Source organism: Phoca vitulina, unplaced genomic scaffold, assembly GCF_004348235.1.
Source record: "Phoca vitulina isolate PV1807 unplaced genomic scaffold, GSC_HSeal_1.0 scaffold27, whole genome shotgun sequence".
Taxonomy (NCBI): Eukaryota; Metazoa; Chordata; class Mammalia; order Carnivora; family Phocidae; genus Phoca; species Phoca vitulina.
Window position 1 is genome coordinate 27,031,545 of NW_022589730.1, and position 71,129 is coordinate 27,102,673.

Below are 71,129 nucleotides of genomic sequence, written 5' to 3' on the forward strand. Positions count from 1 at the left end.
GGCCATTCCTTTTGGTAGATTTTATGTTCCAAAGCTGGCCTCAAGGATATCTTCTATCCCACGTGCTTTTCTTAGAATGTAATACTGACAGTCCAACCACTGGGTGGGGAGTCTGTGTTTCTCCCTTGCCCTTGGTCTTTTGCAAATCTGCTTGGATAGATATAGTACGGTTAAGTGATGCTTTGTGATTTTTAAGGTTAGATCATAACAATGCAATACACTTCTGCCTTGCTCTGTTGAGATGTTCACTCTTAAAAGCCAGCTACCAGGTTGGGCAGGAGCCCAAACTAGCCATCATGGAGAGATCACTTAGAGAGGTCATGTGTAAATGTGTCGGCCAGAGCCCGACTGAGACCAGCAAACTCTCAGCCATGTTGATTGAAGACATCAATGATCCCACCCCGCAGCTAGCGAATCATCCCTAGCCTTTAAATCTTCCCAACTTGGACACCAGATAGTAAGGAGCAAGGGTAAGTCATGCCCACTGTGCCCTGTCCAGATTCCCCATCTACAGAATCCATGGTTGTTTTATGTCAGGGTGGGGGTAGTTTGTTACATAGCAATAATGACTAAAACACTAACTGTTACCACCATCACCACTTTGGTATTAATATGAGAGTACCTCCTAGAAAAAAAAGAGAAGAATCAAAGTTGATAAGGAGGAAGTTAATTTATCATTATTTTCTGTGAAATAATTACATAACTGGAAACCAAGAAAACCAACTGAAAAAGTATTAGAACAATAAGATAATTCAGTAAGGGGCTGGGTTCAAAACGAAATTTATTTCCATGTTTTACTTGCATTAATGACCAATGAAAGTTATAACTCCCATTGTCAAGATTTCTGTAACACTGGAATCAATTCTCTTTTAGAGAGACCATCAGGGGAGAATACACACTGGTGGCCAGTTTAGCAAATAAAAATACAAGATGCCCAGTTAAGTTAAAGTTTCAGATAAATAGCAAAGAAAGCCCCTGCCATACCTGGCTTCACACATTTTTTCTGAGAAATCCATTTTATTCCAAACAGATATTGTTGCTCAGAGAGCAAGCTTAGACACCTTCCCTCTGGAATTTCTTCCTTGGGCAATGACTTTATTAGATGCACCAAGTGCTTAGAGCTTTTCCCACATTTGCATCTACCTGGTGTTGAACCGAAGGAGTGTGTTGGTACTTCTGTCCCATGTGAATAAATAAAAGGAGAGAAGAAAGATGAATTACGATGTTTGCATTTTAAAAAAAAATTAGGGGCACCTGGGTGGCTCAGTCGTTAAGCGTCTGCCTTCAGCTCAGGTCATGATCCCAGAGTCCTGGGATCGAGCCCCGCATCAGGCTCCCTGCTCCGCGGGAAGCCTGCTTCTCCCTCTCCCGCTCCCCCTGCTTGTGTTCCCTCTCTCGCTATGTCTCTCTGTGTCAAATAAATAAAACATTTTATTTATTTATTTATTTATTTTTTTTTAAGTAAGCTGTACACCCAAGATGGGGCTTGAGCTCACAACCCCAAGATCAAGAGTTGCATTGCTCTACGATGCTCTAGGCCAGGCGCCCCTACAATGTTTGCACTTCGTATGTCCACAGTGTTGCAGAGGTCTGTAAGCCAGTTATAAACATAGGTCTGATGATACCTGGTTTGTGAGATATTTGCTTCCTATAAAAGGATGTGAACTGAAGTATAAATTTCAGACCAGATGGGGTGGTATAGAGAAATCTACATTAAAGTGTAAAAGTGGGCCTAAGTGGGTGGATTAATCCTTTTGCGGAGAACAACTGGAAAGCCGAGAAAAATGGAAAAGGAAAATTCTGTTTGAAGGCATCGGAGAGCTGCCCAGGCAACCAGCACTCAAGGAGCCAAGATTCCAGAGAGAAGGGAAATTCTAAGAACTGAGTGTTTTAGGGGCCAAGAGCAGGCCCCCCCACCAAGATGGGCCATTTTGGCATGAAAATTATTGAGTTAAAAAACAATCAAAATCCAGCAAATTCAGGAAAAGCTCTTTACCTCCCCCACAACTGCCTAAAAGAATTCATAGAGGACCTGCTCCAGGAAAAGAGCTGTCACCATAACTATGTTATGATATGAACTAGTTATGGTGGACAGGGAGGAACGTAGCAAGTCCTGTTTGATCAAACTCCTCTCCATGTGCCATTATTGTTTTCTAGTGGCCCAGCAAACATTTATTTACCAAACATGTACTTTTTTTCATCGTCCTGTAAATTGCATTCCTTCCCTTTGAAGTCCCAGACCCTTACCCCTTTTCCTTGGTTCAAACTGACATATATACCCCATTTTTCCTGTCTTTAGAATTTCCATGTCTGTGTGGGTTCCACGTATGCAGGAAAATTTTACTTTCTCCCGTTAATCTGTCTCATATCAATTTGATTCTTAGTCTGGCTGATTCTTCCTTTCCCAAAGGGGACAGGAAATTCTTGCTACCTGACCCTTTTGAGAAATGTGCTGAATCATTAATGGCATGGGACAGAAATGCCGAAAAGCTGGGCAGTAATACAACAGAAGTGTCTCACAAGGTTCTCTTTTTTGCCGAATCTACTGTGAGAGTGAGGACTGTTCTCTGCAGACTGTTGACATTCCAGAATATGTTGACATCACTCTGAAGGGATGCACTGTTATTGTGAAGGGCCCCAGAGGAACCCTGTGGAGGACTTCCAAACGCATCAATGTAGATCTCAGTCTCCTTGGAAGGAAAAAGAAGAGGCTCCGAGTTGACAAATGGCAGAGAAATAGAAAGGAACTGGCTACCATTCACACTATGTGTAGTCATGTACAGAACATGATCAAGGGTGTTACACTGGGCTTCTGTTATAAGATGTGGTCTGCGTATGCTCACTTCTCATCAATGTTGTTATTCAGGAGAATGGTTCTCTTATTGAAATCCAAAATTTCTTGGGTGAAAAATACACATGGGGTTCAGATAAGGCCTAGCATCGCTTGCTCAATATCTTGAGCCCAGAAAGGGGAGTTATTTCTGAAAGGAAATGACATTGAACTTGTACCAAATTCAGCTGCTTTGATTCAGTAAGCCACAACAGTTAAAAACAAGGATACCAGAAAATGTTTGGATGGGATCTATGTTTCTGAGAAAGGAACACAGTTCAGCAGGCTGATGAACAAGAGCTAAGTTGCCCAGCTACAGAAACAGCAAGATGCCAGATGATTCCTCTGACTTATTTGTGATGTTTTAAAGATACAATAAAAGCTGTGTCTTGATTTGGGGTGGGGGGGAGGGGGAGGAAATGCCTAACAGCAGCAGATTAACAAGAAGAAGATTAGTAATCTGGAAGATAGGTTGGTACAAATATCCAGACTCAAGAGAGAAAAAAGACAGAAAAAATTGAAAGAAAAAAAGGATGGAAAATACAGAAAAGAGTGTAAGAAGCATATGAGATACAGTGAGAAACGCTAATGTGTGGGTAATTGGGAATACCAGAAAGGAAAGAGAGAATAAAGCAGAAGCAGTATTTGAAGACATAGTGGCTGAATTTTCTCAAATAGATGAAAACTATCAAGCCACTAATACAAGAAGTTCTATGAAACTTAAGAGAAGTTTAAAGAAAAACACACCTAGAATATCATGGGGTTGCTGAAAACCAAAGAGAAAATCTTAAAAGCAGCCACTGAAAAAATACACATTACTTTCAAATGAACAATGTGAAGATGAACAGGTGACTTCTTGGCAGAAATGATGTGCGGATAGACTCTTGTGGTGGCCCCTATGATTCTTGCCGCCTGGTGTTCGTGACCTGTGTGATCCACTCTTGAGGATGGACAGGGCCTGTGGCTTCCTTATAATCAAGGGAATAAGGCAAAGGTGATGAGAAGTACATGATTACGTGAATACCTGAATGATGAGATTACACGATTATGCTATATAAGATCATGGTAGGGCGCCTGGGTAGCTCAGTCGGTTGAGCGTCCAGCTGTTGATTTCGGCTCAGGTCATGATCTTGTGTGGTGGGACTGAGCCCTGCGTTGGGCTCCTTGCTTGGTAGGGAGTCTGCTTGAGATTCTCTCTCCCTCTGCCCCTTCCTGTGTGCACACATGTGCACACGCTTTCCCTCTCTCTCTCATATTAACAAATAAATTGTATTTATTTACTTATTTTTAAAGACTTTTTAAAATTTATTTGACAGAGAGAGACACAGTGAGAGAGGGAACACAAGCAGAGGGAGAGGGAGAGGGAGAAGCAGGCTTCCTGCGGAGCAGGGAGCCCGATGCGGGGCTTGATCCCAAGGACCCTGGGATCATGACCTGAGCTGAAGGCAGATGCTTAACGACTGAACCACCCAGGTGCCCCTAGTTTCTTTTTTTTTTTTTAAAGATTTTATTTTATTTATTTGACAGAGAGACACAGCAAGAGAGGGAACACAAGCAGGGGGAGTGCGAGAGGGAGAAGCAGGCTTCCCGCAGAACAGGGAGCCCGATGCGGGGCTCGATCCCAGGAACCTGAGATCATGACCTGAGCCGAAGGCAGACGCTTAACGACTGAGCCACCCAGGCGCCCCCCTAGTTTCTTTTTTAAAAAACATTTATTTATTTTAGAGAGAGAGTGAGAGAGAAGGGGGGAGGGGCAGAGGGAGAGGGAGAGGGAATCCAAGCAAACTCCGTGCTGAGTATGGAGCCTGACACGGGGCTTGATCTCACGACCCTGAGATCATGACCTAAGTGGAAACCAAGTGTCGAATGCTTAACAGACTGTGCCACCCAGGCGCCCCCAAAATGGTATTAATTTCTGACTTCGTATTAGGTTTTAGTTACTGTATATTTTCTCAGTCACTGATACTAATTTTACGATGTCAATGTAAGGCTATGTAAGGAAAATTGAAGCTCACTGCAGTTTAGTTAAAAGCAGGTGATACAGAGCAAAGATCCTTGGGCTGGGAAATAAGCGATCTGGGTTCTAATCCCAACTTGGTCAGTGACTGGGTGTGACATCTGGGCAGTTATTTTATTTCTTTGGGCCTCAGTTTCCTGGTCTATAAGACTAAAATTTGGACTGGACAATTCGTTCCAGTCTGATATTCTGTGAATTTATAAACTGCCTCTCTGAGACTGAGGGGAAATTCTTATTATCTCTGAGGCCCCACAACCTAACACACAGTATTTAATAAAGCTTGTTGCTAAATAAGTGAATGAATGGAATAAGTGATAAGGGAGGGAGGGCAGCTATTATATCCTTCGGACACCTGAGAGTTTACACGACGTCCTCAAGGTCACATGGCTAGGACGCGCAAGAACGAGGTGTCGTGCTCAGTGTCTGAACATGCTGCAGAAAATCTGGATCCTGAAGAGGCAGAGAGAGCAATTCTTTTTCCCAACACGGCGGAGGCAGGCTGTCAGCCCAAGACCACTGCTGCAGAATTTAAAGAAAACTGTAAATGTGAGAGCTGGGCGCTGTGAGATAAACCTAAAAATATATTATCTGTACAACGTGAGAGGAAGCTAAGGTCAGAAGGACAGGCGTGCATCATGGTACTAAATATAGCTGGCAGAGTGGCCTCTTTGGGTGGTGTCTCATCAAAGCCAGGACATGTAGGCACAGGGTCCTAGCCAGGCTGTGGTGCGCCATCTGTCACGTGCTCCCGTGATCAATCACAAGAAAAAGATCCCCTGGCAACCAGACAGGCTCCAAGGACATCCACACACGCAATCCTCAGTCCACTCCTAAAATAGCTTCAGACACATTTTGATGAGGAACATCTTTTCATTCATGCTACACTTCTTACCCGTATCGAGCTTCACAAGCCTCCCAAGCAGCAGAAACTGTAATAGCTAATCCCACTCTGCTGGAAACTCGAGCCCCTACCTAGGTCACAACTTCTTAATTTAGTATAGGCAAAGGCAAATCTCTTGGGAATACTGCCCTTCCCACAGGGCAGAACATGGGGCAAAGCACAGTGACTCTTCAGGGCTTGGACCTCAATATGCATAGTCCCTAGGTTTGTGCCATCCTGGCTGGACTAGCTCATTTGGAGGGGAAAAGTTTCATAGACCTAGAAATGGGGGTGTAATGAAACAGTAAAAGCAAAATGGTCAAAACCAGGTATCAAAAGCTGGCTTCAGACAGAGACAACAACACACAATGTATGGCCCTGGATTGGAAAAACAATTGTTAGGAAGCCTGTTTTTTTTTTTTTAATAAACCTTTTATCTGGGCTCCTGGGTGGCTCAGTCGTTAAGCGTCTGCCTTCGGCTCAGGTCATGATCCCAGGTCCTGGGATCGTGCCCCACATCGGGCTCCCTGCTCAGCGGGAAGCCTGCTTCTCCCTCTCTCACTCCCCCTGCTTGTGTTCCCTCTCTCGCTGTGTCTCTCTCTGTCAAATAAATAAATAAAATCTTAAAAAAAAAAAATAAACCTTTTATCCACCTGAGCATCCTACATTTTTTTTAAAGATTTTATTTAGTAATTTATTTGACAGAGAGAGACACAGCGAGAGAGGGAACACAAGCAGGGGCAGTGGGAGAGGGAGAAGCAGGCTTCCCGCGGAGCAAGGAGCCTGATGCCGGGCTTGATCCCAGGACGCTGGGATCCCAGGACGCTGACCTGAGCTGAAGGCAGACACTTAATGACTGAGCCACCCAGGCGCCCGTAAAGATTTTATTTTTAAATAATCTCTATACCCAATGTGGGGCTTGAACTTAAACCCCGAGATCAAGAGTCACATACTCCATGAACTGAGCCAGCCGCATGCCCCTGAGCATCCCACATTTTTAAAAATTGAAGCATAGGGCGCCTGGGTGGCTCAGATGGTTGAGCGTCTGCCTTCGGCTCAGGTCATGATCCCAGGGTCCTGGGATCGAGTCCCGCATCAGGCTCCCTGCTGGGTGGGGAGCCTGCTTCTCCCTCTGCCTCTGCCTCTCTCTCTCTCTCTGACTCTCATGAATAAATAAATAAAACATTAAAAAAAAATAAAATTGAAGCATAATTAACATATAGTGTTCTATTAATTTCAGGTGTACAATCATTATGTAATGATTCAACAATTCTATACGTTACTCAGTACTCACCACGGTAAGTGCAGTCAGTCATCATTTGTCACCAAACAACATTTTTACAATCTTATTGACTATATTCCCTATGCTGCACTTTTCACCTCTGTGACTTATTTATTCTGTAACTGGAAGTTTGTATCTCTTACTCTCCTTTATCTATTTCACCCATCCCCCCACCCATGAAGCACATTATTCAGACAATTAGAGAAATTTGAGTAGGGACTATATATCAGATAGTAATATTTTATCAATGTTAAATTTCCTGAATTTGACCATTTTACTATGATTATTTAAGAATGTCTCTGTACTGGGTGGGAGGATGGGTTAGCCTGGTGATGGGTATTGAGGAGGGCACGTTCTGCATGGAGCACTGGGTGTTATGCACAAACAATGAATCATGGAACACTATATCTAAAACTAATGATGTAATGTATGGGGATTAACATAACAATAAAAAAAATTAAAAAAAAAAAAAGAATGTCTCTGTACTTATGAGATCAATGCAGAAGTATTTTGGGGTAAAGTAGTGGTTCTCTATAGATAGACATGCAGTCCAGGGGCCAGAATTAGAGACAAAAAAAACAGAGGCTCCTTCTCATACACTGCTCTCCAAACCCTTCCATATGGGCATATTTGATCTTTCCAGAAAATATGCAGGTTAGAGACCTAGAAATGGAATTAGAACAAAAGGTTTAATTCTGGGCTGCTTTGGATATTTGCTTGCCCACACCTCACATCCCCTTCCAGGGATGGATGCTCACGTCACTAACTTCATCTGCAAATAGAAACAGCTTTACTTTTTTAATCTGCATACCTTCCCTTCAACAGCTTTATTTACCATACAATTCACACATTGCAAGTATGTAATTTGGGGCGCCAGGATGGCTCAGTTGGTGTCCTACTCTTGAATATCAGCTCAGGTCTTGATCTCAGGGTCGTGAGTTCAAGCCCCGCACTGAACGCCCCCACACTAGGCGTGGAGCCCACTTAAAAAAAAAAAAGTATATAATTCAATGGTTTTCGATATATTCACAGACACATGCAACCATGACCTCAAGAGGAACTCTGTACCCTTTAGCTATCACCCCATATCTCTCATCCTCTCAGCCCTAAGGAGCATCAATTTGCTTTCTGTCTCTGTTTCTGGACATTTCATGTGAATCGAATCTCATAACATATGGTCTTTATGACTGGCTTCTTTCACTTAGCATAATGATTTCAGGGTTCATCCATGGTGTAGCATGTATCAGTAGTTCATTCCTTTTTATGGATGAATAATACTCCATTGCAGGGATACACCCTATTTTGTTTGTCCACTCATCAGATGGTGGGTATCTGGGTTCTTAGGAATAATCCTAATGTAAACATTCACATACAAGTTTTTGTGTGGACCTGTGTTTCCATTTCTCTTGGGTATATACCTAGGAGTTGAACTGCTGGGTCATATAGTAACTTTATATTTAATTATTTGAGACCTTGCCAAACTGTTTTTCAAAACAACTGTACCATTTTATTCCTACCATTAGTGTATGAGGGTTCCAATTTGTCCACATCCTCACCAACACTTGTTACTACGTCTTTTCTATTCTAGCCATCTTAGTATGAGGTAGCACCTCATGGTGCTTTTGATTTTCATTTCCCTGATGACTAATGATGTCAAGCATCTTTTCATGTTCTTATGTGGGCATTTGTACATCTTCGCTGGAGAAATGTCTATTCAAATCCCTTACTCATTTTTTAATTGGATTGTTTGCCTTTTATTAAGTTGTAAGAATTTTTACAGATTCTGGATATAAGTCCCTTATCAGATATGTGATTTGCAAGTATTTCCCCCCATTCTGCGGATTGTCTATTCATTTTTTTTTTTTTAAAGAAGATTTTATTTATTTGACAGAGAGAGACACAGCGAGAGAGGGAACACAAGCAGGGGGAGTGGGAGAAGGAGAAGCAGGCCTCCTGCCGAGCAGGGAGCCCGACGCAGGGCGGGGCTCAATCCCAGGACTCTGGGATCATGACACGAGCCAAAGGCAGACGCTCAATGACTGAGCCACCCAGGCGCCCCTATTCACTTTTTTTTTTTAAGACTTTATTTTTAAATAATCTCTACACCCAACATGGGGCTTGAACTTACAACCGGGAGATCAAGGGTGCACACTCCTCCCAATGAGCCAGCTGGACGCCCCCTATTCACTTTTTTAATGGTGTCTTTTGAAACACAAAAGTTTTTAATTTTCGGGGCGCCTGGGTGGCTCAGTCATTGGGCGTCTGCCTTCGGCTCTGGTCGTGATCCCGGGGTCCTGGGATCGAGCCCTGCATCGCATCGGGCTCCCTGCTCAGCGGGAAGCTTGCTTCTCCCTCTCCCACTCCCCCTGCTTGTGTTCCCTCTCTTGCTGTCTCTCTCTCTGTCAAATAAATAAATAAAATCTTTAAAAAAAAAACTATTTAAAAAAAAAAGTTTTTAATTTTCATGAAGTCCAGTTTATCTATCTCCATGCAGTAAGCTGGGGCAGTCAGAGGGCTCACCTTGTTTTTTTCTCTTCTCTTATGAATTAATGTCCTGTGCTGCTGCTGCTTTTTTTTTTTTTAAGATTTTATTTATTTATTTGACAGAGAGAGAGTGAGAGAGCACAACCAGGGGGAGCAGCACAGGGAGAGGGAGAAGCAGACTCCCTGCTAGGCAGGGAGCCCGATGTGGGGCTCCATCCCAGAACCCTGGGATCATGACCTGAGCTGAAGGCAGGCGCTTAACCAAGCCACCCAGGCACCCCTGTCCTGTGCTTCTTTGTTATTCAGTGTCTGAAGACTATAGTTTCCTATTTTTTTTTTAAGATTTTTTTTTTTTTAATTCATCTGAGAGAAAGAAAGAGACAGAGAGAGCACAGGCAGGGGGAGAGGCAGAGGGAAAGGGAGAAGCAGACTCCCTGCTGAGCAGGGAGCCCGATGTGGAACTCGATCGCAGGACCTGGAGATCATGACCTGAGCTGAAGGCAGGCTTAAGCTTAACCATCTGAGCCACCCAGGAGTCCCTATAGTTTCCTATTTTTTGCTTGTTTTTCTGTGTAAAGCAAGACAATCAATCTGATCACTCTTCTCCATCAGAGCAAAAAGCAGAAATCCAAGTTTTGATATATAGTTCTCATTATTGTTCAGTTCTAAATATTTTCTAATTCATATTATTATTTATCAGTTATTTAGAATATATTTCTTAAATTCCAAACATACAACTTTTTAGTTATTTATTTTTATCTAATTGCCTTGTGATGAGAGAATATGCTGTATATGATTTCAGAGCTGTCGCAGTGGTTGAGATTTCTTTTCCTGCCCACCATTTGGACAAACTTTTTTTCCCTAGGTAAGCTCCACGCCCAGTGTGGGGCTTGAACTCATGACCCTGAGATCAGGAGTCACATGCTCTACTGACTGAGTCAACCAGGCACCCCTGGACAATTTTTGTAAATGCTCTGGATGCACCTAAAAAGAACATGTATCTAGTGGCAGTTGGGTATAGGATTCTTTATATGTCCATTGGATCAAGTTTGTTGATTGTGTTGTTTCAATATTCCGTAGCCTTGGTAATTTTTTTCTGCCTATTCTATCAATTACTAAGAGAAGTATGTAATGTATCATACTTGTGGATCCATTTATCCTTACTTTTAAGATATTTCTCTCATGTATGGCATATACTTAGAGGTTTTCTTGAAAACCTATTTTTTTGATCTTGATCTTTTAACTAAAACATTTTCTCACTTACATTTAATATAATTACTGTTTTATAAAATTCTGCTGGTACCAAGTTTCTTCGGTTCTTACAGTGTATATCTTTTGCTCTCCTTTTACTTTGAACACTATGTCACAAGCTACTTTTATCAATTAGCTAACAACCAGTCCAAAACTTAAAATAAGCTTCAAACAATCATTTTTATTATTTCTCATGATATTATGTGTTGATTTTGTGGCCTGGGCCAGCTTGGTTGATCTCTGCAGCTGCTGGGGGCGTGGCCAGGGCTGGATAGTCTAAGAAGGCCTCCTTCACACCGTTGGCAGTTGGCAGCCTGTCTGGTCTTGGGTGGGGGCAAGGCTCAGCTGGAATTACTTGTTTCTGCTCCGTGTAGTTTCTCATCCTCAACAGTCCAAGTTTCTTTACATAGTGGTTTCAGAATTCCGGAGCCATAAGATAGGGCAAGCTCTGAGGCACAGTTGTTAATCCTCTGCTTTTGTTACATTTGCTCTTATCTCGTTGGCCAAAACAAATCATAAGGCCAAGTCAGAAAAAAGAGGTGGAGATTCGTCTCTTGACGGGACAAATGGCAAATTCACAATATAAAGGATGAGTGCACAGGGGCAAGAGGAATTACTGTGGTCATTTCCACAATCAATCTACCAAGCTGCCTTACCAAGAACACTGGAATTAAGTCAAAAGACAAATGACAAACCTGAAAAAATATTTACAATGCAAATCACAAAAGATTAATTTAGCTAATACACAAGGAGCTTCTATAAATTGTTAAGCTAAAGACCAAATTGCAATGCCTAAATGGCTAAATGATATGGACAATTTCCAAAAAAGGAAATACAAATGTCTCTCATATTTTGTATCTCCATATATTTGTGGGAAAGGAGAGGGAAATTTTTTTTTTTAAAGATTTTTTATTTTATTATTTATTTGACACAGAGAGAGAGACAGCGAGAGGGGGAACACAAGCAGGGGGAGTAGGAGAGGGAGAAGCAGGTTTCCCGCCAAGCAGGGAGCCCGATGTGGGGTTCGATCCCAGGACCATGGGATCATGACCTGAGCCGAAGGCAGACGCCTAACGACTGAGCCACCCAGGCGTCCCAGGAGAGGGAAATTTTTTTTTTTTTAAAGATTTTATTTATTTATTTGACAGAGAGAGACACAGCGAGAGAGGGAACACAAGCAGGGGGAGTGGGAGAGGGAGAAACAGGCTTCCCGCTGAGCAGGGAGCCCGATGCAGGGCTCGATCCCAGGACCCTGGGACAATGACCTGAGCTGAAGGCAGACGCTTAACAACTGAGCCACCCAGGCGCCCCAGGAGAGGGAAATTTTTAAGGTCATTTAGATAATCTTTAAAAAACTGATGGCAAACAAAACAAAACTGATTGCTTCTTTTTTTTTTTTAACTGATTGCTTCCTAATCACATGGTGCAAAATTCTTAAAAGTACAAAAAGGAACATAGTGAAAAATTTCTTTCTTTTTCCCTACACCACATTTGTGAAGTCCTTTGATTTTACTTATTAAAGATTTTACCACACAGGAATATTTAATATTTCCAAATTTTCAAATATTTCTATCATTTCATTTATGGCTCCTGGATTTGGGATGCGTGTTACTGACTGACTGTACGATTATTTAAGAGTCAAAACATTAAAGCTTCTTCATGGTTCCTCTCACTCTTTTTTTTTTTTTTTTAACATTTAAATCTTTGATCTTTGGGATTATCCTGACATAAGGTGTAAAGTAAGGATCTAGCACCATGTGTTGAATTATCCATCTCTCCACTACTGATTTAAAAGGTCATCTCTTTCATAAACTAAATTCCTGCATATATTAACATTTGGAAGTAGGCAGGTGAGCTGATCAGAAGGAACGACAGCAGAGCCCTGGAGGGAGGAGTAGGAGAAACATAACCAAGTTGCAGAACTCTTCTCTTCACTTAGCTGACCTCATAAGTGACTGCATGACAAATGTCATAATGTTCACCAAAGAGACCCAGTGAGGGACACTTAACTGCCAGCAACATAGAGAACCGACAATGCTTTTTAATATGAAAACTATGTATTTGGGCACAGAAATGCAATATATAACCAGAAACCACTGTTTATCAACAGTGACATTACTATCTCATCTAAGAACACAGGAGTTAAGTTATTAAGGAAGGCCAAGAGAAAACAATTCTTTCAAGTCCTACTCAATGTACTCTGTTAGGGAAGATGAAGCTTACTTGACTCTGGTCACAGTTCCATCATGTCCACTTTCTTTGTAAGTTCAGCTTCAATGGTATCCTAAAGGAAGAAAGAAATACCATAAATTCTATAAACAAGGACATAAAACAGGTGGTCTAACTTCTAGTGTTATTTAAAGTAAGGGAAGCAAAAAAGAAAAACATTAAAACAGAATTTCAGGGATGTTTGGGTGGTGCAGTCAGTTACGCGTCTGACTCGATTTTGGCTCAGGTCATGATCTCAGGCTTGTGGGATCGAGCCCCACAACGGGTTCCATGATCAGCGTGGAGACTGTTTAAGACTCTCTCTCCCTCTCCCTCGGCCCCTCTCCCAACTGGTGTGCTCTCTCTCTAAAATAAATAAGTAAATCTTAAAAAAAAGAAATTAAACAAATACCATTATAAATATTAAATATGCTTTTAGATATTTCTTGCTTTTATATCTCCCCCTTCTCCACACCCCAAAAGTTTTCAGACTCCTGATTCTAATAAACATCTCAAGGGGGAAAAAACCCTTTAAAGAGATGAGTCGCTGTATCAGGGTAAAGATACATGAACCCATTTTTCCGACATCTACTGTTTGAGCAAAGTACTTCTGCAACTTCTCTCACGTCACCTCTTTCCCACTCTTATTGCCACTTTCTCATTACTTCTCCCCTGGTCAAAATAGGCCAATCAGTTTCTGCAATTTTCTTTCTTCCTCCTCCAATCCACCCTATACACTGATTCCAGAATAATCTTTCTTTCTTTTTTCCAGAATAATCTTTCTAAAGAACTGTCCTAATCAAAAAGCATAGCTTTGGGGTGCCTGGCTGGCTCAGTCGTTAAGTGTCTGCCTTCGGCTCAGGTCATGATCCCAGGGTCCTGGGATTGAGCCCCGCATTGGGCTCCCTGCTCAGGGGGAAGCCTGCTTCTCCCTCTCCCACTCCCCCTGCTTGTGTTCCCTCTCTCACTGTCTCTCTCTCTGTCAAATAAATAAATAAAAAATCTTAAAAAAAAAAAAGCATAGCTTTGATCACATTTCTTTTTAGCTTAGAAAATAAAGAAACACACAGCAATGTTCAGTGGTCCCCTAGAGCCTCCAGGTTCAACCCTCTTTATATTTAAGATCCTTTATATCATAAACCAATTGATCTTCTTTAGCCCTATCATCCATTGTATACTCCTAAGCATCTGGACTACATCACTTGCCAAAGCTTAGACAAGTCCTCCATTTTTTTAGCTCTTATACCTTTGTTAATTCTTTTGCCTAGAATATTCTATGTCTCTTGACCCCCCTTTTCCAGCCAGGAAAATCTATGCAAAAATTTAAAAGAGATAAAAAATCACTATGTATTTGTTATGGAAAGAAATATATGGGGCGCCTGGGTGGCTCAGTTGTTAAGCATCTGCCTTCAGCTCAGGTCATGATCCCAGGGTCCTGGGATCGAGCCCCGCATCGGGCTCCCTGCTCCGCGGGAAGCCTGCTTCTCCCTCCCCCACTCCCCTTGCTGTGTTCCTGCTCTCGCTGTGTCTCTCTCTGTCAAATAAATAAAAAAACCTTAAAAAAATATATATATATACACAAAAAAGTATTTAAAAAATACATGGTGGAGTGCGTGGCTGGCTCAGCTGGGAGGGCATGTGACTCTTCTTGATCTCGGGGTCATGAGTTCAAGCCCCACATTGGGTGTAGAGCTGACTCAAAAAAACAAAAAAAATTTTTTAAAAAATGCATGGTAATGACACATAGCAACTTTGGGACTGTGGTTTGCCTCTGAGTAGGAAGGAAAGAAGAAGGATAAAGGAAGCTTTATCAGCAGTTTTTTTCTTTCTTTTTAAAAAATCAGAAGAAAAAAAAAATGGAACTACTTACTAATTCCCGCTTTGCTTCTTCAATTTTCACCTGAGCAAGGGACGGGTTCTTTTAAAGAAAAATAAAACAAGAAGAGGTTATATTGCATCACCCAGGACTCAAGGAGAAAAAGTGCAACAGTCTTTTTCAAAAGGCAAAAACCTTACAGAAGTGTATCCAGTGAACATACAATACTGAAATTTAGCAGACTTTAAATCCTTAAACATGGACCTAGTATTCTCATGATCATTTAGTACCCTTGGGGAAAGTTGGAGATGACTTTTTTTTAAATTCATAAAAATAATTACCGGCATTAAATCTAAATAGGACTCCAATTTTTTCTTCAAAGGTATAGTCTGTCGTTTTAGTTCTGCCAATTTCTGGGGGTGGAAAAAACACAGGAGTCACAGAGTGATAGAGATATTCATAATGCAACTAAACACTGTTCATTTCTGAAATAAAACATAATAAAGCATTAACATTAAGATATTTTAAATAATGTATCAAATTGTATCAATAGGTCAAATGAGGTTCAAAGATATATGAATAACAAACTTATTTCCAATGGAAATAATCCTTATAAGATGCTTACAAAAGGAAAGTTATACTCCCATTTATTAAGAATAGGATTTAAGTGGGGCATCTGGCTGGCTCGGTCCATGGAGCATGTGACTCTTAATCTCAGGGTTGTAAATTCAAGTCCTACATGGGATGTAGAGATTACTTGAAAAATAAAATCTTTTTAAAAAGAGAATAGGGGCGCCGGGTGGCTCAAATGGTTAAGCGTACGACTCTTAGTTTTGGCTCAGGTCATGATCTCAGGGTCCTGGGATCAAGCCCCGCACCAGACTCCACACTTAGTGCACTCTGCTTGTCCTTCTTCCTCTGCCTCCCTCTCTGTTCCTGTCCCCCGCTCATGCTCTCTCTCTTTCCTCTCTCTCCCTCAAATAAATAAATAAAATCTTTAAAAAAAGAAAGAGAAGAGGATCTTCTCTCTTAGAAGAATGCTGTCTAAGAGTACAGAATAATGTGATGAAGAGGAATCAGAATGTAAGGAAACAATTAGGGTCTCAAATATGTATTGATGAATTGTCAACTTTAGATTCCAAAAATCAAAGTGTAAAAAATTTTAAGAATAAAATAATAAATAATAATAAAATAAACAAAACCCCCTCTTTCTCCCTCTTCCCACCAAAATAAATGAGACACTTATACAACCTAAAAACCTAGAATTGCATCCTATAGGAGTTTTCAGACTGCATTTTTACTGTAAGTGGAAAGAGAAGAAGAGGACCTAGATGGTTAGCACATAATCCCTCAATAAATTTATTTTATAAACAAATCAATAACATATAACCAACTCTAGCAAAGAGTTTCTAGCATATAGTAATAAATAAAGGAAACCAAACAAACGTGAGGATAGTTAAAGCTAACCAAGTAATAAAGGTATAAATACTGGTGAACATAAAGTACAGAGGTAAAGAAAAACAGGTCAATAGTGAACAAAGCTCTATACAAAGAAACAAATGAAAAAGTAGATTGTGCACTAAGATTTTAAAGAAAGCTAAATTGGGTTAAACTGAGCTCACCTCTGAAAGTGCTACTAGGGACTGATGAGAAAGAGAAGCATCCATGCCTCTGGCTGAAAGTTGCTCCTATAATTCCAAAAAACAGAGTTCGGTTAAAAACAGTATTTTGAAAGTGACTACCATTTCATATTTTCATCATATAATACAGTAATGAGAAGCTATAAATCACAGATGAAAAACTATACATGCATCTAAGCAGTTTTTTTTTTTTAAGATTTTATTTATTTGACAGAGAGACACAGCGAGAGAGGGAACACAAGCAGGGGGAGTGGGAGAGGGAGAAGCAGGCTTCCCGTGGAGCAGGGAGCCCGATGCGGGGCTTGATCCCAGGGCCTGGGATCATGACCTGAGCCGAAGGCAGATGCTTAATGACTGAGCCACCCAGACGCCCCAGCATCTAAGCACTTTTATGCAGCACGTGGATCATTTCAAACAGTCACAGATCTGCCACAAGATGGGTGCACTACTAAGAGTCTGGGCTTCGGGGCCTGGCTGCCTGCGTTGGAATCTGGATCCACTGCTAAGCAGCTACATGACTTTGGGCAAGTTACCTATCTTCTCCATAGTTCCCTTATCTGTAAAAAGGTAGGAATAATACTGTCTAGTTGTAAGGATGAAGGTCAACAAGAAATCTGAAAAGAATTAAATAGGGGCACCTGGGTGGCTCAGTCGGTTAAGCATCTGCCTTCAGCTCAGGTCACGATCCTGGAGTCCCGGGATCGAGCCCCCCGCCCTCCGCCACCCCCCTCGGGCTCCCCGCTCAGCAGGGAGTCTGCTTCTCCCTCTGACCCTCCCCACCCCCATGTTCTCTCTCTCTCTCTCAAATGAATAAATAAAATATTTTTAAAAAATTAAAAAAAAAAAGAACTAAATACATTCAGTCCTTCGTACAAACCTCTGCAGTTCTGATTCCAAATCTGAACTCCTCCGACTTTGCTTTCAGGAAGTCCATGTTCTGAAGACGATTGTCAACTTTGGCCCTTTCTGTAGTCAGATGCAACTCGGCCTTCTTCAGATCCCTTTAAAAAAGTAAAATTGAAAACATTTTCTTCTCCTTGGTGGAATTATTATAAAGAAGAAACTCCACTACTTTTGGGATTCAACTCTGGATTAGCCAAAAGTTGGTAATATACTTGCTGGATTTTCTACCACATATTTTATATCCCAGACTAGCTACCATGTATTCTTCCAGGTCATCTTCCTCTCCATGTTGCCACCTGGAATTTTTCTCAAGGAATACTAAATAATTTTAAGATTAATCTATGCCAATTATTCTTGGAGAAAGTAAACCTGCTGCTTAAAGAACTGATTTAATACATCCAAGTCTAGCGGGGCACCTGGATGGCTCAGTCCTTAAGCGTCTGCCTTCAGCTCAGGTCATGATCCCAGGGTCCTGGGATCGAGCCCTGCATCGGGCTCCCTGCTCAGTGGGAAGCCTGCTTCTCCCTCTCCCACTCCTCCTGCTTGTGTTCCCTCTCTCGCTGTGTCTCTCTCTGTCAAATAAATAAATAAAATCTTTAAAAAATATACATATATATCCAAGCCTCCATGAATTATGGAGGTCCCAAAGTCCTCTTTCCTAAATGTGACATGATAGAGTGCCTTGCATATACATACTCAATATTTGTTAAGTAAATTTACATATCATCAAATTAGTTGTGCATATCCATGTTCTTGATCTACAGCATCTAATCTCTGGGGCAACTGGGACCTAAAGAAGGTCCAGAGAATCAAGAGGAATACCAGAGCTCTAGGGGGCCTGGGTGGCTCAGTCGATTAAGTGACTCTTGATTTCGGCTCGGGTCATGATCTCAGGGCCCTGAGATCTAGCCCTGCGTCAGGCTCTGTGCTCAGCAGGGAGTCTGCTTGAGATTCTCTCCCTATAACCCTCCCCGCCCTCCAGCCCCCGCTTTCATGCATACATACACACACGTTCTCTCTCTCTCTTTCTAAAATAAATAAATAAATCTTAAAAAAAAAAAAAGAGGGATACCAGAGCTCTAATAAGAACGGGCAACAAAATATGATATGACTTTAAGTTGCACCATAACTTTTAAGTAAAAAAACAATTCACATAAAATTTTCAAAATTATAAAACCTAGGCTATTTGTAAAAGAGGAAAAAAAGGTAAAAATTATATGAAGTAAAAGGTGAAAGTCTGTACCCAACCAACCCCTATCTACATCCACGTCATGTTTTACTTAGAAAACCATTTATGGACCCCAGTTCCTAATGTGTTGTTTTAAATCATACCTACTGCCAAAACTAAATCTGACGATGTTCTGTCTTTATAATAAACATTGTCACCACTTCCAACTCGGGTACTTACTCTCGTAGACATTTTTCTAACACTAAAGTTGCAGTTAGGTTTTTTTCAAGTTTTGCCAATTCAAGCTTGATTTCTTCATTTTTGGATTTGGTGCGGAAAAGATCAGAGGTCAAATCATTCACTGCAGGGATAAAACTAAAAAAAGAATCTGGTCATATAAATGGACATTAAGGACAATAATGACAATTATTCCTCATTGCTAACAATGACTACATCTCTATGTGGGTTTTTCTATCATCACGCTGTTTCATACCTCCATGCATTTTTTTCTCTATGCATTTTTTTATATGCTGTTCCCATTGCCTGAATAGCCCTTCTTCAGGCAAATTTCCTTTTGTCTTTCAAAACTCAAATAAGATTTACTCCCATTCTGGAACTCACTACTCCTTTCTCTGTGCTACCTGGCTAAAGCTGGTACATTCTTTTATTGCCACAGATGCCAAACTATGCTATAGTTTTATATACCCATCTCCCTTATATGACCATGAGCAGAGACTGCCCTTGCTGACAGCTATTATCCTATTCATCTGTGCTTCCCCAGTACCTGCGTGTGTGTGTGTATACACACCTATTTATATCTGTCCATCTATCTATATGCATATATATATGTATGTGTACGTATATGTATATAGCTATGGTTATAGGCCTAGCATATTAACTGGCATTTGGTGTCTGCTGAGTTGCTTCAGGTTTAGATTTCTGCTGCAATATAGCCTTATGTTCTTATACCTAAAACACTACTCTCTGAGCATACATATTAATTCCAAGTCCTTATATGGGCAATTAAGTAGAATAGTTATACGGTTCTCTAATTATAAGTTACAGTGGTAGTCCTAGCTAAGACATGGCCACCAGTGGTAATCATATGGACTTTGGTGTCAGACTGGGTTGGAATCCCAATTCTGCCATTTACCAGCTTGGAGAAGTTATTTAACACACCTCTCCTGAGCTTCAGTTTCCTCTTAGGGTTGTTGGAAAGAATAATATTATTATATAGGTGGGATGCCTGTCACCCTACTTACTTAACCTACTGTATCCAGAAAGGGGGGACATGACCAAAATTCACTATGCTCAATCAGATATAATTTAGCCTACCGCTTTTCTTTGTTTATAGGGAGCAATGTAAGTGATACCTAATCTCTTTCCAAATATACATGAGTACCAACCTTCACAAACCTAATCTTGGAAGAAGAAAATTTAAACAACACCAAGTTTATCTGAATTAATTACACATACTCACTGGCAATGATAAGGAGGAGTTAAGTAAATTTTGCATTTATTGTTAATTTCCTATATAGAATTACCCAGAGAAACAAAAAGTCCTTAGGTCAAGACATTAAAGTATATATGATTACAGAAATTAAAATTGTCATGAGAATTACCTAGCTAGTGAGGTATCCTTCGTTTCAAGGGCCATTGCACTGTCAACCAAAGCATTCAGGTACCTAGAACCAGTGCTTGACAGATTGGCAGGGGAAAAATTCACACTCTCCATGAGAAGGCTCTGAAGATGCTTGGCTGAAAAGATGTAAGAGTTCTATGGTGACTAAGATGTTTACTTTATTTTAATTTTTAATAGCTTTATTGAAATCTTATTACAATCCCCCCACCTAAAGTATACAATTTGATGGTTTTTAGTATATTCACAGAGTTGTGCACCCACCAATACGATCAATTTTAGAACACTTTCATCACCCCCCCAAAAAACCCCATATTTCTTAGTCATCATATTCTAATTCCCCAACCCATGAAGCCCTAGCAACCATTAACCTACATTCTGTCTTTACTCATTTCATATTTGGATATATACACAGGAGTAGAACTGCTAGTCATATAGTAACTATGTTTAACCGTTTGAGGAATTACCAGACTGTTTTCCAAAGCAACCGTATGATTTTAAAATCCCACCAGAAATGTACAAGGAGGGGCGCCTGGGTGGCTCAGTCGTTAAGTGTCTGCCTTCGGCTCAGGTCATGGTCCTAGGGTCCTGGGATCGAGCCCTGCGTCAGGCTCCCTGCTCAACGGGAAGCCTGATTCTCCCTCTCCCACTCCCCCTGCTTGTGTTCCCTCTCTCTCTGTGTCTTTATCTGTCAAATAAATAAATAAAATCTTAAAAAAAAAAAAAAGAAATGTACAAGGATTTCAATTTCTCCTTATCTTCACCAACAGTTATTATGATCATTATTATTTTTGCATAGTGGTCACTCACAGAACTTAGTAATGATCAATAAAATGATAATCCAAGATCCGAATATTTTTCTTTTTGATTGTAGCCCTCCTTGTAGGTGTGAAGTGGAATTGTGGTTTTCATTTGCATTTCCCTGATGTCTAATAATGCTGGCTTAATGGCCATTTTTATATCTGCTTGGGAGAAATGTATATTCACACTCCTTACCCATTTTATTTTATTTTATTTTAAAGATTTTATTTATTTGACAGAGAGAGACACAGCAAGAAAGGGAACACAAGCAGGGGGAGTGGGAGAGGAAGAAGCAGGCTTCCTGCAGAGCGGGGAGCCTGATGCGGGGCTTGATCCCAGGACCCTGGGATCATGACCTGAGCCGAAGGCGGACGCTTAACGACTGAGCCACCCAGGTGCCCCTCCTTACCCATTTTAAATTGGGTTATTTATCTTTTTATTATTGAGTTGTAAGAGTTCTTTATATGTTATCGATATAAGTCCCTTATCAGATATGATTTGCAAATGTTTGTCTTTGCATTTACTTAATGGTATTCCTTGAGAACAAAAGTTTTTAATTTTGATGATGTCCAATTTATTTAATTTTTCTTTTGCTGATTGTGTTTAGGGGAATCATAGCTAAGAAACCATTGCCAAATTCAAGATCTTGAAGACATACACTGATGTTGTCTTCTGAGTTTTAGGTTCAGCTCTTACGTTTAGGTTTTTAATTCATTTTGAATTAATTCTTGCATATGGTATGAAGCAGGGTCCAACTTCATTCTTGTACACGTGGATATCCAGTTATCCCAGCACTAGTCATTGAAAAGGCTATTTTTTCCTCCACTGAATTGTCTTGTTACCCTTGTCAAAAATCAGTAGACCAGGAGTTAAGACTTCTAGCCTAACAGTGCAAGGAAATCTGCATACCAGCCCCCTCAGTGAAACAGGCAAACATTGTAAAAAACAAAACAAGAAACCCAACCATGTAAAAACAACAACAACGAAAACCAGAACCAAAACACAATGATTTAAAGCCTCTGAAAATGGTCCTAAGGACAAACAGCAAATAAAGAAACATCTATTCTAGAAAATCTATGAAAATTCAGTGAAGAAGGTGAAAGTTTGTGGTATTTAAACCAAGACCACCCTCTCCTTCTCCCTCCCAGTTCAGTGAGGTGGAGACTCCAATCCAGACTGTTGTAGTTAAGAACACAGGGATCTCCATGCCCCCTGCTCCCAGCTGGAGGGCTTTCTGTCCAGGAGGAATTGGACTTCAATGTTTCTCATCCTGCCACCAGCTCTCTGTTGCTGAGACTAAGCCCTAGGTGGATGTGGCTGAGAGGTGTGGGCTCTCTTCCTCCACCCAGCCACTGTTTTTGGAATGGAAGCTCTACCTTGCACGAGCTTCTACCCTACCCCAAGGGCCCTTGTACCAGGCTCATGAGGTAGTGATTCCATACCAGGAAAGGCAAGCCGAGAGGACCTAAGGCTGCTGAACTCCCCTGTCCACCAAGCACTCAGCATCTACACTGGCAGTGCCACTCAGAGAAAAGTTTGCTATTGTCTCTACCTCCAACTCCAGACCCCTGGTTCAGAGATTTGGGGCAGAGGAAGAAGCAAGCCATAGAAAAGATAATTCCCAGTATCTTCCCAAGGGAGCTGAATTCATTTGCAACAGAGCCTGGAGAAGTCCAAGCCTAGAGAGACTCTCAAGAACTGTGGAAGTTATAGTAAAAAGCAATTGGGAGTAGAGTCAAGACACGGGTTAAACTGTAGGCTAGTTAGTTTGCATGGGAGGAGCAGAAAATAAGACATGTAAGAGGAGTCATCCTTAGGTCACAACAAATATCAAACATTGCCCTCCGAAACTATACCTTTAAGGGTGCCAGAATTTGATTGGATTAGCTTGCAGCTTATGTCCCACAGCATTGTTGGAAACAATAATCAGCCGTCAATTAGCAGAATTGCACAGTTGGATGTGGTCCATGAAAGAGAGTCCTACCAAGACCCCTGATATCCCACAGTGACTGTGGGGATACTTAAGTACGTGCCTCCCTGAGGAGCAACATCACAGACTTAACACCATCAGGGGTAAATAGGCTTCATTAAAAACAATCAGTCGGGGGGCGCCTGGGTGGTTCAGTTGGTTAAGCGGCTGCCTTGGGCTCGGGTCATGATCCCAGGGTCCTGGGATCAAGCCCAGCATCGTCGGATTCCCTGCTCAGCGGGGAGCCTGCTTCTTCCTCTCCCTCTGCCTGCCTCTCTGCCTACTTGTGCTCTCTCTCTCTGTCAAATAAACAAAATCTTTAAAAAAAAAAAGTCAGTCATTAAACAAATAAGAAAACAACGACAACAAGTTTTGGGGGGCTGGGGTGTCGGGAGACTTATACTCCGAGTTGCTACAATACATTATCTAAAATGTCCTGTTTCCACAAAAAATACATAGGAATGCAAAACAAGAAAGCATGACCCACGGTAAAAAGCAAGCAACAGAAACTGCCTGTCAGAATGACCAGATGTTGGATTTATCAGAAAAGACTTCAAAACAGCCATGCGAACAAGTTCACAGTACCAAAGGAAACCATGATGAAAGAAGTAACAAAAGGTATAGGACAATGTTACATCAAATAGAGAATATCAAAAGAAATAGAAATTGCTAAAAAAAAAAATTAAATGAAAATTCTAGAGTTGAAGAGTACAATAACTAAAATGAGAAGTTGACTAAAGAAAATGAACAGAGGCACCTGGGTGGCTCAGTTGTTAAGTGTCTGCCTACGGCTCAGGTCATGATCCCAGGGTCCTGGGATCGAGCCCCACATCGGGCTCCTTGCTCGGCGGGAAGCCTGCTTCTCCCTCTCCCACTCCCCCTGCTTGTGTTCCTGCTCTCCCTATCTCTCTCTTTGTCAAATAAATAAAATCTTTTTTAAAAAATGAACAATGGATTTGAAGTAGCAGAATAAATAATAGGTGAACTTGAAATTAAAGCAATAGAGATTATGGAAGCTGAAGAACAGAGAGGAAAAAAGTAAAAAAAAAAAAAAAAAAGAGAGAGCCTCAGAAAAATGAGAAACACCATTAGGCACACCAATGTATGCACAATGGGAGTCCAGAAGAAGCAGAAAAAAACAGTCAGAAATAATGAAATAATGCCTGAGAATTTACCATATTTATTGAAAAACAATAATTTACACATCTAAGGATTACCTCAACAAAAAACTCAATAACTCAACATACCCAAGCAGAATAAATGCAAAGAGATCCACGAACACACATATCAAAGTAAAAATGTTGAAGAAAAAGATAGGGAGACAATCTTGAGAACAGCAAAAGAAAAAGGATTTGTTATTTACAAGAAAACCCCAATAAGATTAATAGTTGACTTCTCAGCAGAAACAATGGAGGCCAGAAAGCAATGGGATAACATATTCAAAGTGTTCAAGAGAAAAACTATTAATGAAGAATTCTACATTTAGCAAAACTATCTTTCAAAAATGAATGCAAAATAAAGACTCCCAGATAGACAAAAACAGAGAATTTGTTAACAGTCCTGACTTAGAAGAAATTCTAAAGGAAGTTCTGTGGGCTAAAAGCAAGTGACCCCAAACAATAATTTGAATGCACACACACAAAAAAACAATGAATATCAGAAAAGGTAGCTATAGAATTATAAAGAGCATACGTGCATATTTTTTCTCCTGATTTAAAAAGCAATTGCATAAAATAATATAATATTATCTACATATCATAGAAATATAATATATATGCTGAAAGCAGTGAACCAAAACAAAAAGTCAATTTTGCTGTATGTTAATTTTTAAAAGAAAATTGGAAAAAGCCCATATATAGTAGAATTACAATATAAACTGTACTACATTCAAAACATTGCATGTAACATACGCCACACACATAATTAAATACAGGGCAATTGTAAGTCTCACTTTCTTCCTCTTTTGTATATTCCAACCCATAGAAAGTTTCTGTCAATTCTTTCGTGTGTAGTTTGTATTATAAAAACAACAGGTATCTTGAATGCACTTTTTCAAGACACATGTGCACAGCAGAAAATTCTAATGCGATCCCATGAATACATAGTGATAACGTGATTTGTTCAAGTCTTGCAGTTCATGGCTGCCACCTCAGATGTCCTGATGGCTCGTTAAACTAAAGCATGGAGACCGGAAACAGACCAGAAAGATATGTAAGTGAAAAACCAAAGGCTTTTATGTCAGGCTAAGTTTAGACACATGTTTTAGGGATTACTATATAGTATCAGAGTACCAATAAAATTTACATTATAATGAAATTTATGGCTTATTAAGTTGCTATAATAACGGAGTGGGAGGCAAATCTGGATGAAATAAGAAGCAAAACTAACAAGCAGTCTACACTAAATTAATTTTGTATTCTTTGGTGTTATAAAATGTAGTTACCTCAAGTTATTAGCTCATTCAAAATTCTGTAATTAATCTCACCTTCTGATTCATATTCACTTGCTTTCTGTTTCAAGTCCTCTATTACCAAGTAGACATCCCTGTCCCGAACCCTGTTGCGTTCTGAAAGGTGATGTAAAATCTCCGTGGTCCGAGCATTCACCTCATATTGCGGAATGGGGTGATCTCCAAATATTTTTTTCAACCACGCAGCAACCTAACCATTAAAAGAAAAGCAAGTATTATAAGCCTTGTTTATTGTAATAGCATGAAGCAAATATGAGAAAGAACTGATCAGAAGCAAACAAAATGTTCTCTAGAAATATTCTGGCAACCTACTTCCCATTATAATTTGTCTTTACGGAGATAGATACCCGATGTCAGGAAACAAGTGAGCAAGCCCAATGAGCAAAATCAGAAGACAATCCAACCTTCCCTAAAGCCACAAAGCGGTATAGGCTAATAATTTGCATCACTCGAATGTTTTTAAGCTCAGTATGAAGGTGCCAAAGCATATTTATACCTGCAAAGTCTGAAAAAAAGTTGCCCTCAACACACCAAAAGCCCCCCTGTACCCAGAGGCACCTAGAGTAGGGATGCAGGATGAGGAAGGTCAGGTGTGAAAATCCTACTAGGAAGCAGCAGTGAACGGTGAGGCTTGGCTGGAAAGTGGCTTTGGATTCGGAAGTCCCACTCCAGTCGGCTGAGAGTTATCTCGTACCAAGAGGCTCCTCAACCGCTCTCCAAGCCTGAGTCCAAGCAACGAGAGCCCCGGGAAGGAAGGGAAACGCCCTTTCCCGGGGGTCTAAGCAGAGTGTGGCTCGCAGGTCGTGAAGGCGGGACCAAAGATGGACCAGCAGAGTAGGAGTAGGAAAAAAGTAAACATGGTGTGCCCAGACGATCCGCGGACGGGGGGAGTGTGTCAAAGATGCCGTCTCCAGGAGGCCACAAATCCCCGATCCCGCCCCATCACCTGCGCCTCTTTCTCTTCCTGTGCTTCCATAGCCGCCGCTCCCGCCACTTCTCGAGAAGCTCCTCGCGGGAGAAGTTCACAGCTAGCTCTGAAGGCCCCGCCTACACACCGTTGGTTCCGCCCCCTTCTGGGCCCGGGATTCCTGGGAGTTGTAGTTTTTACTAGGATAGGGGGCCTCTGAGTCCTTGGGCAAGGCTGGTCCAAAACTCCAGCACCACGAGCTTGCCGCCTCGCGGCTCTCTCTGCTCTCGGTGGTATCATTTCCTAGAGGAGAAGAACAGCCGTCTAGAACCAGGCTGTTTTTTTCTTTCTTATATTTTTATTTCTGACTTGAATCACTTGTCTTAAAAAAATACTTGAAACTTGTTTTTTGGATAGCAGATATTTGTTTCTTCCACAAGGAGTGCATTGACTTAAAATTTTTATTTTTACCCTAGCAATATGAGCTGCAGCAGTCTTATCCTTTAGTTTCCACTATCAAAGAGCTACATGTGCTGGAGACTGTTTTAAAATAGTTGACAGTTGGGGCGCCTGGCTAGCTCAAACAGAAGAGTGGGACTTTTGATCTGGGTTGTGAGTTCAAGTCCCTCTTGGGGTGTAGAGATTACTTAAATAAATAAAACTTAAAGAAAAAAAAAAACAGGGGCGCCTGGGTGGCTCAGTCGTTAAGCGTCCCCCTTCGGCTCAGGTCATGATCCCAGGGTCCTGGGATCGAGCCCCGCATCAGGCTCCCCGCTCTGCAGGAAGCCTGCTTCTCCTTCTCCCACTCCCCCTGCTTGTGTTCCCTCTCTCGCTGTGTCTCTCTCTGTCAAATAAATAAGTAAAATCTTTAAAAAAGAAGAAAGAAAAAACAGTTGACAGCATCCAACTGCTGGCCCTGTCACTGCCACTCAGCCATTCTTCGTTCATTTCTTGCCTTCCCTAAAGTTCTCCCTCCATCACTGTATTTAACACTAGGAGAGGTTCTCTTTAGTTACACAGACAGCAATGTGTGGTTTTCTATGTTTTCCTATTTTAGTTTCATTCTAACAAGTACCCTGTAAAAATAGATGAACATATTATTCTACGTCTTTTCACGTTAAAAACCACACACTCACACACAGAGTAAGTGACTTGACCAAGATTAGGTAGTAGAGCTAGAGTCTGACCATAATGTTCTGGCTCTGATTGTTTTATATTTGAAAGCTAGTTGGACCACACTGCTGCCTGCAGCCTCCTGTGGTATACTGTGAAACATCAGGAAATGTAGACCATGTACTCAATAGTCTGATATATGTGGTTTAATATCAAACTGGGGATTACTTTTAGCACTAAATATCTTTCTTCTAAGTCATATGCATATTTAAAATGATGAAATTTTTTTTTCCAAAAGAATTTTACTAACTAGCCAATACCATATTGTATGGCTTGCTTATTATTTTTGTTTTAGTCAAATGTGTCTCTGCTCAGTAACTAAATTTCAAGTAAGTTGGTACAGCCCCTGAGTATGGGGGAAAAGTTATCTTTATGCCCTTTGTCCACTTTCATCACTACAAATTTCACAAAATACCCCTCCAACCTTTCCGTTTTTACAAACCAGTTTTTTTTTCCTGTTAGCCTGTACTTACCCATAAGGAGAAGGATGCTCACCTTGAAAATGGAATAGAATATTAGAGAAGGGATTGCTGACAATACATTTGCAAGCTATATTTTAGGACATGACCCTTTTAATCCAGATATTCATATGCTCCACCCAAATTAAAGTTTTGGGTATAAACCAGATAAGACACCCAATATCCCCCCCAACAATTCTGTGCATATCATAAAAATCTCAGTATCGCAAAAATTGTGTGTGTGTATGGGTGAGGGGGTTCTGCCCCAATGTTAATGTGTTGGTATAGGAAGGTGTTTTTTCTTTATCCTTTCCATTTTATTTTATTATTTTTTGAAGATTTTATTTATTGGCGGAGAGAGAGAGAGAGCGTGCGCAAGAGAGCACAAGCAGGGGGAGCAGCAGCGTGAAAGGCAAAAGCAGGCTCCATGACCTCAGCGGAAGGCAAATGCTTAACCAACCAGCTGAGCCACTTGGGCATCCCTATCATTTCCATTTTATTCCAAAATCATTTTTTTAAAGATTTATTTGAGAGAGACAGGGTGAGAGAGAGAGAGAGAGAGAGATCATAAGCAGACCAGCAGGGGAATAGGGTAGAGGGAGAAGCAGACTCCCCACTGATCAGGGAGCCGGATGGGGGACTCTATCCCAGGACACCGGGATCATGACCTGAGCCCAAGGCGGAGGCTCAACCGACTGAGACACTCAGGCGCCCCCATTTTATTCCAAATGTAAAAGCATAGTCCCTGCTGTCCTGAAACTAGTTGTTGGTAGAGGAAACCTTGAATCCTGGTTCAGTCTGGGGTGAGACTTCTGATTCTGCACCATTCTCAGTAGAATTGGCAACCACTCTTCTTGAACTTGTGTTTGTTACCATTTTTAAACAATTTGTTCTAATATACAGATTTCATTTAGATAGAATCTAAAAGAACTGCGATTTTCGAACTTGAGTGCGTAAGGGATCACGTAGAATGGTGTGGGCGCCTCTCAAAAATTCAGATTGCTCCGAATTTTCGGCTTTAAGAGGGTCTGGGGGTGGGGCCAGCGATCTACGGATTAACCAGTTCCGCAAGCCCCCGGTGATAACCGTTTACTTTGCTACAAGGCTTTAAAAGCTGTAGTCTCGGACCCCACAACATCGACCTCCCGTCACCTTCAAACAAGCTGCGTCCTAGTACAGGGTGACACCTACACGGTCCCCAGCCGGGACTGGACCTGAGCCTCTTTGTAGGGGGTTCCGCTACCCACATGGTCGCCAGGGGCAACCACAAGGTCAACTCAATAGGTCAAAATAAATCTGTAACGAAAGCCTGGGCCGAAGTTGACAAAGGTCTAATTGCTCATTTTTAATTTTAAATCTAAAAACGGTACTTTAAAAAGTAACTCCTCCCCAACCCTCCCGCAAAAGGCAGATTCGCATCCGGGAGTGAACGCGAGGGGCGGTACTTCCGGGTCAGGTGGGATGCTGCCTTGACCTTCCTCGCCGCTCAGCCATTTTGTCCCAGTCAGTCCAGAGGCTGCGGCTGCAGAGAAACCACCGAAGGAGAACCTGCAAAGATGCTGTCCGTGCGCGTTGCCGCGGCCCTGGCCCGCGCCCTCCCTCGGCGGGCCGGGCTGGTGAGTGCGGGGAACCGGCGGAAAGGAGGTGGCCCGGCGGGTGGCTGGTGATGTACTGACTCGAGAGCTCTTGCTGCATGGAGGGTGAGGGGCTGGCGGGCGCCGCCATCTTGCACCGCTGGCTACTCGGCCTTGGGCTGGGCGGCGGCGCAAGGGCCCTCTTGCTTGCCATCCGTGCGGGACGGTGTTGAGCGGTGCAGGGGAGGTGGTGACCTCGATGCTGTGCAGAGATGGGGTCTCAGGGGGTGTTCACGACTTCACTTGAGAGCTGTCCGACAGGGCGCCTTGGTTGAAGGTCAGGGCTGGGGCGCTAGGTCTCCGACCCCTGCTCTGGAACGGCGAGGCTTGTCCCCGCTGGTTCTCCGGGACTGCCCCGCTGAAGGTCAGAGCACTGTTGGTAGCTCTAGTTGAAGCGACCTAGGGAAGCCTGACATTGTATGAAGGTCAGGACGCCCCGGCATTTCACCTCTGCCCGGAGGTCGGTTCGGGGGAAAGCCATAAATGAAGGTGCTTTTCTGAATACTTCAGTAGGCGATCTCAGTGCTGAACACTGAAACGATTGTGAAAGGCCGTACAGTGCAAATGTGCATTTCATGTGGCCGATACTGTGACAGCAGTGAAGCCTGAATTGTCTCAGGCAGAAAGAAGACTTTGCTTTGTGTTGTGGTACTTTGACATGTTTTAAGATTTCGTCCTTGAGGAATCGCTAGACAGTGATTGAGAGCTCAAGATAGAACATTGGTTGGAAAATGCCTCTAAAGGTCAATTCCCTTCGTTACTTACCTCCCTTGAAGTTAAGGCTTACATTTATTTATTTTTTCCATCTTAAACATTGTATCAGTTTCCATCTTAAACGTTGTAAACACTGGCTGTTTTACTTTCTAATACAACTAGTCGCAAAAGAACATTTTTAACGGTTTTCGTCTGGTCCGATAGAAAGTAGTAGGTTCAGAGTTGACAGTGACCAATCACTGAGTTACAACTTGAAGGAGAAGGAGGGGGTCCAGATTGTTGAAGGCTTTGTCGACCAGGAAAAAAAGAGTCCACAGCCATACTTAATTTCTAATCAAACTTTAACATTCACTAATTTAATTTTTGGGTTTTTTTTTTTTTTTAAGTAAAATAGGATATGTCTTGATATTTCCCCCTTTTAGGAAGCAGTTTATCTTACTGAGAATATCCACAGTTCAACTGAAATATATCTAAAGATGAAATAATAGTACCTGATACCTTTAAAAGAAAAGATAATTTGGTAATTGTTGGTTTTTAAAATATGTGTTTTATAAAATACTTAACAGTGTTACCAGGAGCTGCTTAATAACATTTTTGCATATATCAAAAGCTACTTTGTCATGTGATTACTAGCCTTCCAGTTTTAAGCAGAATATTTTTGAATATAATTAATATTTTCACCGATAAATTGATCAAGGATCCAGGACCCTGGGATCATGACCTGAGCCAAAGGCAGCCACTTAACTGACTAAGCCACCCAGGTGCCCCTTTTAAATAAACTTTTTAAAACTGTTTATGCACTAGGTCTCCAAAAATGCTTTGGGATCCTCCTTCATTGCTGCAAGGAACCTCCATGCCTCTAACACTCGTCTTCAGAAGATTGGTAAGTCATTATTTCTAAGTCTACATACACCACACTTACTGCTTTGTCAATAAGGGAAAAAATAAGTTACGTAGGTTACATAACTGTTGTTTTTTTTTTCCTTTTTTTTAATCCACTATTTTTTAAATTAATTTATTTATTTATAGATTTTTAAAGATTTTATTTTTTGACAGAGAGAGAGACAGCGAGAGAGGGAACACAAGCAAGGGAGTGGGAAAGGGAGAAGCAGGCTTCCCACAGAGCAGGGAGCCCGATGCGGGGCTCGATCCCAGGACCCTGAGATCATGACCTGAGCCGAAGGCAGACGCTTAACGACTGAGCCACCCAGGCGCCCCTTATTTATTTATTTATTTTTAAAGATTTTATTTATTTATTTGACAGAGAGCACAAGCAGGGAGAATGGCAGGCAGAGGGAGAGGGAGAAGCAGGCTCCCCGCAGAGCAAGGGAAGCCCAATGTGGGACTCAGTCCCAGGACCCCAGGATCATGACCTGAGCCGAAGGCAGTCGCTTAAACAACTGAGCTACCCAGGCACCCCGTTTTTTATTTTCATTTGTTAATTTTTTTCTCTTAATTTTAGTTACTATAAATCTCAGATTCTTTGCCTGTAATGTGCCATTTAGCCCTTTTTTCTTGGTAGGTTGTCTTGTTCTAGTGAAATATTTCTTTTTTCATGATACTACAGCTTTTTTTTTTCTGATACAATATCCCTTGGGTAGAAACAGAAAGTACACATATCAGGTGGTGGGCATCCTTTCTGAACTATGAAAGATTTCTTTTTCCTCTCCTAAAAAATATTGGAAAACAACTTTACCTTTATGTTTTTTGAAGGTAATAGCTGCTAATCTATACGTGGCAACCTATAAATTTGCACATTGCAAATAGAGAAGTGGGGAGGTGAGCATGGGAAGATTCTGTAGGTTAAGGAATTCCTTTGAGGATGTGTGAGTGGGGCTTTGAACTAAAGATTAAACAAGTGAATACATAAATCTTGCATATGCTAAGATGAAGAATACTAAGTATTTGCATGTCTTTATAAAGGGAAAGATATTCATAGTTTGTTAACAGTTGCTTTTAAAGGGGCACCTCGGTGGCTCAGTTGGTTAAGCGACTGCCTTCAGCTCAGGTCATGATCCTGGAGTCCTGGGATCAAATCCCGCATCCCGCATCGGGCTCCCTGCTCAGTGGGGAGTCTGCTTCTCCCTCTGACCCTCCCCCCTCTCGTGCTCTCTCTCTCAAATAAATAAATAAAATCTTTAAAAAAAAAAAAAAACAGTTGCTTTTAAAGATAGATTGCATTTTTGGGGTGCCTGGATGGCTGAGTCGGTTAAGTGTCCCACTCTTGATTTCAGCTCTGGTCTCCATCTCAGAGTCATGAGTTTAAGCCCTGCATTGGGCTTAAAAAAATAGATTGCATTTTTAAGCTTCCTGCAGAGTTTAGCCAAAAAGTCAGGTTTCAACTTCCTTAGATACTAATTCCTTAGATATAAATTCCTTAGAAATTAAACCAAATGAGTAGATGATGAAAATTCTTATTATAATGGTGTTGCTTAATTTTATTAGCTTCTTACCTGACTTACATTTGTCTTGTGAAATTTTCTGTCCATCACTTGGATTTGTTTTTATAGTAGTGGTAGATATCAAGCTTGAATAGAACCATGCATTTTACATTTTAGAATAATTTGGTTATTGTGATTATAAAACTATAGTTTTTATGTTGTTGGGGAAGTGGGTTTTAAAAAGATCTTGAGACAAGGCTTATTTTTGCAATGGATTTTTTTCTCTCAATAGGCACTGCCGAAGTGTCTTCTATCCTTGAAGAGCGTATTCTTGGAGCTGATACCTCTGTTGACCTTGAAGAGACTGGGCGTGTCCTAAGCATTGGTGATGGTATTGCCCGTGTACATGGGCTGAGAAATGTTCAGGCGGAAGAAATGGTAGAGTTTTCTTCAGGTTTAAAGGTAAAATGAGATTTTGGTGTTTCAGGATTGGTTTCTGAGTTACTCATTTAGTAATTCAGAGATTGTGCTAGTGTTTTTTGTATTTTAACTTTAAATCTCAATTTCTTCAGTATTTAGTCATTATCATAGATTGTGAAAAGAATAAGCTTAAGGGTATTGGTTACCAAAGTTTTTACTCTAGGGACTGATGTATACATAAATTGTAGCCACTGGTGCCGAAATAAAAAAGTGACTAAACCTTCAGCCAAATTCTAAGAAGTCTCTTTTATAGCCATTAAGATCGTATAAAAGCATTAGATAACTTCCAACTAAATTCATTTCTGGTGGAAAGTTGAAAGTCATTGACTTTGTATTTCTTGTAAGAGTAGACCTATTATTGTTAAGCTAGTGGTATAGTTATCAGAAGCTCTCTGATGATAGAAGTCTCCTTCTTTCTATTAGATTGAGCCTAGTTGGCCAGTGGGATGAAAACAAATGGTAGGAGTCATGGGTTTTCTGAGGAAAGCAGAGCATGGTATCTGGGTAGAACAGGGGGAGTAGATTACCCACTTAGCACACATGGGAAAAGATAGTCTTGGTCCTCTGACTAGTGACCGGTATGGTAAAAGCCTTGATATGGAAGAATAATTACAGAGCCAAAAGTTTTCTCCATAGCTGTTAGACCTTGGCTAAAAATTTAGCCTCTCGTATCTTCAGTGTTACAAAGCTTTGAAAGGTGAGGCTGAAATAAATGAACTCAGTTTCTTTTTTAACTTTTAAGATCTAAGAGTCTAGTATTGTCTAATAGGACTTCCTGCAATGATGGAAATATTTTATGTCTGTGCTGTTTTAAGTATAATAACTATTTTACATTTGAGGCTATTGAGTGTGTACAGTGTGGAGTTTGTCACACAGAGAAAGAGTGGGTGGTATGTAGAGATGTGTTAGTTGGAGAGAAAAGTAAGTGTCTCTGACTTCCAGTAAGATGGTGTTAATTAATTCAAGTTTTAAGTAGCCACATGTGGTTAGTGACTGCTGTATTGAACGTTACCTGCAGTGATACTCCATGATACTCCTCTATTTGTTCTAAGTACTTCTACAGAGCTTTAATTACTGACCAGACTCAGTTCCTGGAATAACCTTTTTCCTTAGTAATGATTAGGGACCTAAAAATCTTATATTTTGAATTAAAGTTGTAATGATGAGAGATGACCCACCACTGTTACATTATGGCATTTTGTCCTTGTTTGGGTAGCTTTTAATTTCACTTTCTACTAACCTGATGAGTTCTCATTACAATTTTTTAAGCTGGCTGTGGTGCTACTCACAGATAAAAAGATGTAAATCAACTGTGTCTTAAAATTTCCAGTTGATCACTTTATTTCATGCTGATCACCCGGTTCAAAAGCCATTGACAAAAGAAATGCAGTGGAAAAAGCTTGACCTGTTCAGTTTCTTTGTTACTTTTAGTTCTTTGAGGATGCAATAAAGGAGCATGTTAGGCTTCTCATAATGCTATCCTAAGATTATTCAAGGGAACATGTTTTAAGTCTTGATCAAAGAAGGTTGTTTGTCATAAAAATACTTGAGTAAATCAGATCTAAAGTACAAGTCTACTTTTTTTTTTTTTTAACTAGCTGTTTTCATATCATGTAGTGTTGACATACGGGAAGAAGTACTACTCAGGCTTAATGGGGGTTCAATTGTGTGTTTTGTGTAGGGTATGTCTTTGAACTTGGAACCTGACAATGTTGGTGTTGTCGTGTTTGGAAATGATAAACTAATTAAGGAAGGAGATATTGTGAAGAGAACAGGAGCCATTGTGGATGTTCCAGTTGGCGAGGAGCTATTGGGCCGTGTTGTAGATGCCCTTGGTAACGCCATTGATGGAAAGGTACCTTTAACAGTTATTAGATGTGGTTGTAGCTTCTAAGAGACATCAAAACTGATTGTTCTGGGGGCTCCTTTTTATTGTATAACAGGGTCCAATTGGTTCCAAGATCCGTAGGCGAGTTGGCCTGAAAGCCCCTGGGATCATTCCTCGAATCTCTGTGCGTGAACCAATGCAGACTGGTATTAAGGCTGTGGATAGCTTGGTGCCAATTGGTCGTGGTCAGCGTGAGCTGATTATTGGTGACCGACAGACTGGGTAAAGCTTGTTAAACATTCTAAGTAAAAGTTGTTTGTGGAAAGATTACTTTTATGCTTGGAATGGTAAATGCTTTGGATATAACGGAGAGAGAGGAATGTGATGAGGATTAGTAGTAGTATACTGAAATCTTAAGTTGAGAAATCCTTTGAAGTACTTACCAAGATTTATGTTTACTTTCTCTTTTTAAAGCAAAACATCAATTGCTATTGACACAATCATTAACCAGAAACGTTTCAATGATGGAACTGATGAAAAGAAGAAGCTATACTGTATCTACGTTGCTATTGGTCAGAAGAGATCCACTGTTGCCCAGTTGGTGAAGAGACTTACAGATGCAGGTATTAAAGAACTTTAGTCAGGGATGCCTGGCTGGCTTAGTCAATAGAGCATGCGACTCTTGGTGTTGGGAGTCATGAGTTCGAGCTCCACCTTGAGGGTAGGGTTTACTTAAAAAAAAAAAAGGAAGAACTTTAGTCTCATTGTTCTCTGGGAGTCCTATTATTGCTAATCTTAGGATAGCATCTACTTAAGGCTGGTTTTCATTACTCCCTAATGAACTGAAATTTCTAATGTGATTCAATAAGTAAAACAACAAAAACAAGTAAAAGTATAAAACAACAATAAATGTTAAGGTTTTTGTCACCTTCTTTAAAATAGGTGCTGTCTGGCTCTGGTTAATCTGACTTTGGTAAATTATGTAGTAAAGCACTTAATTTTTATTATAATAGTCTCTAAAATCAAAATGTTGATAACCTTGTTTTCAAAATTTTTATTATAATAGTCTCTAAAATCAAAATGTTGATAATCTGTTTTCTTCCCAGATGCTATGAAGTACACCATTGTGGTTTCAGCTACTGCTTCTGATGCTGCTCCCCTTCAGTACCTGGCTCCCTACTCTGGCTGTTCTATGGGAGAATATTTTAGAGATAATGGCAAACATGCTTTGATCATCTACGATGACTTATCCAAACAGGTCAAAGGATACATATTTTTAGAATCTGTTTGTATGTTTGCACCACAATTGAAGGTGACAAATTTAGCTTCTAGTAACTGAACTTTATAACCCTTTCCTGTACTGTAGGCTGTTGCTTATCGTCAGATGTCTCTGCTGCTCCGCCGGCCCCCTGGTCGTGAGGCCTATCCTGGTGATGTGTTCTACCTACACTCCCGTCTGCTAGAGAGAGCAGCCAAAATGAACGATTCTTTTGGTGGTGGCTCCTTGACTGCTTTACCAGTCATAGAAACACAAGCTGGTGATGTGTCTGCTTACATTCCAACAAATGTCATTTCCATCACTGATGGACAGGTATTTTTTTATGATTAAAATAAATGTAAAAGCTTTGGATGATTCCAAGGCATTGGTTGAAACTAGTGTTGAACTGATTTGTTAAATACCTTTCACTTTAATGTTTAGAAAAGTAAGGAGAACAGTATAATGAACCTGCATATCTCTCACCCATTTCAATTTGTTACCAAAAAACTTCATTTTTGCTTCATTTATAGCCACTACTGTTCTCCACCCTAGATATCTCAGAGGCCAAATCACTTAATCTGCATATATTTTAATAGAAATTTATCACCTGTTTTTTCTCTCCACATCTCTTAAATCGTAGCAATAGAATATGTAAGTTGATATGTGCTGGGAAAGATTGGAGGGGCTCTTTATGATGAGAAGACACTTAACATTTTTCCTTGGAGATGTTGGGCTTCAGGTTTTTGGCTTAATTTTGAAAATAGTTCTTTTTTTTTTTAAAGCTTGTTAGCATGTGTATTTTCTGTATGTTGTAGATCTTCTTGGAAACAGAATTGTTCTACAAAGGTATCCGCCCTGCCATTAACGTTGGTTTGTCTGTGTCTCGTGTTGGATCTGCTGCCCAAACCAGGGCCATGAAGCAGGTAATTTGCAGCACTTTGTCAAGGAGAAGGGGTATCATTAGGCTAAAATCATAATGTATTTGTATAGTGCTCTTTGTCAGTGGGTTGAGTATTTTTGTGTTTCATGAGTTGACCATTTCTGTTTTTCAGGTGGCAGGGACCATGAAGCTGGAATTGGCTCAGTATCGCGAGGTTGCTGCTTTTGCCCAGTTCGGTTCTGACCTTGATGCTGCCACTCAGCAACTCTTGAGTCGTGGCGTGCGACTGACTGAGCTGCTGAAGCAAGGACAGTATGGTGAGTTCTTTCATGTCAGCCATGTGTGTACTGTGCGTAAGCGCCTGGGAGTATCCCGCAGCTCCTTACAAGCTATCATACGTCGTGTTCTTTCATTAAGGATACAGTGTTTTGAATGTGATTAATGCCTGTTGTACTTTCAATACAGTCTGTCGTCATTTGAATAACCAGGAAAACTTACTAAATATACTTAATACTTCTCTTTTGAGAAGTACACCTATTAGATCTCTTCCTCCCCCACCCCCCCTTTCCTCCTTGGCTGTGAGAGAATGGAATTGGGCAGATTTAAAAGTATGTTAGCATTTTTTAATCTTGCTGTGAAGTTTCAGCAGATTATTTATATCTCAAATAGTATAAATGGTGCCAGATGATAAACAGTGCTTGTGGAATATGCCCAAAGATTACACTTTAAGGCTTGCAAATACAAGGAAAAAACTGTTTCCTAGGGAGAGAAGTGGGAAAAAGTATTAACGTGGAGTTTGTCACAGAGAAAGTGAGAGTAGGTGATATGTAGAGACATGTTAATAATTAGAAGAAAAAGGTAAGTTTCTCTGACTTTGTTAATGTGGCATTTATTTATTTGAGCAACTTACTTGGCATTCTTTTGTTTTCAGCTCCCATGGCCATTGAAGAACAAGTGGCTGTTATTTATGCTGGTGTAAGAGGGTATCTTGATAAATTGGAGCCCAGCAAGATCACAAAGTTTGAGCATGCTTTCCTGGCTCATGTTATCAGCCAGCACCAGGCCTTGTTGGGCAATATAAGGTATGAACACAATTGATGGCCTCTTTTTTGTAGATTTTAAGATAGAAAGTCTTGTTAAAATTCTTTTGAATTTTGTAGCTAGTCACTGAATTTTTGTCTAGGTCAGAACTGATGAACTGCTTTTCATTTCCAAATAGGACTGATGGAAAGATCTCAGAACAGTCAGATGCTAAGCTGAAAGAGATTGTAACAAACTTCTTGGCTGGATTTGAAGCTTAAACTCCTGTGGATTCACATGAAATACCAGTTATGGTTTTGTCGTCGTTTATTCTAGTAAACATTTCCATTTGTAAAAGGATTACTCTCATACTCCAGATGTACAGAAATTACCTTAAAAATAAAGGTTCCATATTGGTTGGTGGTTTTCTGTAGTCTGAGTGATTCTTTTAAAAGAACTGAAATTAATTTGAGGAATTAGTAAGCATGCTGAGCTCTTTATAAGATTCTAGAGTGCTTTGTGATTGATTAAAGAAGAATTCATAAACTAGGTAACTGGATAGGTGGCAGAGTTTACATTTGGTAATGTTGAAGAGTCTCGCTCGCTTCTCTGCCAAGAAGACTGTAGGCAAGAAAAGGATAAGACAACTAAAATTCTCAAGGAAATGAAAAAAAAAATGCTAAGTGAAGTCTGAAAGATTGAGACAGGTTGAGAGTAGAATGATGAACATTTGTCAATATCTTCTTACTGTTTAGTATTCTTTAACATACCTTTTATAAGCAGCAGTTTATAATGTAATCAAGCTGTTAGTTTTTATGATTAGTATTTTCGGTCTTATTTGGGAAATCTTTACCCTACAATATACAAAGATAACTATTTTTTACTAAGAGTTTTAAAGGTTTGCTCTTTTTACCTAAGAGCTTAATCCAGGTATTAAGAGTTCTTGAGAGAAATACAACAGATAGGATGAGTACAGAGAGATTGTAGGGGCTGGCAAGGTTGAAAGGGCAGGTGGACAGGCTGGAGACCCAGGGAAGAGTTGTGTCTGGAGGCAGAATTCCTTCTTCTTGGTGGACCATGTTATGGAAAGTAATCTTTTATTCATAGTATTTTAAGTGTTAGTCACGTCTAAAACATACTTTCACAGCAATTAGACTGGTGTTTGGCCAAAAACTGGATACCGCAGTTTAGCCCATGTTGAAGCAGAAGATTGTCACTGGGCCGCCTGGCTGGCTCAGTCTGTAGAGACTTGATCTTGGGGTTGTGAGTTTGAGCCCCGCATTGGGTGTAGAGCTTACTTAAAACAACAAAAGATTGTCCCAATCCATCTGGAGGTATGTTTTGTGTAGAGGTCAGAAATCTTTTTTCCATATTCATATCCAACTTTTTAGCTCCATTTATTAAACGACTCCTCCATGTAACCTGCCATGACACCTGTGTCGTATTTAAGCTTCACGTGCCTGGGTCTTTTCTGGGCTCTTCCTTTTTAAATTGTTAAGTAGGCATATAATTTCAAGAAAGAAAAAGGCAAGACAGGACTGTATGAAAAATGGAAATCCCTTGCTTGCCCACCCCCAACCTCTTCTACTTCCCAAAGGCAACTCATTTCTATTCAGTTATTTTGTCAGCTCCATATTGCAATTGTGCCACTTCCTTTTACGATATATGTGTAACCTGTTGATTTCACCCAACGGATAAGAACTTTGCATGTGCACACCTATACTACACATTCTACAATTTTCTATCATTACAATATGAGGAGATTATGATTTGGGATAAATTCTGCTCATATGACTTCTTTATGATCTGATGAAAGCTGAAATGCTCATTTTTACCTATCTGAGCCTTGAGTAGGGTCTTTGTATAGAATATTTTAAAGTAGGTCTGGTTTAATTGGTCTAATAAGAGCAGGACAAGCAATGTCTTAAGAGCAAACACACCCTAGGAGAAGAATTTTTGTGAATGGTCCTCTAGATTTTAGTTTCTACTATCTACTAGCTGGAGTAATTTAAGTCCTTTAAGTCATTTACTCATCAAGATTAAGAATTGTAGAAGGGGCACCTGGCTGGGTGAGTCAGTGGAGCACGTAACTCTTGATCTTGGGGTCATGAGTTTGAGGCCCACGTTGGGTTTAGAGATTAAGAGGCAGTGGTTGGGGAAACAAAAGAAACGTGCTAAAAGATGACAAGAGTTTCCCTAAATCAGTAAAGTTCCCCACCCCCCCAAAAAATAGTTTTGCTGAGCTAGAGCCCAAAATAAGTGAACCAGGAGAAATAGAGATTCAAATCTTTTTTTTTTTTTTTTTTTTTTAAAGATTTTATCTATTTGACAGAGACACAGCGAGAGCGGGAACACAAGCAGGGGGAGTGGGAGAGGGAGAAGCAGGCTTCCCGCGGAGCAGGGAGCCCGATGCGGGGCTCGATCCCAGGATCCCGGGATCATTACCTGAGCCGAAGGCAGACGCCCAATGACTGAGCCACCCAGGCGCCCCTCAAATCTTATTTTTTATTAGTCACTCAGAGACCAGCAAGTTGGGAGACCTTGCAGGCACCCAGCTGTTCTCACCAGATGGGCCTAAATATTCTGCCCAATGGCCCTGCTGTGGGGCAGCCAAAAGGCTGTCATAAAATGTGTTTTTGCACAGCTTATTATCTGAGAAATGCACTTGACCTTTGAAATTTGAGGTTTTATAGCTTTCAGATACGTATTTTAAAATCTATTTGATGATTATGAAGTCTAGTTCTGGAGAAGGTCTCTAATGTCTCAGCTCTGTAATCTATGTAAGAATATTAAGATAGGCATATCTGACATAGTGCTTAGCTTAGCTATTTATTGCTCGACTATGAGATGAGCACTAAAGAGGATACAAAATGAGTAACAGAACGCTCTTAACTTCCCTAGGGGATAGGGAGGACAAACGATAATATATTGTAATAACTGTAAAATGCTGGGTAATTATAGAAGTACATATGAGATGCAGTAAGTGACCAGTACAAAGTGCCATTTGGATTAAAAAATGTATCCCTATTTACAGAACTGGAAACGTGTTCAGGAAGAATTGGCTTTGGCAAGAGGTAGACTTTAATTATGAAAATACTCAGGCCTAAGGAAAAGTTGGAAGAGGAGTACAAGCAACACTCATTTACTAGTCATCAATATATGCCACTTGTTAATATTTTGATGCATTTGCTTTATTTTTCTGGAGAACCATTTGAGAGTAAGTTGCAAGCATCCTGACACTTCTGATATTTCATCTAAAAAATTTCAGCATCTGGGGGCGCCTGGGTGGCTCAGTTTGGTTAAGTGTCCAACTCTTGATTTCGCTCAGGTCATGAGATCAGGGTCATGGGGTTGAGCCCTGCATCAGGTTCTGCGTTCAGCATGGAGTCTGCTTGGGATTTTCTCTCCCTGTGCACTTCCTCCCACTCCACCCACCCCAGTCTCTTTCTTAAAAAAAAAAAAAATTCAGCATCTGCCCTAAGAATAAAGACCTTCAACTCATCTGCATAATAGAACAGTCTTGTTTTTGCAAACATCTCCTTTCATCTTGCTAGTGAGTTTTCTCCCCTTTGTGTCCACAGGCCCCTACCCTTCCCCTTAGCTCATACGGAGCTTCCTGTTGCCTCATTGTCTTCAGAATGCCATTTCAGTGTGGATTCCCTGTGCATACACCTATTACATATGATTTTCTCCCGTTTTTTAAAAAAAAGGACCATCTATATAGCCATAGTAACATTATACCTAAGAAAACTGATTCAATAATATGCAGTCCAGGGGTACCTGGGTGGCTCAGTCTGTTGACCTTCGGCTCAGGTCATGATCCCAGGGTCCTGGGATGGAGTCCCGTGTCGGGCTCCCTGCACCACGGGAAGCCTGCTTCTCCTCCCACTCCCCCTGCTTGTGTTCCCTTTCTAGCTGTGTCTCTGTCAAATAAATAAAATCTTTAAAAAATAATAATAATATGCAGTCCATATTAAAATTTCCCTATTTATCTCCCCAGCATCTTTTATAATAGTATTTTTTTAAGTCTTTATTTAAATTCCAGTTAGTTAACATACGGTGTAATACTAGTTTCAAGTGTACAATTTAGAGATAGAACACATACAACACCTGGTGCTCATGACAACAGGTGCACTCCGTATATATTTTTTCAAACTATGTGAATATCTTGTTCCCCAAAACTTTTCACTGAATGGCTATGATTTATTACATTGAAAGGCTACAAAGCAAAATCAGCAATGGGAAAGTGCTCATGGAGTGATGTCTGGAGGAAACCAGGCCCAAACTTTCAAAGAGTCCCCACCCAGTGGAGTCAAGTGGGATGCTTAATTCCTCCAGCAATGAATTGTGACAATACATGTGATGAGTACCAGGGAAGCTCATTAGAAACTCAGTACCCAAGGTTTTTATTGGGATGGGTCATGTAGGCATGCTCTGCCTAACCACATACCCAAATCCCAGACTCCCAGGAGGAAGCAGGTGTTCAGCATAAAACACGTTGTATAGTTTAGGCACAGTGAGCCACTCTGAGCCTTTAGGGACAGTTTTTTTTTTTTAAGATTTTATTTATTTATTCATGAGAGACAGAGGCAGAGGGAGAAGCAGGCTCCCCGCAGAGCAGGGAGCCCGATGCAGGGCTCCCTCCCAGGACCCTGGGATCATGACCTGAGCCGAAGGCAGAAGCTTAACTGACTGAGCCACCCAGGTGCCCCTAGGGAACTGTTTACCAGGCAAGTTCCTGGACACCAGGCACGGGCTAACTCTGCAAGCTGACTTCTCTCAGGACAGCAGTCCGGGGCCTGTTCTGCACGGGTATGACTATGAGGCAGAGTAAGACCAGCCCGCAGTACCCACCTCAGTCATGTTCTCCAGAAGCCCTGGAGTTAGCCGGTGAATCCTATTAGCCATGGAGGTCTGTTTTATTTTTATTTTTATTTTATTTATTTTATTTAAATTCAACTAGCCAACATATAGTACATCATTAGTTTTTGATGTAGTGGTCAGTGATTCATCAGTTGCATATAACACCCAGTGCTCATCACATCACGTGCCCTCCTTAATGCCCATCACCCAGTTACCCCATACGCCCACCCACCTCCCCTCCAGCAACCCTCAATTTGTTTCCCAGAGTCAAGAGTCTCTCATGGTTTGTCTCCCTCTCTGATTTCTTCCCAGTTTTTCCTCCTTTCCCCTATGATCCTGTGCGCTATTCCTTATATTCTACATAGGGAGGAATATGATAATTGTCTTTGTCCGATTGACTTATTTCACTTAGTGTAATACCGCATGGAGGTCTGTTTTAGAACGCTGGCATCCTCAAGTTTCTGTATGAACCTTTTTGATTTGGCCAAAGGTACCAATTCAGGCCTGGTACAACTCTGGCTAGTAAACTGAAGCTGACCTCTTGCCTTCTTGCGCTGAGGCAGTATCATGATAGGACATTAGTATGGTGTATCTGTCATAACTAGTGAACCAAGATGGATAGACTATGGATTACCGTCCTTATTTTATTGAGATTTCTTATGTTTTGTTTTTACTTTCTATCTCCTCTACCCCACTGGATTTCCTTAACTTTTACCTATTGTCCTTTTTTTTTTTCCTTAGGTCTCATCCAGGATACCACATTATTCATCATGTCCCCTTAGGCTCCTCTGGGCTCTGACAATTTCTTAGACTTTCTTGGTTTGTGGTGACCTTGACAGTTTTGAGGGGTATTAATCAGGTATTTTATAAAATGTCTTTCAGTTTGAGTTTGGCATTTTCCTCATGTTTAGACTGCGGTTAAGGGTTTTGGGTGGAAGACCACAGACATAAAGCACCATTCTCATCACATGACATCAAAGGTAGGTCCTACCAACATGAATTATCATTGTTGTTGGTGCATCACATGTGATTCAATAATATGCAGTCCAGGGGTACCTGGGTGGCTCAGGGTACTGAGCCACCCAGGTACCTTTGTGAATGATCACTGTTGATGTTAACCTTGATCACTTGCCCGATGTACTGTTTGTCAGGCTTCATCACGGTAAGGTTACTCTCTCCCCAGTCCCTTCCACACTGCATTCTTTGGAAGAAAGTCACTATTCCCAGTTTCCACTAAAGGGTGAACAGTTATGCTCCATCCTTGTGAAGGCAGACTGTCTGTGTAGATTATTTGGAATTCTTCTGCCCAAGAAGAATTGTATTTCTCCATTTATTTATGTATCCAAGCACCCACTTCTATTAGTATCGACTTGTGGTTAGTTGTTTCCTACTTTGGGTTATAATCTCATAATCCAATATTTCTTTTGTTCAAATTGTTCCAGCTTTGGCCGTTGGAAGGTTTTTTTTCTTTTCTTTTAAATTGTATTTATTTGAGAGAGAGCGAAAGTGAGAGAGCACAAACTGGGGCGGGGGTGGGGCGCAGAACAGGCAGAGGGAGAGGGAGAACAGGGAGCCCGATGCGGGGCTTGACCCCAGGGCCCTGGGATCATGACCTGAGCTGAGGGCAGACGCTTAACTGACTGAGCCACCCAGGCACCCCTCTAGAAACAGTTCTTACGACTGTTCGGCTTTTTAAAATCAAGTTGTCTGGTTTTGTTTGTTTGCTTCTTTTGAGTTTTACAAGTTCCTTATATAAATATTGGATATGAATCCTTTCTGGACAAAGGTAGTATAAATTTGTTTTGTTCTGTGGCTTGCCTTAATGGTGACTTTTTGACCAAAAAACAAGCCCCTGTGTGCAGGAGGTTATCTTCTGTGACAGTAGATATCCAACTTTTCCCATCTTTACACTTTGACCAGGAATAGACCCTTTGAGTCCCTTACTTCACTCACATTAACTTATGAAAATTCAAATCTTTTTTTTTTTAAAGATTTTTTTTTTTTATTTATTTGACAGAGAGAGATAGCCAGAGAGGGAACACAAGCAGGGGGAGCGGCAGAGGGAGAGGTCAACGACTGAGCCACCCAGGTGCCCTGAAAATCCAAATCTTGATGGTATCGACCCTTAACCCTTGCTTCGATGCAGGCCAGACCTCCTCACCCACCATGCAGTGAGCCCCTGGGCCCTTCAGCCTCCTCCTGGACGTTTGTCCCTTGTATTCTATTCCTGTCCTGTCCTGACCCTCTGCTCCATTCCTCCATCTACTCAGCTTCCAAACTTAGTGACAAAATCCAGCCTCTTATTTTGACACTGACTTGGCAGACCTAATGACACGGCTGACTCCCGCCCTCTGGTGCTTTCTGACCCTGGCCTCTGCTTGGCCAGGTCTTGGTCCAGGGATCCCATCTGGCTTTAGCTACTTGGCCAGGACTCCTGCCAGGTTTGCCCCTACTTTCTGGAATGGAGGGAGCAGACCCTGGGGACTGAAAGAAATATTGGTAGTGCTGTTGATGATCAGAGAGAATTTTCTGAATTCCTTGGCTGGATCCATCCTTGTCCAATCCATGAGAGTACACAAGAGAATGTCAGTCTTACCTTGAGGTGTTCGAAGTCTTCTTGGGGAGGTAAGAGATCCAAGAGGAGCAGAAATTAGGGAACATTAGGATGTAAGTAATACATTATTAAGGGCTAGTTTGTGTGATAGGGATGACAAGTTCTAGAGATTCGAGAAGTGAGAAGACACCCAGGGCTGGAGAAGTTGGGGAAGTGGTGACGAGGTGGAACTTCAGCAGGAGGAAGAGTGACCCAGGTAGCCCGCTAAGCATGGGCAAAGACAGGGTGGCAGAACAGGGAAGAGCCTGACTGGCTCGGGGTGGGGAGAGGGGGGAGGGCAGGAAGCTGGGCAAGGAGATCGGAAAGGTCAGGGTAGAGCCAGACCCAGGAAGGTCTTGAAAGTAGGCAGAGGTGTTTGGGACTTCATTCCGAGGGGCAACAGGGAAACTTGGTAGCTTTGTGAGGAGAGGAGAGATGAGAAGAAAGCAGTGTTTTAAGGAAGAATGGTTAGAAAAGGTTGGTGGGAGGAAAAGGAGGAAGAGGGATATAGACATCAGATGGCATGAAAGTGTGAAAGGAAAATTGGTGATTACACTGGGTATTTGTTAGTTTGGCCACTGACCATCCATTTATCCCACCCATTTATCCCATCCAGCTTCTGGGGAAACCCTCCCCTTCCTCCACGGCTGAGAGTATAGATGATACAACTTCTCTGGAAAAGCATTTGGCACTATACTCCAATAACCTTAAAAATGTTTATATTCTTTGAACCGTAATTTGACTATGAGGAATTTTAACAAAGATTCATGTAAAATCTATTTATCACAGTAATGTTTCTAATGTTTCTAAATGCATTAGGGAAATGCTAAGGAAGCATTGGTATATCCACTTGATGGGAAATTATGCAAAAGTTAAAAATAATATTGAAGTTTGTGTGATAGGGATGACACAAATTTTTTTGGGAGGGGATCTGTAATAAACTCACATAGTACAAATTCAGAGGTCCAAAAGGGCATGAAATGAAAAGTAGTTCTCCTTCCTACGTTCGTTCCCTCAGCCCCATCCCCTCCTTAGAGGGAACCATTTTAAAATATGTGTGTGAGGGGGCACCTGGGTGGCTCAGATGGTTAGGCATCTGTCTTTGGCTCAGGTCATGATCTCCAGGTCCTGGAATCAAGCCCCACTCGGGCTCCCAGCTCAGTGGGCAGTCTGCTTCTCCCTCTCCCTCTGCCTCTCCCCCTGCCTGTGCTCTGTCTCTTTCTCTCTCAAATGAATAAATAAATTTAAAAAAATCTAAAAAAAAATATAGGAAACTATAGTCTTCAGACATTGAATAACAAAGAAGCACAGGACATTAATTCATAAGAGAAAAAAACAAGGTGAGCCCTCTGACTGCCCCAGCTTATTGCATGGAGATAGATAAACTGGACTTAATGAAAATTAAAAACATTTGTGTTTCAAAAGACACCATTAAAAAAGTGAATAGGGGACGCCCAGGTGGCTCAGTAGGTGGAGCGTGCAACCCTTGATCTCCCGGTTGTAAGTTCAAGCCCCACGTTGGGTGTAGAGATTACTTAAAAATAGAATCATTTTTTTTTTCTTTTTTAAAGATTTTATTTATTTATTTATTTGACAGAGAGAGACACTGCGAGAGACGGAACACAGCAGAGGGAGTGGGAGAGGGAGAAGCAGGCTTCCTGCCGAGCTGGGATCCTGAGATGCAGAGCTGGATCCCAGGACCCTGGGATCACAACCTGAGCTGAAGGCAGACGCTTAACGGTCTGAGCCACCCAGGCGCCCCCTTAAAAATAAAATCTTAAAAAAAAAGTGATGGGCGCCTGGGTGGCTCAGTTGGTTAAGCCGCTGCCTTCAGCTCAGGTCATGATCCTTGAGTCCCAGGATAGAGTCCCACGTCCGGCTCCCTGCTCAGCAGGGAGTCTGCTTCTCCCTCTGACCCTCCCCCATCTAGTGCTGTCTCTCTCTCAAATGAAAAAATAAAATCTTAGAAAAAGGGAAAAGAAGTGAATAGATAATCCGCAGAATGGGGGGAAATACTTGCAAATCACATATCTGATAAGGGACTTATATCCAGAATCTGTAAAAATTCTTACAACTTAATAAAAGGCAAACAACCCAATTAAAAAATGAGTAAGGGATTTGAGGGGCGCCTGGGTGGCTCAGTTAGTTAAGCAACTGCCTTCGGCTCAGGTCATGATCCTGGAGTCCCGGGATCGAGTCCCGCATCGGGCTCCCTGCTCGGTGGGGAGTCTGCTTCTCCCTCTGATCCTCCCCCTCTCATGCTCTCTGTCTCCCATTCTCTCTCTCAGATAAATAAATAAAATCTTTAAAAAAAAAAAAAAAAAAATGAGTAAGGGATTTGAATAGACATTTCTCCAGTGAAGATGTACAAATGCCCACATAAGAACATGAAAAGATGCTTGACATCATTAGTCATCAGGGAAATGAAAATCAAAAGCACCATGAGGTGCTACCTCATACTAAGACGGCTAGAATAGAAAAGACATAGTAACAAGTGTTGGTGAGGATGTGGACAAATTGGAACCCTCATACACTAACGGTAGGAATAAAATGGGACAGTTGTTTCGAAGAACAGTTTAGCAAGGTCTCAAATAATTAAATGTAAAGTTACTATATGACCCAGCAGTTCGACTCCTAGGTATATACCCAAGAGAAATGGAAACACAGGTCCACACAAAAACTTGTATGTGAATGTTTACATTAGGATTATTCCTAAGAACCCAGATGCCCACCATCTGATGAGTGGACAAACAAAATGTTGAAAAAGAAAACCAGGGCGCCTGGGTGGCTCAGTCATTAAGCGGCTGCCTTTGGCTCAGGTCATGATCCCAGGGTCCTGGGATGGAGCCCTGCACTGGGCTCCCTCCTTAGCGGGGAGCCTGCTTCTCCCTCTCCCTCTGCCTCCCCCCCTGCTTGTGCTCTCCCTGTCTCTCTCTCTCAAATGAATAAATAAAAAATCCTTAAAATAATAAAAAATGAAATTGTGTGTGTGTGCGCGCGCACATGCACGGTTTTCTCTGGCTTTACTCAAATGGCAGCTTGTTTTGTATCTTTTTTTTTCACTTAATATATCTGGTGATTGTCCTATATCAATACACAAAGAACTTCCTCATTTTTCATGCTTGACTATTATTTCATTATGAAGATATATCACAATTTATTGAGCTGATTCTCCATCAATAGACATTTAGCTGTTTCTTATCTTTTGCTAGAATAGCCATGCTGCTATGAATAACTATACATATTTCACTTTCCACATGTGAGAATATACTTGGAATTATGTCTTCAACATGGAATTGTTGGGTCAAAATATAAGTGCATTTTAAATTTTGGTGACACGATCAAATTTCTCTTCCCAGAGATTTTCAAGTTCTACATGCAACAGTGTCCATTTAGCCAGCACTGAGTGCTATCAAACTTTTTGTTAGGAAAAGTGCATTTAATGACTTTAGAAGATACTTATGAAATGTTGTTAAGCTAAAAAAGCAAGAATTAAGGGTGGCTCAGTCGGTTAAGCAGCTGCCTTCGGCCCGGGTCATGATCCCAGGTCCTGGGATCGAGTCCCACGTTGGGCTCCTTGCTCAGCAGGGAGCCTGCTTCTCCCTCTCTCTCCCTCTGCTTGTGCTCTCTGTCAAATAAATAAAATCTTTAAAAAAAAAAAAAGCAAGAATTAAAATTTTATGTACAACAAATGTGTTTTATTGGAAGAGATTATGCCAAAATATTAACAGTGGTTATCTTGAAGGTATTGATCATTTAATGTCATTATTTCAAAATTGCTATAGCAGTATTATTTAACTTTGTTAGTAAAATCTCTCCAATTGGTTGTAGACCCTTAGATATAGTACACATTTTACTTGTCTTTTTACTCACAACGCCTTGCCCAGACGATGATTTTAATAAGGTTGAGGAATGAATGCATAGTATTTTCCGTCAGTGTGGACAAGCATTTGTAATTTTCAATCCTGCCACCAGGTGGTGGAAGAGAGTTAAAAGTCAGGGATCTTTGGACCCAGAGCTGTGAAAATCAAGCATTATGCACCGTGAGCATTTGGAAGACTTCCTAAGACTTAAAAATATATATATATATTAAAAGTGAAAACTTAGACAATTAGAATTGTGTCTAAAATATCTGCCCCCAAATATTAAAAACTTCCAGGAAAAATCTTGGTGCTGTCTTCCTTAACTTCATCTTCTTTCATCTTCCCAGTTCATGCTATTTTTTAAAAAAGATTTTTATTTATTTGAGAGACAGAACAAGCAGATGGGAAAGGCAGAGTGAGAGGGAGAAAGCAGGCTCCCTGCTGAGCAGGGAGCCCGACACGGGACTCGATCGCAGCACCCTGAGATCATGACCTGAGCCAAAGGCAGACTCTTAACTGACTGAACTACCCAGGTGCCCGCTATTTTTTTTTTTTTAAAGGTTTTATTTATTTACTTTGAGAGAGGTGAGAGAGAGAGATCATGAGCAGGGGGAAGGAGTAGAGGGAGAAGCAGACTCCCCACTGAGCAGGGAGCGCACCAAGGCACACGATCCCAGGACCCTGGGATCACAACCTGAGCCGAAGGCAGGACCCTCAGTTCATGCTATTTCTTACCTTTCCTGCACTTTATCCTTTCTCCTGGTGCCCACCATGGCCTCTCCTGCCTCCAGATGGTGCTGCCAGGCTTCCCTTCCTCCCAACCTCACTGCTTTCCAAAGAGATGAACAACCAGATGGCTGGATGCATGCCTTTGGAGTGATCCAAGGCTGGAGTCACTTCATCTTCTTAGTTGTGGATAACTCTGCTGGTGGGATTTCATCACAGGGGGACTGGGCGTGGTATTTCCAGGCAGGACCTTTTAGCTATCCTTCAAATCACCCCAGCAATTGCCCTTTCACTGTGTCTGGACAGAGGTAGAACCTACTCAAGAGGCAAATGCTTACCTCTCCAGGCCTGTGGTTGCAGGTGGCCATGAGCACGCAGTCTTGGTACCCTTGATCTTCATCTTCCCTTCCTTGAGCACCTACTCTTTGCCCAGGGTGGATTTGCCCCAGGGGTGACATCTGTCTTTGGCCCTGGCCCTGTTTAGAAGGGCAGAACTCTAACCCAGCTCTTCACCCATTTAATACCCTGGAATCTTGGGCAAGTCATTCAGCCTCTCTGGGCCACAGTTTTGGCTCAGGGCATGTAGGTCGGGGCAGTACTTTGTCCCAGAGCACCACAGTGGTACAAAGCAGGGGTGGGTCTGCCTTGTCTTGGCGTTATGTATGTCCTGAGGGTGGAAGAGTGCATGGAGAGGAAAGGGTCTCTGGACTCCTACCGGAGTGGGATTGGTGGAAAATGATCTTGGGTCTTGAGAAAGGGGAGGAGGTCGGGGAGGAGCTGAGCTCTTGGAGGCCTTGAAAGGGCCCCACTAAGGGACCTAGAGTCAAGGGCTAATAGTTTCAATGACCTTTCCTTGACTTTTAGACGAAAACCTGCCCAGGGGCCGATCCGTAGCGAAGGCGGCTGGGGTAGTACACAGGACCTGCTGAAGCGTCCGCTGGCATTGTCCGTCTTCAGGCTTTGCGCAGCTGACACCCGGTCCACGCGACCACCCTCTGATCGCGCGGGGCTCCATCCACCACCCCGCCGAACCTGGATTTCTCCGCGAGGAATTGGTCGGCGGAGGAGGGAGCACGTAGGCGGGAAGGGAGTCAAATTCGGGAAGGCGGCAGGACCAGTTCCTTGCAATCCTTGAAGGCTTCCTGAACGAGGGGGCAATTCCAGGGTCACAGAGGTCGCGGGGCTGTCCACGGGCGTGGGCGTGGGCGTGGCCGCTGGACTCGGGAGTGGCGGCCGGGGAGGAGCCGTGCGCCCGGGGCGGGCGCTATCGGGCGTGGTTTAGGACCCGGCGCGGCCTCCCCGCGGCCGGGCGACTTTCCAGTCGGGCTGCTGGACCGCGGGCTGCCACAGTCCGCTCACCGGGCGCCAGCCAGCCGCTCCGCTCCGCTCGGCCCCCAGCGACGCGCGCCGGCCATGACGGGCGCACTGTTCAAGGCGAACTTCTGGGTAAGTGGGCGCCGCTCGGGGCCCTGTCCCGCGGCCGTGTGCCCTCTCTGGCCGGCCCCCTGCCCCCGGGCCCCAGCGGCGCGCGGCCCCCATCTCCCCGCCCAGCATCCCGAGACCCAGGCGAGGAGCGGCCGGTCCGGGGGGAGGCGCCGGTGTCCCCGAGGCTGCGCCAGGCGCGGATCTGGGGGGCCTGGGTGAGCCTCGCCGGCTGACAGCGGCAGGCAGCCCCCCCCCCCACCACCATCGGGGACCGTGTCCTCCAGGTCCGCGGGCACGGACGGTCTGTCCCAGCCCCGGCCCCATCGTGGGCTGCTGGGTGGAGAAGTCTGGCGCTGAGGCCTCACCGACCCGGTTTAGATCCTGCCTTGGGAGGCCCCGTTTCCTGAAGTTTTTGAGCTTCCCCTGGGGCTCTGCCCACCTGTAGGTCCATTGCAGGTATTGTCATGGTGGGCAAAATTAGGGCAGAGAGACCCGCCTTCCCCCTGCCTCATAGTGTGACACTCGGTTTTCAGATCTCAGCTCAAATGTCACCTCTTCAGGGAAGCCTTTCCTGATTGTGCCCAAGAGGCCCTATTGCTTAGCTCACGTGTCACCCATTCTGTTCCTTCGTAGCGTTTGCCAGTTTATGGTTTTGAACTGGAGGACTTTAAGCACACAGCACCTTGGGGCAGGCACCCTGGGGCCTTCAGGGCTACTGTCCCCCAACAAGCTGGTGGAGGATGTGTGCTCAGCTAAGAGTTGTTGACTGAGTAAGTGGGTCTGTAAAGCCGATGGGCCCGAGACAGGGTGAGAGCGGCAGCCTCCGTCCTCAGAGAGCTCCCAGCCACTGACCCCTGCTTGCAGGAGTGGGTAGAGGCATGGGCAGAGAGCAGTTCTGGGTTCCGAGTTAGAGGTGAAGGTCAGGGGAGAGAGAACTTTCTGTTTATACTCTTTTTCCCCTCTGGCCTTATACTTTCAGAAGGCATCTGAGATCCTGAGAGAGATTTTGCAAAGCTATCTTTCATCTCTAATTTCCTGTAACACTTTATGTCAAATAATAGAAACTATAATAGCTGACATTACTGTGCACAGTCTGTGACTAACACCGTCCTTTTTTTTTTTTATGATTTATTTTTTAGGGGCGCCTGGGTGGCTCAATCGGTTAAGCGTCTGCCTTCAGCTCAGGTCATGATCCTAGGGTCCTGGGATCGAGTCCCACATCGGGCTCCCTGCTCAGCAGGAGCCTGCTTCTCCCTCTGTCTGCCGCTCCCCCTGCTTGTGCTCTCTCTCTGACAAACAAATAAAATCTTAAAAAAAAAAAACGATTTGAGATAGAGAGAAAGAGAGAGAGTGCTCCCTTGGGGAGGGGAAGAGGGAAAGAATCTCATGCAGACTCCACGCTGAGCTGGGAGCCGACTGGGGGGGGGGGTTCAGTCTCAAGACCCTGAGATCATGACCCTGAGGTCATGACCTGAGCCGAAATCAAGAGTCAGATGCTTAATCAAGTGACTGAGCCACCCGGGTGCCCCAACTAACACTGTTCTAAATGCTTTACACGCACTACTCCTTTAAGCCTCACAACTACCGTATGAGGTAGCTTGCTTACTATCATTTTACAGATGAGGAAACTGTGTGGCAGAGAGGTTAAGCAACATTCCCACGCTGCTGGGGCTGTGAAATAGTGGAGCAGGACTCTGCATGGACCAAAGGCTCCGTGAATGTCTTGATGAGGCTGGTGCTCAGCGAGATTCTCCCAGCACCGCTCTCTGCATGGCTCCTTTGGTACCACCAGAGGTAGACGCTGGGTCCTCATTTGACCCATCATTTCTCCTGCAGCTCCAATCAGGAGCTCACGGAGGGTAGGCACTGGGTGTACCCAGCGCTGCCATGGTGCCCTGCATATGAATGCTCAGGAATCAGGCAGACGGGACAGTCATCCAGGCTTGGGGGCAAAGGGGCAGAAAGGAACCTGCTGGAGACCTCAGCAGTATGTCTGATGCCTCACCCACTCAGGGGGTAGGGGAGGCAAGGCTGTGGTTAGCACAGGGGAATAGCTTTCATGTTTCGTGTTTCAAGTTTCAAGGGCAAGAAGGTTGTGATTGGATATGGTAGAAAACTTTGGAAACACAAGTGGGTACCAGTCGACTGAATTTATTAAATAGTTATGAAATACCTTTTCTGTACAAGGATTTCTTTCTTTTTTTTTAAGATTTATTTATTCATTTGAGAGAGAAAGAGCATGAGCAGGGGGAGGGGTAGTGGGAGAGGGAGAAGCAGACTCCCCACCCAGCGGGGAGCCCAAATCAGGGCTCGATCCCAGGACCCTGGGATCATGACCTGAGCCGAAGTCAGACGCTTAACTGACTGAGCCACCCAGGCGCCCCTCTATATGAGGATTTCTAATTGAGGTGCCATTTGCAGGGTAAGGCACCACCTTGGTTAGAAGGTATATTCCCATGCGGAAGCAAGGTAGGGAGGGCAGGCTTTGGCCTCAAGTTTGTGGAGGAGGAAGGGGTGGGGGTAAGGGGAGTCCAGCAGAGGCCAAGGAAACTGGGCCAGGAGTAGGGGTCTGTTCCAGCATGGAGGCCATAGGGAGAGGAAAGGAGGAGATCAGGGAGGACTGGCAGAGGGCAGAGGAGGTCAAAGCCACAGGGCAAGGCAACCAGTTGAAGGTGAACACTAGAGAGGAAAGGAGGGCTCAGAGGAGGCTCCCTGTAATGTGAACTGGGGAATGAGGTAAGGGCCCCAGAAATAAGGAAGTCGGGAGGAGGAACTGGTTTGTGGGGAGAGACGGAGGGGGAGGAGGGAGAGGAAAGAGGCAATTTTAACAGTAGTTAACCACAGGGGTAGCAATGGTGAGGACCACGGCCAGCAGCATCCTGAAGCCCCCCCCCCCCCCCCTTGCCCCCCCCCCCCCCACACCATGCCAGGATTGGCGGGTATGGGAGGTTGTGGGAGGGGGTGCGTCCTGGGGAGGAGACAAGGCGCCAGGCAGCAGGATTTGAAAGTACTTTCATGGCTCAACAACCAGTGTAAACATGTCAGGGAATATTCTCTGGGGTCTAGTGGTCAACATTCTGATGAGAATGGGCATGTTCAGGGTGGTATGGTAGCAGACCAGTGCTCAGCATTCTGGCTTTGAGGGGCGGTCTGGAGGACAGGGCCCTGGCCCCTTGTGAAGGGCGTCCAGGCGAGGGAATATAGAGAACTGCATGAAGTACAGAAAGGCATCAGTTACCAGTGGAGGCTCTGAGGCGGACTGGCCGGGTTTGAATCCCGGTTGTGCCCCTTAGTAGCTATGTGACTTCGGATGGCACGGTACTTCAACCTCCCTCCTCCCACCCCACCACCAAGCCTCAGTTGTTCTTCCTCATTTCCATAAAAATGGGACGTTAGCAGTGTCCACTGCCTCAGAGTTTAGTTCGGTGCCGGGCACGGCCCATCGTGATCACCTGTGCTGTCAGCTCTCTTACCATCAGCACAGAGGTGACAATTAAAGGCAGTGGGTGACAGTCCCTCAAGGAGAGGGAAAGAAAAGATATGAGGTCCCCAAGGAAGCCCTCCTGAAGAATACCTTTGTGAATGCAGGAGGAGAGAGGGGACAGACAAATAAAGGCAGAGATGCAGGGATACAACCAGGAAAGGACCGGCACACGCCCAAGAGAGGAATGTTCCGTGGAAGTGGAAAGCCCATGGCCAAATTAAGTAGATACTCCAGAAAAGGTCTGAGTCAGCACAGTCTTTGTACATAATCTTATTCAAATGCCCCATGGAAATATTTATTTATATATATATATTTATTTTTTATTTTATTTATTAGAGAGAGAGAGAACGAGCGGGGGGGAGAGGGGCAGACGGAGAAGCAGGCTTCCTGCAGAGCAGGGAGCCCAGCGTGGGGCTCCACCCCAGGACCCTGGGATCATGACCTGAGCCGAAGGCAGACACTTAACGACTGAGCCACCCAGGCACCCCTAGTGGGATCTATTTTTAAAATAATTATCAAAATCCTTTTCTCTTGTTTTATTTTCTTACAAATTTAATGAGAGGCATGGGGCCTATCTTTAAGGAAAATAAAAAATCCCTGCTTTTCTCAACATCATTATGCAGAGACTCATACTCTTTCTGGTAGTTACCACCACTTTACAAAATAATAGGATTACACTGCCTTTTCTTGATAGAGCAGTTTTAAAATTATCTATTGACATACTGCTGTATTTGAGGATTTAGCTCTTTCATTTTTTAAACAATTTTTTAAAAAGATTTTATTTATTTAGGGGTGCCTGGGTGGCTCAGTTGGTTAAGCGTCTGCCTTCGGCTCAGGGCATGATCCCAGGGTCCTGGGATCGAATCCCACATCGGGCTCCCTGCTCGGCAGGGAGTCTGCTTCTCCCTCTGCCACTCCTCTGCTTGTGCTCACTCTCTCTCTCTCTCTCAAATAAATAAATAAAATCTTTTTTTTTTTTTATTTGAGAGAGAGAAAGAGAGAGAGAGCACAAGCCAAGGGGAAAGGCAGAGGGAGAAGCAGACTCCCTGCCGAGCAGAGAGCCCGATGCAGGGCTCGATCCCAATCATGACCTGAGCGAAGGAGATGCTTAACTGACTGAGCCACCCAGGCACCCCAATACTAGGTATTTTCAGTACCAGTGTTCATATAGCTGCCGTGAACCTTACAACCTCCCAACAAGGGCTTCATCACTTGCCTCAGAGTCACGGGCTTCCTGTTTCCCAAACAGTATGCGTGTGAGCAAAGTAGGAGAATCAGACTTCTCAAAGACACAGTAGACTGGTGGCTTGTTTGTTTAAGACTACTTTCTGGAATTAGCTCTACCTTATATTGCATTTTAGGCTGAAGGTTAGCCAAAGGTCAATAGGAGGTTTCAACATATCTGATACAGATTTTTTCTTCGTGAGAACAGGAAGGCTTTTCCCCAGTGGGCCCTAATACCCCTGTCTTAAACTCCTTGTACTATTTGTTTTTTTTTTTTAAAGATTTTATTTATTTATTTGAGAGAGAGAATGAGATACAGAGAGCATGAGGGGGGGAGGGTCAGAGGGAGAAGCAGACTCCCCGCCGAGCAGGGAGCCCAATGTGGGACTCGATCCCGGGACTCCAGGATCATGACCTGAGCCGAAGGCAGTCGCTTAACCAACTGAGCCATCCAGGCGCCCCACTCCTTGTACTATTTGTATGTGTAAGGAGGCTCAGGACAGCACAGGGCAATCTTAAGCCCCAGTGTACAAATCCATAATATTCATCATTTTCTATCTTTGGGAACTAATACCTAGCCTCAAAACTCACTGTTCAAGTATGGCTATTTCATTAGCATTGACCAGGTCACATGGGATTGCATTCATAGATTAGAAAGCAGTTGAGGACTTATTTTCTTTTTTTTAAAAATTAATTAATTATTTATTTTTAAAGATTTTATTTATTTATTTGACAGAGAGACACAGCGAGAGAGGGAAAACAAGCAGGGGGAGTGGGAGAGGGAGAAGCAGACTTCCCGCTGGGCAGGGAGCCCGATGCGGGGCTCGATCCCAGGACCCTGAGATCATGACCTGAGCCAAAGGCAGACGCTTAACGACTGAGCCACCCAGGTGCCCCGAAGACTTCTTTTTTTTAAACAGAAATGATCACAGCTAACTATTTTTGAAAGTAAAACAAAAGAGTATTCTTAGATATTTAAATGCTCTATTTACCCACTATTCTTAAAAAAAAAAAAAGGCTGTAATGATCTTAAATATTTTTTTTTTCACAGATGACTGTTCATTCTTTACACATATTCCTGTTTATGGGGGAGGATTACAGTTTCAAGTACTTTTATAAACCCTCAAGCATAATACCAAAGCTTCCACCTACCTCAATGACAGCACTGTTTTCACAACTGTATTTTAGCAGTGAGAGGAAAAAAAAGAACATAGGAAGTTGTAATGGTAGCAGAAGGCTGGCCCCTACCTCATACCCACAAAGTTCACAATATGAACCACAGCCACACAAAACTACTTGTTCCACCCCAAGGGGCTTGGGGGGGGAGGGAGATGTTCCCTTGGCCCCACCCCCAGGACTTTGCATTAACCTCTGTTCCTGCTTCTAGGTCTTGGCTAGGAGACTTCCTGGAAGTCTGTTGCATGTTTCTAGCAGTATACTTATCACCCTGTATTGAGTCACCTGTTTCTTTGCCTGTCTTCCTTACTAGGCTATGGTCACCTTCCATCTCATTCACCTCTGTGTCCCTAGAGCTTGACACAGTTCTGAGAACAGAGTATGTGCTCAATAAATGTTTAACATGTGAAGAAATGAACATGGATGTCTCACCTACTTGATGTAAAAAGAGGCACCCACTGCCCTTCACCCCTATACACGCTTTATATATACATAATATTCAGGGTCCATGCAACTGAATTCCACATGGTTAGCTTGTGTGTTACTTTTTTTTTTTTTTTACCTAATGCCATATTTTATGTACTGTGGCAAAATACATATCACTTAAAATTTGCCATCTAATCTTTTTCAAGTGTACAGTTCAGTGGTGTTAAATGCATTCGCCTTGTGCAATGATCCCCACCATCCATCTTCATACCTCTTTTCAGTCTATAAACTGAAAGTCTATGCCCATCAAACAGTGACTCCCCATTCTCCGTTACCCCAGCCCCTGGCCACTATCATATTTCTGTCTCTATGATTTTGACTGCTCTAAGTACCTCATATAAGGTTTAAGATTTTATTTCTTTATTTGAGAGAGAGAGAGAGAGATCATGAGCAGGGGGGAGGGGTAGAGGGAGAAGCAGACTCCCTGCTCCCATAAGTACCTCATACAACACTTTGTTGCTATCTGTTTTGTTTTTTTTTAATAGTAGCCATCCTAAGGGTACCAGATGGTATTGTAGCTTCATTTTGCATTTCCCTAGTGGTTAGTGAAGTGGAGCATCTTTTCGTGGGCTTGTTGGCCATTCGTATATCTTTGGAGAAATGTCTGTTCAAGTCCTCTGCCCACTTTTGAATCAGACTGTTTATTTTTTTGCTGTTAAGAGTTATCTGTATATATTCTGCATATGAACCCTTTATCAGATTTTATTTATTTATTTGACAGAGAGAGACAGCGAGAGAGGGAACACAAGCAGGGGGAGTGGGAGAGGGAACAGCAGGCTTCCCACCGAGCAGGGAGCCCGATGCGGGGCTCGATCCCAGGACCCTGGGATCATGACCTGAGCCGAAGGCAGACGCTTAACGACTGAGCCACCCAGGCGCCCCTATCAGAGACTCTTTTTAAAAAATGCTCCAGCATTCCAAGTATGTTTAAAAATCCTCTTCGCGCCCATCCTCCTGTGGAAACCCCCATTTTGGAGCCCTCTATCCTCTGTTTCCATCAGGCCTTCTGCACAACTGGCACCCTGGGCTTCCCTTCAGTGCTCTCTTGGGTTGGAGCCACTGTTTTCTAGAGCCTAGGTCACTTAGAGAGCTCTCAAAAACATAAATAAGTTCATATCTTTCCCCTGCTTGAATTCCTCCAGTGGCCTCTCGTGGCACTTGGAGTCTAAAAGTCTGACCATGGCTTACACGGCTCTGCCCAACCTAGCCCAGTCTGCCTCTCTGCCCTGATCACTTACCTTCTCTTGCTCACCTACTCTAGTGCGGCACTCGTAGGTCAGTTACCAAATGATGATCATGGTTTCCACCTAGCCAATTTGCTTGACCCTGCTTGCCTGTTCCTATGGCATCCTGCACCCATAAGACAATCCACAATACTGTACTTACCTCTTTAATGTCTAATTCCCATGACTGTGAGCCCCATGAGGTGCATCTGACTTGTTCAGCACCATGTCCCCCACACCTAGCATGGTGCCTGGCATGTGGCAGTCACTCAGCAAATATCAGAGTGAGCAAATGAACAAAGGAAAGAGCAATGAGAGATACATGTGGCAGTGAACAGAGGCTACTCATCCAAGTCAGTGCTCTGTCTTCACATTTGCTTTAGGCGAAAGTGTCCTTCTGGGCTTCTAAAGAGCCTGTTCTACTGTGACTGGCTGGTCATCTTGTGCTTGGGAGAATGATATCGTCAAGGATGGGCTCTGGCTCTGCTGGGACCCCCATGCCCAGGGAGGGGCACAGCACCCACATACAGAGCAGAGTCCACACTCTAAGTGCTGACCACCTGATGAGAGTCCGTGTGACCAATAGAGAAAACACAACACTGGTTAGAAAAAGGCGAAAGATTTATGCGATCTGAAGAGAAACCAGAGTATGCACAACACTGGTTAGAGAGAGGAGCGATCTTCCCTGGTCATCACGCCATCTCAGACAGTTCAGCTCAATAACTATCTGCAAAGTCCTGAGTAGCGGCCCTTTGGTAGCTGCCGTGGGTCACAGGGAAACATGAGACATCTCACTTTTTCGAGACTATTATCTACCCAATGAGATGAATCTCACATGCTATTTAAAACTAACAGTTTTTAATATTAACATAACAAAGTCAAGGAAATTAAAAATATATTGTTAGTAATTTGGTACCTTTCCCAATTCTTTCCTGCACACATAATTGTAATCATAGTGTATGTACTGTTTTGTATTCTACTATTTCCATATAATAAATAAAATATGAATACAATAATAAAGTATCATAAGTATATTTTACCTATTGTTGTCTACTTTTCCTAACAATCATTTAAGAAATACTATCTTCATTCATTTAGGGCATTGAAAAATTGGCTTCTTTATTTTTTTTTTTAAAGATTTTATTCATTTATTTGAGAGAGAAAGAATGAGAGACAGAGAGCATGAGAGGGAAGAGGATCAGAGGGAGAAGCAGACTCCCCGCTGAGCAGGGAGCCTGATGCGGGACTCGATCCTGGGGCTCCAGGATCATGACCTGAGCTGAAGGCAGTCGCCCAACCAACTGAGCCACCCAAGCGCCCCGAAAAATTGGCTTCTTTAAGTACCTGTTTATGGAGACTCACGAAGGAACTTGTCACTGTCCAGCTGTTTTACTATGTTTTTCTGATGAGATCACTTTCTCCTTCCACGGTGATGACATCATACCTTTTCCACGCTGCTCAGACCTCCACTTTCTTCCCATATGCTCACTCTGTTTTGATGATCGTTCTTCCTACTCCATTAAGAAGCCAGACACCAGGGACACCTGGGTGGCTCAGTCAGTTAAGCGTCTGCCTTCCGCTCAGGTCATGATCCCGGGGTCCTGGGATTGAGCCCTGCATCGGGCCCCCTGCTCGGTGGGGAGCCTGCTTCTTCCTCTGCCTGCCGCTCCCCCTGCTTGTGCTCTCTCTCTCTCACTTTCTGACAAATAAATAAAATAAAATCTTAAAAAAAGAAAAAAAGAAGCCAGGCACCAGCTGGTGAAAGCTCATTTACCTTCTGTCTAAATAAGATTAGGTTCGGTTATAAGTAACAGAATACCCCAAACAACAGTGGCCTAGACAAGGATAGTGTTTATTTCTATCTCACATACATGAAGTCCCCAGCCGGTCATTCCAGAGCTGACATGGCCACCCATATGTCAGGATCCACACTCCTGCCTGCTTAGTCCAGCTGTACCTGATTCAATGCCTGGTACATAACAGATTTGATGTAGGCAGGCCGGGTCCAAGGTCACCCAGGAGCAGCCGAGAGGGTCATTGGCTTTGTGCAGGATAGAAATCGAACACGAGGGGTGCCTGGCTGGCTCAGTCAGAAGAGCATGCAACTCTTGATCTCAGGGTTGTGGCTTCAAGCCCCATGTTGGGTGTAAAGATTACTAAAAAAAATAAACTTTAGAAAAACAAAATAAAACAAAAAGAAATCAAACATGAGCCAGGAGGAAGTGAAAGCAGAGCTTATTGAGTAGCGTAAGTGATGGCGTATCACAGATGGAGTGTCTGGGAGACTCGGGAAGGGAAGGAGAGTGAGTCTCTCTGTTGCTTGGGGTTAGGGGTTTATATTGGAAAGGGATCCAGGGTAGGGTCCACTTCAAGGCGATGTCTGGTGAATAGTAGGTGTTATTTCATAGGTCACTGAAGGTGGGGTATTGATGTCAGCATCGGCCGAGGTTTGTTTGAAGCCAGTGTCCTGGGACATATTTGGGATTCAGTTCTTCTTAGATGTTATCAGGTGTTTGGGGGCTTAGGACGAGACTCAGAATGATTCACTTTCCTGCCTCGCTCCTGGAGTGGGAACAGGGCTCCTTGGTTGATTCAGATGCAAGGTGAAATATAGAACGTGAGTAAACGGGACCTAGCTGGGAAACAGAGGAGATGGAGTCTTTCTAAAAATGAGCCCCCCAGTTTCCCCATCTCAGATTCACAGGACTGTCTGTTGAATGACTGAAAAGAGCATTCATTTACAGTAGTACATTTAAAAAATGTTGGCATATATATAAAGTGAGTTCCTAGAAGGCAGACGTATTCTCAGTGTTCCCAATAATATCCGAAGGGACCAGTTTCACTACATCCAACATGGCTGGTGTGGTTTCTTCCCGGCCCATTTAATAAGCAAAAACAGGTGCCTCATTAAACTTAACATTTGCGTTCTTGTCACCAGGGAGAGTGAACATTTGTTTATTTTCTGGTTCTGTTTCCTCTTTTACACATGGTTTTGTTTCTTTCCTTGTGCTACTTACGAATCCACATGAGTTTTAAAAAATTATAAGGATATTCTTTGCCATTTACTACAAATATTTGTTTTTTTGTTTTTTTTTTATTTTTTATTTTTTAAAAAGATTTTATTTATTTATTTGAGAGAGAGAATGAGAGACAGAGAGCATGAGAGGGAGGAGGGTCAGAGGGAGAAGCAGACTCCCTGCCGAGCAGGGAGCCCGATGCGGGACTCAATCCCGGGACTCTGGGATCATGACCTGAGCCGAAGGCAGTCGCTTAACCAACTGAGCCACCCAGGTGCCCACTACAAATATTTGAATGCACATTCTTGTATCTACATATGTGTGTACACATACATGTGTTGTGTATGTAATTCATGTGTTCTGGCATCCAGCAAATACAGCGTGCGATAGTGAAGGGCAGTCCTCAGGTACTCGGGCTTCTGTATTGGACGTTCCTGGGTTGCAATCCCAGCTCTGCTCCCTTTAAGCTGAAGTATGTGCCCTTGTTCAAATTACTCCGCTTTCCTAGGCTTGGTGTCCTCATCTGTAACATGATAATCGTACTTAAACTGTGTATGCATTTACAGTTCAGTGTGTTGGGCTAACCTTTTGTGATTCCATCTATTACACACCAAAGTTTAAAAACTTCTCCCCACGCTGGAAGCTTGATAAACATTCAATTACTTTTTTTGAGCTTTTCTATGGTTAAAGTTTTACTCAATATTGAATTGTCTTTCTGAATGAGTCCCAGGTGTTCTGACATTTGCAGAAGCCGGAGATCTGGGTGGACCCCTAAAGTCAGGAGAAGAATGACCCCTGCCCTCAGTGGGCCTGTGCTCTTGTTAGGGGGCAAACACACATGTATGACCCTGGTCGGAAATAGGCTGGCCTACTCTCCTCACGCTAAAAGGCGTAGCTTAGCAGAGTAGGATTATGGGGCAGTCCCAGCTGGGTGTGGGTGCAATGGAGCACCAGTCCCTAAAAAGTGCTAAGATAGCACTGGGCATGTGATAAGTTGGGGAAATCTGTGTTTCCAGAACACCTCAAGGGAGGGTAAACCTTGGCATGGGGCTGGAAAGAATACTTGAATAAGCTGCTCAGGATAGGGGACTTAGAGTCCACACCTACCGGCAGGTCCTGTCTTGAATGAAAAGAGTTAATAGTTTGATGCCCTCCTAGGGGCCAGAGCCTGGTTTTGGGCTTAGTTGTGCTGGGTAATGGATGCAAGCCGTAACACTGGGGAAACACTGGGGAAACACTGGTCTTTCCACTCTTGTCTTGCAGTGCTGATTTGATTCTACTCCAATTTGAACACGAGTTTTTCTGTTTGAAGAATAGCTGCTTGAAGTGACAGGTTATAAATGGCCACAAATGTCCAAAACCCTAGAAATACAGTTCCTTCACTGCTCCAGGCCTTGGTTGCCCAGCCTCTTGGATCCTCTCTGAGGATATAGTCCCTTTTATCAAACACAGACACTAAGCTTTCTCCACCCCGAGACAGTCAGGTCCTGAACAAGGGGTCCAAAAAGACCTTAGCTCTCTGGAATAAAAAGTATTTCCTTAGGCCTTTGTTGGCACTTCTGCTAACGGCCAGATCTGGAGATCTGGAAAGCTGACCAGTCCTGTGGGTTGTCCCCAGTTCAGCGTTCTTTGTCCACCTGTCCCATGTTAGCACCCTCCTGACCTGTTTCATCAGGATTCCCATGGAATTCCTGCCAGAAGAGTGGTCGGCTTTGATTCTGACCAGCCATTGCTCAGGGCCACCGTGGTCTTGGTCAGCAGGCTTCTCCCTGGCTGACCCCAGCTGGTATGGCCCTTTCCTGGGCAACGTAGGTGGAGAGTTTGTATACGAGAGACTGTGGTGTTCCTGGCAGGTATCCTTAGCTCTGAAACAAAGGGAGCAAACAAGACAAAGGTATGTCAGTCAAGGCACCTGCCATTGAGCATCGTGGCCCCTTCTGCAGAAACTAAACAGCAAGGCCACAGGGCCCAAGGGCTCGGCAAGCCAGAAGTCTGTCCGCTCTCCAGGGCAAAGAAATGAGTCCTGTGGACGGGGTTTCAGATAGGGAAGCTGGAAGCCTGGGAAGACCAGGGGGCCCAAGAGAGGCTGAGAGTACAAGACTGCAGCTATTCAGATGGAATTGTGGTTGGGTTGGGTGAGAACAGGAAGTGGGGAGGGAGAGGCCACCAGCTCAGGGCAGCCGCAGTCCTCCCACCCATGGCCACATATCATTTGGGGTCTATACCCCACTCTACCTCAGATGAAGTGGGGGACTTGCCCAAAGCCACCCAGCTAACCACTCGGGGCCCAAGCTTCCTGTTTTGCAATGAGGACGATACTATCTGCTCAGCCTAGAACTAGGACCGTTCTGTGTTTCAAATGATAAAATAGAGCATAGTCATGTTAAAGGGGTACAGCTGTCAGTATGCGTTCGCATGCCAATATGGGAGTGGTTCTTGTGCACTTAAGTTAATTTTTTAAAATTGAGAAAATGACTGAAAACGATGAGTGGAAATAACTTTAAAAAACATAAGGGATTGTTAGAACAAGTGAAATATAGTCCCCGATCCGGAAAGGTATTTATAATATATTAAGTTAAAAAAAAGTTACTACCAATTTGTAGAATAAGACCTCCTCATTTATATTTAAAAAAATATGAAGACATAGTCACATGTCTATAGGAAAATATCTGGGGCTTGTGCAGCAAAATGTTAACTATTGTTTTTTCTGGGATTTCATGTGATATGAAAAACGTAATTATTTCCTTTTTGCTTATCTGTACTTTTCCATTTTTCTACAATAAAATAAGTATAACTTTGAAAATAATTCAAAGGGCTTAAAAAAGTATTAAAAGAAGAACAAGTACAGCTAGCGCGGCTCAGTCGGTTAAGCATCCGACTCTTGATTTTGGCTCAGGTCTTGATCTCAGGGTCACGAGTTCAAGCCCCATGTTGGGCTCCATACTGGGCTGGAGCCTACTTAAAAAAAAAAAAGTTCCAAACTCAGAGGGACATGACCAGCCTGCAGGGAAGGAACCTGGACACCTGTTTGTGCCAAGGCGAGGTTTTCCCCCTTAGGGCATGAGGGCCCCCTCCTAGCTGGGTGGGAATTAGAGTGCAGGAGACCTCCTCCCACTCCCACATACACCAGTGAAAGGACCAGCCTCTTCACAGTGACCTCTCCAGCTAGACCTCTCCTTACCACCTGCCCTGTAAGCAGAGAGAATCACTTGTGGGTATGATGGGCCATTTATTTTTAATTTTTACTGGTACTTTTAAAAAAGTAGGAATGTAACACATGCTCATTGCAAGATAGGAAAACCACTACAGGTGCGTATCGGTTGACCCTTGAGCAACAAGGGTTTGAACTATGCAGGTCCACTTACACACGGAGTTTTTATAGTGCAGTACTGTAAATGTATTCTCTCTTCCTTATGATTTTCTTTTTTTTCTTATGACTTTCTTAATGACATTTTCTTTTCTCCAGCTTACTTTATTGTAAGAATACAGTCTATATAATACATATACAAAATATGTGTTAAGTGACTGTTTATGTTCTTGGTAAGACTTCAGGTCAACAGTAGGCTATTAGTCATTAAAATTGGGGGGAATCAAAAGTTATACTTGGATTTTCAACTGTGTGGGGTGGGGGGATGAGGCAGTTGGGGGGTGAGGGATCTCATCACCCCCAACCCCCTTGTTGTTTAAGGTCCACTGTGTAGTAAAAAAAACAACAAAAAACAGGACTATCAAAGTCCCTCCTTCAGCACCTCAGATCCCAACTTCCAGGGGTAAATTATTGAGTTACTTTCTAGAGGATTTTCCAGGTGTACCTGTTCCTATACACAGGTACTTATATAGCTTGTCCACATTCCTGTTGAAGAAGCACGTTAATGATTATGGTAGAGAACAGCGAGTCATAAAGCTGTCCCTCCCTCCAACTCAACATTAAAAGCACATAAATGGAAGTGATCTTTGTCTTTCAAGATTATCTGTGGTTTGGTTTTCTTTTTTGCTAATATGTTCGTTGTAGAATAATCAGATATTCTGTAAATCAAAAAGTTTAAGTGCCCCTTTCCAAGATAAGTAGTGGTTAAGTCATTTGCACCTTAATATGACCAATGGAGGTCCTTGATGGAGGGAGGGAGGAAGGCAGGGCCAGAACTCTAGTAAGACGCTTGGGCATAGAATTTAAAGGAGTGCACCCCAAAAGTCCAGAAAACCCTCAGTAATCAAGATAAATAATACTTCAAAGTAATGTGTGTGTGTGTGTATGTGTATATATATATATATATATATATATATATATATATATATATTTTTTTTTTTTTTTTTTTAAGATTTTATTTGTTGGGGTGCCTGGGTGGCTCAGTCAGTTAAGCATCCAACTTGTGATTTCGGTTGGCTTAGGTCATGATCTCATGGGTTGTGAGATTGAGCCCTGCATTGGGTTCTGTGCTCAGCGGGAAGTCTGCTTGGGATTCTCTGCCTCTCCATCTCCCTCTGCCCCTCCCCACCACACTCTCTCTCTCTTTCTCAAATAAATAAAATCTTTTTTTTTTTTAAGATTTTATTTATTTATTTGACAGAAAGAGAGACAGCGAGAGAAGGAACACAAGCAGGGGGAGTGGGAGAGGGAGAAGCAGGCTTCCTGCTGAGCAGGGAGCCCGATGCAGGGCTTGATCTCAGGACCCTGGGATCATGACCTGAGCCGAAGGCAGACGCTTAATGACTGAGCCACCCAGGCACCCCAATAAATAAAATCTTTAAAAATACATATATATATATGTAATGTAAAAATAAAGATTTAATTAATTTATTTTTTAGAGGGGAGGAGGGGCAGAGGGAGAGAGAGAATCCCAAGCAGTTCCATGCCCAGCTTGGAGCCCAACGTGGGGCCTGATCTCATGACCCTGAGATCATGACCTGAGCTGAAATCAAGACTTGGACGCCAACTGAGCCACCCAGGTTCCCCTTAAGATTTTATTTTTAAGTAATTTCCACACCCAACATGGGGCTCAAACCCACAACCCTGAGATCAAGAGTTGCATGCTTCACCAACTAAGCCAGCCAGGTGCTCCCTTTAAAGTAATATTTTAAAAAATCACCCTCAAGGAGGGTCATTATTCTGCCTACAACATAAGGTGATTAGATGGTCACTCCATGTGTTTGGGGGGTGGGCAGAGTGATCACTGGAGGCTTCTCTCAAAAGATGATATTTGAGCTGAGATGGGAAGGGTAAGGTCCAGCCAGCCTTCCAGAGGGTTGGGGGAAGGGGAGAGAAAACATGAGGCTGGAAGGGCCTGGCCTGTTTGAGGAACAGAAAGATAAGTGTGGCTTCAGCAGGATCCAGGCCAGATTGCTGAGGATCATTTTGACAAAAGCCAATTTGCTGAAATGATCAAGTCACTAAAGTCCTGTTTCTAGTAATTACCTAGAAAGCTAAAGCATGCTGTGTTACTGAGGGGTAGTTTCAAGAATTTTTAAAATTAATAGGTTTTATTATTTAGGGCAGTTTTAGGTTTACAGAAAAATTGAATAAAAGTACAGAGTTCCTAAATTACTCCCCCCGAGCCCCCAGTTTGCCCCATTATTAGTATCTTGCATTAGTGTGGTACATTTGTTACTCTTGCTGCCCCAATAGGGATACATTATTATTAGCTAAAGTCCATAGTTTATATTAAGGTTCACTGTGTTCTATGGGTTTTGACTAATGCATAATGTCATATATCTACCATTGTAGTATCATACAGAGTGGTTTCACTGACCTGAAAAATCCCCTATTCATTCTTGCTTCCCTCCTTCTGAACCACTGACCTCTTTATTGTCTTCAGTTTTGCTTTTTCCAGAATGTCATGTAGTTGGAATCATAGCCTTTTCAGATTGGCTTCTTTCACTTAGCAATATGTATTTAAGATGCTCCCATGTCTTTTCATGGCTGGATACCTCATTTCCTCCTATGGCTGAATAATATTGCCTAGTATGGATATACCACAATTTGTTTATCCATTCACCTACTGAAGGACATCTTGGTTGCTCCCAATTTGGGGCAGTTAAGAAGAAAGCTGGTCTAAACATTCATGTGTAGGTTTGTACGGATACAAGTTTTCAACTCACTTGAGTTAAAATGTAGCATCAGTGAATCAGATTTATTGGTCTAGTTCAGTCAAGTGTCATTTTAACACAGGTTTCACATCTAAGATGCCTGAATATCCTCTGTGCTCAAAATTCATGCAAAATGCTCCTTGGATCAGGCTGGCTAAGAAATCAGTACGTTAAGAAGAACCATGAGAGATGATGGACTCTGAAAAACAAACTGAGGGTTCTAGAGGGGAGGGGGATGGGAGGATGGGTTAGCCTGGTGATGGTTATTGAGGAGGGCACGTTCTGCATGGAGCACTGGGTGTTATGCACAAACAATGAATCATGGAACACTATATCTAAAACTAATGATGTAATGTATGGGGATTAACATAACAATAAAAAAATTAAAAAAAAAAGAAATCAGTACGTTAGAGGAGAAAAGTCAATGGACTTAGGAGAACATATACTGGAAGAAATACTTCCTGTCTCTTCTAGAATTGTGACATTTAAGACATGAGTAATTCTGAAATTTGAATATATAAGACATTCTCATTCCCAAAAGTCATGGACCTAAAGTACAGAAAATCCAAAATATAGTAAACTTGGTCTGGTCTCAGTGACATAGAAGCAGTGAAGTCAAAAATAAACTAACATTAAAAAAATAATAATAAAATAAACTAACATCAAAACTTAACTAAATCTAAATAAAAACTTTGAAAAAAACTCCTCAAAGACAACACAAAGTGTCGTCAGTTTTATGGAGTCACAAGAAACAAGTAGAAACAAGAGTCACATATTTCAGGGGTCAGGGAAGGCTGAATCACCGAGACATGAAGGATGATTAATTTCTGAATAAAAAAATGTATTACTTGGTCTTATTCCTCAGAACCAAAGTTAATCATCCCGAGGGGCACATTTGGAGAATATTGCATGTATTTGACTATTGTTGGTTGAGTAACACTTTTTGCATTATGTATTTCTGTTCATGTTGAGAATATAATGACTGGTCAAGTTGCAACCTAGGCCTGCATTCGTTCATTTATAAAAGGATGGAAACGAGATATATGGCTGAGCTGTAAGATGCTCTCTAATACAGTAGTGCTCCGAGGCTAGAATACTGTGGGAAAGTCAATAGACTCTTTGATTACCTCCAATGTTTAGGACATGGATATTCTGCTCAATTGCACTTAAAAAAAAAAAACAAAACATTTATTTATTTTAGTGAGAGAGAGAGAGCAAGCATGAGTTGGGGGAGGGGCGGAGGGAGAGAGAGTCCTTAAGCAGACTCCCTGCCGAGCACAGAGTCCAATTCTGGGCTCGATCCCAGGACCCTGAGATCACGACCTGAGCCCAAATCAAGAGTCAGATGCTTAACCATCTGAGCTACCCAGGCGCCCCCAATTCCATTTTCTAATCAATTGATAATTAACTCCGATTCATTTTTGGTCCAAAATGTGTTAGAAATTATAAACCCGCTTTTGCCTTGGCAAATCCAAACCCTGAGAACATAAGGGAAATTTTTTTTGAGGATTCTTCCGATTTAGGCCCTGGGGTTTCAGAAATAGAGATGAAGAGGATGGAAGATACTGAAGAGGAATGAATGCACTGAGGCCAGGTTCTACCTTAGAAAAAGTTATTCTCATGAACATTACATATTTTCTATTAATTTGCAGATTCTTGGCTTCAGCTAAATTGTCATGGAAAAAAACCCAATCGATGGAATATGGGGATTACTGGAGTATGGGATAAGGCATGCCATTGAGATTTCCCAGTTAGCAGCTGTGGACGTGCATCCTAGACATTACTTCTGCAGGGATGTGGCTGTTTATGAGTCTTCACGGTTACATATTGTCCCAAGACTTGGAGATTTCTTCTCCTTTGAGTATCTGGTTTGCCTACTGGGTACACCATAAGGATAATAGATAGATTAAAGGCATTCAAAATGGTATTTCGGTGGGGATGTGACACGAAGGGGGTCAGAGGCTGGTGGGAATTTTTTTGGATTGGGTTCAAACTTCCCACCCACGTGGAGCAGGAGGGAATACAAGTCAGCCAGGGCAGTGACTTTGGACATTTCCAAAGTAGGGCTTGACCTACTTTGGATTCCTGGCTTAGTTCTGTTATTTGCTTTGACAGTGGTGGTGGTCCGTGGGGTGTTTGATCTGGCTGGCTTTCTTGGTTCTGCTGGCCGACTGCTGGGGTTTGGAGAACCACTCTCTTGTTCCCTTGCTTCCCTATCTGAGGACTGACTTCCAGTTTTAGGTGTAACCACTTCCTGGCACTCATTCTCTCCAGGCCCGTGCGGTGTCTTGGGCACGCTGTGCACTAGGAGGAGGACTTTAGAGTCTGTATTTCTGGACACTGATTTGTACTCGCTTCCTCAGCACATACGCTAAAATGGAATGATGCACCACTGATTTTATCCTGTGATATAGGCAGTCATGCCCCTCTCAGGGGTAAACTCTAGAACTTCAACTTGCTTTTAGTAACTGGGAAAGTGTTAGCACTAACATTAGCAGTGCCCTTGGGGGTGGTCTACTGTTCCTCATGGATTAAAACACCCACCTTCAGTTCTTAGATTTTTCTCTCCCAGTGGATTTGTAAATCAAATTTCTCATGTCCCTGAGGGGTGTGTGTGTGTCTGTGTGAGAGAGAGAGAGAGAGAGACAGAGACAGAGACAGAGAGGCAGAGCAGGAGAAGGAGAGAGGGAGAGAGAGATTTGGATCATGTTGAAGGTTAGATAGGTAATAATTGAACATTAGCCAACTTTCTGAACATTAATGTCTCCTAAATCTTAATGCCTTCTATGTTAAATTTGGAGGGATAATTGTCTTTCACAAAGTCATGGTCTTACCGCACATAATAGAAATGAATCTGTAGTAAAATGTGAAGTT

At 42.7% G+C, this 71,129-nt stretch overlaps 3 protein-coding genes across 6 annotated transcripts in view; 2 read left to right on the forward strand and 1 right to left on the reverse strand.

Moving 5' to 3' along the window:
• Positions 1-1,538: 1,538 nt before the first annotated feature.
• HAUS1 (HAUS augmin like complex subunit 1) lies at positions 1,539-26,397 on the reverse strand. 4 transcript variants are annotated; one of them, XM_032422872.1, is made up of 10 exons: positions 26,305-26,397; positions 25,374-25,548; positions 20,102-20,237; positions 18,720-18,854; positions 17,286-17,409; positions 16,391-16,456; positions 15,110-15,181; positions 14,823-14,870; positions 12,968-13,028; positions 1,539-2,690 (listed from the first exon to the last, which is right to left on the reverse strand). In XM_032422872.1, exons 1-9 carry the CDS (start codon positions 26,332-26,334, stop codon positions 12,978-12,980), a joined length of 837 nt encoding a protein of 278 aa, XP_032278763.1. In that variant the 5' UTR covers positions 26,335-26,397; the 3' UTR covers positions 1,539-2,690; positions 12,968-12,977. The 4 variants fall into 4 exon arrangements, with proteins under 4 accessions (XP_032278763.1, XP_032278761.1, XP_032278762.1 ...); XM_032422870.1 differs by lacking the exon at positions 1,539-2,690 and adding an exon at positions 4,897-5,366; XM_032422871.1 differs by lacking the exon at positions 1,539-2,690 and adding an exon at positions 12,008-12,626.
• A 2,958-nt stretch (positions 26,398-29,355) lies between these two features.
• On the forward strand, positions 29,356-38,517 carry ATP5F1A (ATP synthase F1 subunit alpha). Its single transcript, XM_032422806.1, has 12 exons — positions 29,356-29,512; positions 31,049-31,127; positions 32,918-33,087; positions 34,787-34,960; positions 35,049-35,215; positions 35,408-35,556; positions 36,040-36,191; positions 36,300-36,524; positions 37,007-37,114; positions 37,244-37,388; positions 38,003-38,153; positions 38,291-38,517. Exons 1-12 carry the CDS (start codon positions 29,453-29,455, stop codon positions 38,370-38,372), a joined length of 1,662 nt encoding a protein of 553 aa, XP_032278697.1. The 5' UTR covers positions 29,356-29,452; the 3' UTR covers positions 38,373-38,517.
• A 12,944-nt stretch (positions 38,518-51,461) lies between these two features.
• Positions 51,462-71,129, forward strand: part of PSTPIP2 (proline-serine-threonine phosphatase interacting protein 2) — a 69,779-nt gene continuing 50,111 nt past the window's right edge. The window contains exon 1 of the mRNA XM_032422812.1: positions 51,462-51,582. Within this exon, the coding sequence (XP_032278703.1) occupies positions 51,550-51,582 (33 nt within the window). The 5' untranslated portion in view covers positions 51,462-51,549. The remainder of the gene's footprint in view (positions 51,583-71,129) is intronic.

Bases quoted from the DNA above. Each gene is read 5' to 3' on its own strand.
- HAUS1 (XM_032422872.1), bottom strand. From the start codon at position 26,334: ATGGAAGCACAGGAAGAGAAAGAGGCGCAG. The intron at 17,410-18,719 runs GTAAGTACCCGA...ACTTTTTTAAAG, and splicing joins TTAGAAAAATGTCTACGAGA to GGATCTGAAGAAGGCCGAGT. The intron at 14,871-15,109 runs GTAATTATTTTT...TTTCTTTAAAAG, and splicing joins CCTATTTAGATTTAATGCCG to AACCCGTCCCTTGCTCAGGT.
- ATP5F1A (XM_032422806.1), top strand. From the start codon at position 29,453: ATGCTGTCCGTGCGCGTTGCCGCGGCCCTGGCCCGCGCCCTCCCTCGG. The intron at 36,525-37,006 runs GTATTTTTTTAT...TGTATGTTGTAG, and splicing joins TTTCCATCACTGATGGACAG to ATCTTCTTGGAAACAGAATT. The intron at 37,389-38,002 runs GTGAGTTCTTTC...TTTTGTTTTCAG, and splicing joins GCTGAAGCAAGGACAGTATG to CTCCCATGGCCATTGAAGAA.